A 71,530-nucleotide genomic window follows, 5' to 3' on the forward strand; every position below is an offset into this window, starting at 1 on the left:
AACCAGTCAATCTTAAAGGAAATCAATCCTGAATATGCATTGGAAGGACTGATGCTGAAGCTGAAGCTTCAATACTTTGGCCACCTGATGCAAAGAGCTGACTCATTGGAAAAGACCCTGATGCTGGGAAAGACTGAAGGTAAAAAGAGAAGTGGGTGGCAGAGGATGAGATGGTTAGATAGCATCACCGACTCAATGGACATGAATTTGAGCAAACTGTGGGAGATAGTGAAGGACAGAGGAGCCTGGCATGCTGCAGTCCATGAGATCACAAAGAGTCAGACATAACTTAGCAATTGAACATTTCAACATTAAGTAAGTTCAGTTGCTCAGCTGTGTCCGACTCTTTGTGACCCCGTGGACTGCGGCACACCAGGCTTCCCTGTCCATCACCAATTTCAACATTGCTATAGGGGAAAAGATATCTCAATACAGAACAGGCCTCAATTCCGAATAAGACATGCGCAAGTGGGAGTTAGTAGCTGAGGAGCCGAGTGGGGAACAGTGGATGGTAAATTACTAGGAGGAGATATCAGGGTAAGTTGGGGAGAGTGTGTCTGGCCAAAGAGATCTAACAGAATTCTAGTTGAAGGCAGTTCAGGGTGGTCAGAGGTTATCTGTGGGACATGGGGTGGGGGTGGTGAGAAACCCTATCAGATATTGAGGATGGGGTTCTTGTTAAATTGACTTAGCAAGCTTCTTGCAGAAACTGAATTTTGCAAAGAAGTACACAGAAGGGCCTAGGAGAAGGTTCAGGAGTCTGCCTGACTGAAGTTTGGCCAACAAAGAATCCTTGTCCCTGGAGATGGAGGGGAAGCTTTGGTCCCTCATAAGGTGCAAATACTCAACTCTCCTGGAATAACCTGTGTACCCCACCCCCCTCCCTACGGCAAGCTACCATGGTCATCAGCTCTCTTCCATCACCCCAGGCTCAGCTCCCTGGCCTCAGAGGTGCTGCCGGCTAAGTCAAAGAGGGCCTCCTCCTTTTCAGCCTCCTGGCCTAAGGACATTCCTGGTCTGGATATAACAGGAGAGGCTCCACGTTGGGAGTTTGCACTGCCTGAAGACCCATCTGGGTGCTATCTCCCTTGCCTACGGTTCTGAGACCATGAGAATCCTGGCAGTAGTGGCTCTTACCAGGCCAGCTGGGGTCTCCCCTTGGACCACGGAGGCCTCTGTGTGCCATGTCTCCTCCCCAATTCTAGCTCCTCCAGGCACCCAGATTCTCCTCCCCACTCCCGCCCTGTGACGGCAGCCCTCCTCATTGACTGGTTTCCACCCTCCCACAGTCACCCTCCCTTCTTTCCCACTCTTTGCCCCATGATCCCAATCTCTTCCTGCTCCTTCCTTCACAGCTTCTTCGTATTTCAGATATCTCTGAAATCTGCCCACTCCTAGAGTTTCTTCACTGGACCCCAAGGGTGGAAGAAGTCTCTCCATACCACATACCTCATGAACTTGTACCATCCAGCCACCTCCCACTTGCTCTGGTGATGGAATTTAATTCTGAGATCCTAATAGCTTTGAGATCCAAATCTGTGCCTGGTGCTTTTTTAAGTATCCCGTGTGCTGTGCATAGTTGGTCAGTCTTGTCCGACTCTTTGCGAGCCTGTGAACCGTAACCCACCAGGCTCCTCTGTCCATGGGGATTCTCCAGGCAAGAATACTGGAGTGGGTTGCCATGCTTCCTCCCAGGATCTTCCCAACCCAGGGATCGAAGCCAGGTGTCCCACATTGCAGGCGGATTCTTTACCGTCTGAGACCCCAGGGAAGCCCCTAAGTACTCTATGTATGTGGAAATGTGTCGATGTCACACCGCATGAACAGTGGTTGGCAACACCGGAATGTGGGCAGCCTGGCTCCAGACTCCATACCCCGCCTCTGTGAAACCACGCTTTCCCATCCCTCTCTACTTGGGGGAGACACAACCTTCTGGCTGGGGAACATTTAGCCCCATGAAGTTGTTGTTCAGTCGCTCAGCCGTGTCCAGCTCTTTGCGACCCCATGGACTGCAGCACATCAGGCTTCCCTGTCCTTCACTATCTTCCGGAGTTTGCTCAAACTCATGTCCATTAAGTCAGTGATACAGGGAAGATGCAAAAGCACCCAGCAGAATGAAGGGCCAATCACCTTTTGTCAACACATTAAAAAAATTATTTATTTTTGGCCTCTCTGGGTCTTCATTACTGTGTGAGGGTTTTCTCTAGTTGTGCAGTGAGTGGGGGCTGCTCTCTTGTTGCGGAGCATGGGTTCTAGGTGCATGGGCTCCCGTGGTTGCTGCACATGGGCTCAGTAGTTGTGTCTTGCAGGCTACAGAGTGCAGGCTTGGTAGTTGTGGCATACAAGCTTAGTTGCCCTGCAGCATGTGGGATCTTCCCCGACCAGGGATCAGACCCATTTCCCCTGCATTGCAATGCAGATGCTTAACCACTGAACCACCAGGGAAGCCCTGTTGTTTTCTTAATAGCAGTGTTACCAGGACCTAGGTTGTGCTAATGTGCCTATAGCACTCAGAGCTTCTTAGATGAAGGTTTCTATTAAACAGATGAGATCACCTTCAGAAAATCCCTTGAATTTGCCCCCAAATATGTGATAGACAGCAAGCCTAGTTTTTGCCTCTCTAACTCTAGTTTAGAGGCGAGTGCAGAGCTTGTGCAATATTTTGTCCCATCCAGCTCTTGGCTATTGATATAAAAGCATAACTAGTATTTCTGTGATGTAGTTTTCTTGATATCTCTGGTCTCTGTTTTCTGAAGTTTTCAAAACAGTTTAATCAAAACTGTGTATATTACTGGGGTTTTAGCCTAACAGTTCTTCTAGGGACCGAGGGAGTTCACTGAACAGTGACAGCCTGTAGGTGCAGGACCAGAGGGAGAGGGGTCAGCAGATGAGGTGGACAGGGAGGCTCCCAGGGGATGGCTTGTCCATAGGTGGGCATGTAGCCACCTGTGTAACCACTCTGGCCTCCTTGGAGGGACTCAGGTCAATAACTATGATGTGCTTTCTATGATATGCTTGTGGGCATGGATGCCACACCACCAGAATGCAGTGAGAGGGGACACAGTGAGGTCAGTGAGATGGCATTTAAACCAAACTCTCAACAACAGGCAGAATATGGACAGATCATGAGGAATAAAGACTCTGTAACCAACTAGATTTCTGGACACAGAACTAGGAATGAGGATGATGGTGATGTGCTGGGAAGGAGGAAGGCCAGGGAAGGCCAGAGAGAGTTTGGGCCTAAAGTCATAACAGAAAGGGAAATGCCCAACTGGAGGTGTTGTGAAGGAGGAGGAGGCTGGCAGAGTCACAGAGGGCAGTTTGGGGGGCGTGGCTTGGAGTTGGGAAAGCCAGGCATAGCCAGGGTGGATGATGAGACCTGGAGTATGGAGGGAACAATAGAATAAGGACAAAGTGATATTTTGAAGACCATTACAAACATAATACACCTTGTTTACCGAGTAGACCTCTAGGATGAAGTTGTGAACTCTATCACAACATGATGAGGATCAAGTTACTAGCGAGATTTCCTCTTCCATCCACCTCTCATCGATTTGAAAAGTGTTTATGAAAGGCAACCTTGGGCACAGGCCAGTGACTGACATTTACTCAAGGGCGGGAGCTGCTTTCCTTTGCTTCCTGTCTTGCAGGTTAGACGGGGTCAGGTTCACTGACAACAGAACACATGTTTCATATTTTCAGTGTTCAGTAGCATCTCTCTCGCTGTTTGGAAATGAGAATGACTCATAGCACTTGCCAATTTTAATGTATCTATTACACTAAACAATATTTTCACAGAAATTAAAAAATAAAATACTATCACAGAAACTTAATAGACAACGGTTTCCATTTTTCCACATTCGTTTCCATTCTTCACAGCATCTTGGTATGGCATCACCAACCCAATGGACATGAGCAAACTCAAGGAGATGGTGAAGAACAGGGAAGCCTGGAATGCTGCAGTCCATGGGGTTGCAAAGAATTGGACATGATTTAGCAACTGGACAACAAATTTTGATAATATTTTAAGTTAAAAAGATTCAAGGACATAGATCAAATTCAAGCAGTCACAGTAGAGTGAAAATGCCATGGTTCCTGAAAGTCAGTGTGTTTAGCTTCATAAAGATTTAGCCAAGTGCCTGCAGTCTGGCTAATGATAAAAGAAGCAAGGAGCAAGCTGGCTCACATCTCCTGTTGAGCAGAGAGCTCCAGCTGGTTCCATTGAACTCCACCAGGGAGCTTGGATGACTATCTACGATCTCAAAGGAGTGACATTCACAGTGCAAGAGCCAGGGGCCCATTTAACAAATGTCAGGGCAGCATGAGGAGAACAGCAGAAGGAAGAAAGGCACATCCCACATCTGGGAGTGTGTGGGAGTTGGGAACAGATTATTTAGAGGAAGACAGAGAGAGGAATTCCCTGTACTTCTCAATCATCGCCACATACTTTGAAAAATTTATTTATTTACTTATTTTGGTTGCACTGGGTCTTTGCTGCTGTGTGCAGGCTTCCTCTAGTTGCAGAGAGTGGGAGCTACTCCTCGTTGCGGTGCGCGGGCTTCCGGGGGGTGAGTTCTCATGGGTGGCTTCTCCTATTGCGGAGCACAGGCCCTCGGGCACGTGGGCTTCAGTAGTTATGGCTCACAGGCTCTAGAGCTCTGGCTTTGTAGTTGTGGTGCGTGAGCTAGTTGCTCCCCAGCAGGTGGAATCTTCCCAGACCAGGGATCGAACCTGTGTCCCCTGCATTGGCAGGCAGGTTCGCATTCACTGCGCCACCAGGGAAGTCCCACTGCCACACTTTCATCTCTCCTCGCCATCAGACATTTTTATCTCCTTCATCCTCTAACTACATTTATACATTCTCATTAAGCCAACGGTTTTATATGAATTTGAAGCCATTTTCACATTATCTGAGTTCAGGCTGCTATAACAATGATACCATGGACTGGGCAGCTTGAACAACAAACAAGTATTTCTCCTAATTCTGGAAGCTGAGAAATGCAAGATCTAGGTGCCAGCAGATCCAGTGTCTACGCACCTCCTGGTTTGCAGATGGCCACCTTCTCACGGTGTGCTCACAGGGTGGGGGGCAGTGGGATAGGCAAGCTCTCTTGAATCTTCTTATCAGGGCACTATTCTATCACAAGGACTCCACCCTGGGGACCTAATCAGCCCCCAAAGGCCCCACCCCTAAATACCATTCCACTGGGGATTAGGGTTTCCACATATGGATTTGAACTATAACCCATAACACACACGGTAATGCCAAAAACGCTGGCATTGTTCTTCCCAGGACACCAATGTCTATCTGAGATCAAATTACAAAGGAGACACTGTCTCTTTTGTGCCCACCTATCTTCTTTTTGGCGTGATCATGAGGATTTCATTTGGGCGAGGTCTTTCTTTTTAAATCCTATTTATGTGTTTATTTTTGGCTGAGCTGAGTCTTCCTTGCTTCACACAGGGTTTCTCTAGTTGCGGCAATTGGGCTACTCTCTAGTTCTGGCGTGTGGGCTTCTCAATGTGATGGCTTCTCTTGTTGAGGAGCATGGGCTCTAGGCTTCCAGGCTTCAGGGGCTGGGGCATGAGGGCTGCAGAGCCTGGGCCGGCAGTCGTGGTGCATGGGCTTAGTTGCCCCGCAGCATGTGGGGTCTTCCCAGATCAGGGATCGAACCCATGTCCCTTGCACTGGGGAGGCAGATTCTTAGCCACCAGACTACCAGGGAAGTCCCTGGACTAGGTTTTAAGGATCGAATTTCTATAGTTGGAGATAAAGGGGTGGGAATTTCAGATGAAGGGAGGAAAAAGTGAACAACTGCTTCTAGACCTATATTCTTACAAAGGACTAAAAATCTCAGAGGCTTTTCTAAATGTAAAAATTCACACAGATTCTTCTTGTTTTCAAGAGGGCTTTTTAGCATTTTTCACAGAGCAGATGAGCCGGTTGTCTTTGCTATGTGAAGTATGGTGCTGACAGGCAAGGGCCCAGGTTTGAGCCCCATGCGAGTCCTGTGGCTTTACCCAGAGAAGGTGATTCTGTTCTTACAGACACAGGGAGTGCCTCACACCTGCCTGGACTTAGTGACAGACCGTGGTAGTTTCCATGAAAACCTCCCTCCAACTGGAAAAATAACCCACCCCCTCAAAATAGTCAAAGCACATTTCCTGCCAAAAAGTAGATCTGTGAAACCACCTCCTTGTTGTTTCTTTCTTGCCTCATCCTTTTTTCGTCTTGATCATGAACACTGCCCTCCAATCATACATGGAGTCGGTCTTCTAAATACACGATGAAGACTGTCTTCCATCGCCTGCTCTTTCTGGGTGTGGGAGTGAAGAGCAGAGAACTGTCCTCTTTCAGGGTAGCATCTGGAATAACCAGTAACAGATGCAGGAATGAATCATCATCCTCAGGGAGCCTGTCTGCCTCCAAGCTGAGAGCGTCAGTCAGGAGGGCTGGCTGGATCTACCAGCTGACTGCCTGCTATGTTGCCAATCGAGTCCCTTCCCCAAAATTGTCAGCTGTTTGCCACAGTGCCTGGAATTTCACCATGAGCTTCAACAACTGGCTTGTGAGAGCTGGTTACTTGACTCTTAGCAGGGCTAGAATGCTTGCCCTATGGTTTTCTATGACCTGGCAGGGTCTCCAAGGAGGGAGTGGGCTCACAGATTATTTACTTGCAACAACAAATTCATTCAACAGACATCTGAACTAACAGCATACTTGAGAGTCAGCTGTGAAGAAGGCACTTTGTGGTGGTTGAGAGAAAGAAGAGGAAGGAGCCCAGCTCTTGTCTTCAGCTACAAAGTCCTCATTCCTGAAACACCAAACATAAAGGGGCCTAACCTGTCCAGAACCATAACAGGTACAGGCCAGGTGGATGCAATATCAAAAGGCTGGCTTCACTTGCACGGTGGAGAGAGCGCCTTTCACACGAGTCACCCTCCCTCTCTTGACATGCTACCCCTGAAGGCTGGTATAGCTTTCCCCCTAGCAAAAGTGAAGGAATTTAGGCTTCACCAGGTTTTGAGCACTTCTGTGGTGGCCAGGTGTCTGACCACAGCATCCCACTTCAGGTGCACCCGACTTCAGTGCCTCTGGACTTTTTCCCAAAGTCGCTGGGTCTTGGCAGCCCCCAGGTGTCCCAGAAGTGCCCCTAGGGCAACCTTGAACCTTGGGGGATAGCCTGGCTGTTTGTGTCTCTGTTAATAGTTTTTAAAGGAAGGCATTGACCTGGGGAGAGGAGCCCCAGGACAGCAACTGTTAGCCAAGATGCCAGCTGTATAATGGAAATATTGGTGATCATCTTGGGTATTCAATTATTACACTGAAAAAATTAATGTTGTGTTTTACTAACAAGTAATTTTAATAAATTATAGCCATAAACCCAATTTATTATCAATAACCCAGTGATTAACCTTAGATACATTACTCTAATGTTAAGAGATAAAAAGGCAAAGGGACCACTGTTCTGTGTCTCTATTCCATCCCATGGAGGGTGATGGGGGATAATCTCAGGTAAGTTTTTTTCTTTTGATGCCCCTGTATCTTTATCTGTAAAGAGGGGACAATAATGTAAAATATGTAACATTGATTCATTTCTTCATTCATAATCACTCAACAAATAGTCACTTGAAGCCTTACTCTGAATCAGGAGGCATTATTGTTCCCAAGAGTAAACAAGACAGATAAGGATCTCCCTATTGTGGAATTTACATTCTAGCAGGGACTCAAGAACCCTTCTGAGAAATCAGAAGGCATGCACCAAGAAAGAACTCCACAGTTTAAGACATTGAAACAGTTTAATTCTTAGGTAAAGCAGTTTTTGGTATGTGTCTCTATACAGTCTCTAAGAAAAGTATTCTGGGAACAAACAGCAAATACCTCAATAAGATGCTGATGAATAAAGAAATGCTGTTTGGAACAGTGCAAGGTTTTAAAGCATTTCAGAGGGTCAGTGACCACATGATCGTCTCTTCATTTTGTAAAGAGCCCACTGGCTAAGTCAAATCCACAAAGAACAAGGCAGGCTGCCTCTATCCAAATTCTTGCCTAAGAAAGATGATTAGCGCTAGAATCATCCCACTATTTTACCTTATTACATATTTGGAGTTTAGCTATCTTTACTTCTCTGAATCTACTTATCTATCTATACATCCGTTTATCTCCTAGTTGCAGCAAAATTATTTAATTCCTTTGAGTTTCTTATTATAATATGGAAGAAATTTTCTTTTAGCTACCTCTTATTACCCAGATCATGGATTTTACATAGCTTGGCTGATGTCCTTGATTTGTTTCATATTGCATTTATATTATGACTTCTCTGGTAATAAATTATATTTGATCTAAACACTTAATTGGGTTATGCTTTTTTGCAAAGACCATTTGTTTTTGCAATTGCTGTGAAAACCAGGTGGGACTAAGTTTCTCACAGCACTGAACTCTTTCTATGTGAATTTCAAAGCAACTTCGAAGTTGTTAATTTTGAGAATACATCTTTAAACATCACCCACCTTATTAAACAAGTGTTTGAGGTGAGAAAGAAGGATTCAGATTGGACCTACAGAAATAGACTAGTACCAAAAACCTCAACCTCCTGGCTTGATAAGTAGTCCTTCAAATACTGGGCAATCCCAGCTATTATTTGGTGATTTTTTCCACTGTTTTTCAATATGGTATGCTAATAATACTTGATAGAAATATCTTTTATTGTAGAGCTAGTCACATTCATGACATTCTAAAAATATTTTCTGAGGAATTCCGAGCCAGAAGATAAAGCTATCACACATTTAAAACAGAACTTTGCAAGTTATTGCTACAACTGTGTTCAGAATTATCCAAGAGTTTTATTATTATTATTATTATTTGAGGTAACATTGATATTTATAACACTATATAAGTTTCAGAATTATCCAAGTGTTACTTCAGAGGCAATGACCTTAAGTAACAGCTGAAACGCAGTTTTTTTGTTTTAAATGTGGACATTTAATTCTCATCTGAGCCCTGTTACAGTCTTGTTCAAACCAGCCAGACAGTAAAGCAGATGAGGACTCTGTATAATTTTAATGGCTGTGCTCTGAGACATACTTCAAAACGGCACACCTGACCCCCCACACTATTGGGATGCTGCTTCTCTGCCTATGAAAACTTCCTGCTGCCCTTCCGTTCGTTTGCAAACCTCAAGCAGCCTAGAGTTCTTGTGATTTCTGACTCCAAAAGGAATCTTGGAGAAAGCAAAGACCATGCGACAGGTTTGGGGAAGAAGTCTTCACCTGCAAAAGAAAAACGAAGTTCAGGTTTACTAGCCCGCGGGCCGCAGATGCCCGCCCGGCAGTTCCTAACTCCTTTTTAGCGAAAGGCTACCTGATACTTCACTTTACTCCTCTCTTTGGGAGCCGCGGAAATTTATATTCTTTCAACTCTCTAGACATTAGTCCAGTGTCCCCAGCTCGTATCTTTTGCGTCCTCACTGCCCCGAGCCCACCGCTTCTATCAGCTCACCGCGCCAAGACCCTGGTCCAGGTTTGGGGACAGTTCAGAGAAAGATGAAAAAGATGACTCAGTTGGGAAAGGGATAAGAATAAGGTGGCCTGTGGCTTGGTCCAGAAATGCCGGTATTACTTAGGCACATCGGAGGGACAAAAGTTTCCTTTGTCAAACTAGTGACCACGTGGCGCTATGGCGGTCACCACCAGCAATCCCATCAGGCTGCCAGGCGCGGACCTGGGGACGCGCCAGTCATCTCCTGCGCTGGCCAAGGGGAGCCCCGAAAAGTGGGGGCACCGCGGGAACATGAGAGAGCCGATCTGGAGGACGCAACCAGGCGTAAGAAGGTAGCTCCAGGAGCTGCCCGAAGGGCGGGGTTCCCAGCGGTGGGCTGGTGCGGGATGCGCGACGCGGGGTTCCTGCGGTCGGGGCGCCAAGACTGGGGTCCCGGGGTGGGAGTGCGGAGGGCAGGTTCCTGGGGGTAGAGGAGCGCGGAGTGCCAGGTTCCAGAAGCAGTGGGGTACAGACCGCGGCCTTCCCAGGGTGGGGGCGAGGAGGGCGGAGCCCTCGGAGTGGGGCGGGGAGGGGCGGGGCCTTGGGGGCTGGGCGGGCTCGGAGGCGGGGTTCCTGGGGCGGCGGGGCCCGGGCTCCTGGGGGCGGAAGGGCGCTGTTCGGGGGGCGGGGCGGGGGCGGTGCTCGGGCCGCTGGGCGGGGGCTGGGGCCTGGGCCAGGGCCCTGGCCGGGGCGGGGGCGAAGAGCTGCGGGCGGGCAGGGCATGGCGTCCATGGCGGCGGCGATTGCGGCCTCGCGCACGGCCGTCATGAGCGCGAACCGGCCTCTGGACGACCGGGAGCGGAAGCGCTTCACCTACTTCTCGTCGCTAAGCCCCATGGCTCGGAAGATCATGCAGGACAAGGAGAAGATCCGGGAGAAGTACGGGCCCGAGTGGGCGCGGCTGCCGCCGGCTCAACAGGACGAGATCATCGACCGGTGTCTGGTGGGGCCGAGCGCCCCGGCGCCGGGCGACCCCGAGGAGCTCGCGCGCTTCCCCGGCTTGCGCGGGCCCACGGGCCAGAAGGTGGTGCGCTTCGGGGACGAGGTAGGTGCGGACGGGCTACGCGATGCGCCCGCGGCCGGGCGGACACCTGCCGCGCGGGCAGGGGCTGGAGAGAAGGCGCAGGAACCCGGGTGGGTGGAAGGGGCGGCCTGGAGCCGGAGGTCGGGGCCTGGAGTGGTTCCCCGGGGGAGTCTGTGGAGAACCGCCGAGAGAAGGAAGGAGGTCATTCAAGACCCTCCATCTAGACCTGCCCTGATGGGCCACATTGGACACGAGACTTCTCCCAGAGCTGGAGGCAGTTGCTGGAAGCGAAGCAGACCAAATTGGCCGCAGCAGGGAATTTTAAGCCAGGCCAGCCTAGGTTCTAATCTATTCTGCCATTTAGTTGTCTGGCCGTGGGTGACCTAACCTTTTAGAGCCTCAGGTACCCCCAAGAATAGTAATACCCACCCCAAGCCTGCTAGGGAAGGTAGTCATTTTATACATAATAATATTGTTAATATTTGCGATGAGTTGTGCGGAGAGAGTGAAATTGTCAAGCAAGATAACAAGAATAAAGAGGTGCCTTCCGAGATTTCCCAAAGCCTAAGATGTTTCCGAGTGAGCCCCATGTGCAGTTTTGTTTTGGGAGTGAGTGTGGTGGCCCCTCTTTTCCGTTGAAAAACACTGGATACGTTTAAATGAGCTGTTGCAAACCTTTGGTACATATAAGGGCATGTCTGGGCCTCTGACCTAGACACTCTGCTGGGACTTCTAGAGGGATGTTCACTGGAGGAAGAAACCCTGAAGCTAGAAAAAACTCAGGGATGACCCATGGAAACTCACAAAGGCCTGAGTGTTCTGTGCTGCTCAGAAAGTTGGCTTTTTCCTGGAAATGTGTTTAACTAAAACCTGTTTGGTGCCAAATTTGTGGCTCTTGGGCTTTTCAAACTCAACTTTTGGTCCAAGTCGAAAGCAGCAAGCAATATACAATGAAATCCGCATGCTTTGAGGCTGCAAGGATGAGGGGCCTAGCTTGGAGAGATTTTCTGAGGAAGTTGTGGACTGCAGAAGGAATTCTAGTGGAGAATGAGGTTTTAATCTGATTTTCAGGCGTGGGTGTGCGGAAACGTTGATTAATACAAAATGTTTGTGGTCATAAACCCGCTTTAGTGTGAGAGATGTGTGAGAGGCAGAAATATGCTGCCCACATGGCTTTATTCTGAGAGGATGAAAAGTCTTCATTGGATTTTAAACTCTAAAGGCTTTGCCAGGAAAAACGAGGGTGTGGTAATGGAATGGATGAGAATATACATTTAAAATGTAATCCCAGAGCTGAAACATATTTAATGTGAAAATAAGCATCTCTAAAGATGTTTGCAATGTTGGTGCTCAGATTTGGGTGATGGAAAAGCAGTCAGCCCCTCTTGGAAACGTCATGAGTAAATAAACTGTGAGAGGAAATAAACCTGCAAGTACTTACAGATGTTGGAGAGTCACTGTCATTTTCCTTTAGCTAGCTGCCTGGCTAAGAATATCCATATGCCTGTTCATCATCAACAGGCCTGTGCCATATTGCTGATAAGATACGACCAAGTGGATTGTGTACTCTGATTTCTTAACTGGGTACCAGACTGAGCCATTTGTGACTTTGTAAACCCAAAGCAATTTAACAGCCAATAGAACTTTTTGTTGTGGTACTTGCATATTCTTCCGGGAGCACAAGAGCCCTGTTTTTCAGAACTGAACTTAGCTTTGCAAAACGGCCTGCCTGGAAGCATGATCTGCAAACCTCCTGCCAGGCTCTCAGCATGAGTGGCAGAGACACAGTGAGTTTGAAGAAAGTTACAGAGGAACATTGCCCAGAGCTTTTTGTCTTTTGGGCTACAGTGATTTAATCCCACTAGAGAGTTTAAAGTGTGTTACATCGACTTGGCACCAGAGTCGAGTTGGTGGTCTCATGCCCAGGAGTACAGTTGTTCTTGGAGGAGGGTTGGCTCCTGGGCACAAGGGGTGATGATGGGGACAGGGTGGGGGTACCCCCTCTGTAGGCTGCTGGACAGAGTAGCCTGAATAGGTGGCCCCAGGCTTACCCAAAAGGGCCCTGAGCCAGTCTGAGTCAGCTGCTCTGTCCCTTCCTGTTTAATCTGCCTTCAGATGTAGTCTCTGTGGCCTCCACAGCCAGTCCTGGAACAGAGACTGCTCCTTGGGCTCCGCCACTGCCAGCATCCACAGTTGGCTCAGTGAAGGTTGGGTGCTCAGGTGGACCCCAGCTCTTGCTTTAGCCAGTGTCTGACCTTGGATGACAAGCGGGGGCGGGGGGGGCCTCGTTGATACTTGGGAAAGACCACCTGGGTTTCTGGGTTCCGAGGGCCTTTTCTAAGGCTGTAACACGAGGCACCTGGGCTTGGTTGCGAGTCTTGGGTTTGCTTTGGCTCCCCATCAACTAACTTTTTGACTGTGGTAATTCATTAATGTCTCTGAACTCCTACAGTGGGAAGAACAGTAACAGGATGATAGAAGAGCTTATATGTAGGAAAGGCCTATGGGACTAAAAATGGCTGCTGCTGCCAATGGCGAAAATGTCAGTATTAAGGTTGTTAGCTGTAGTTTGTCTGTGTCCACTTTTGAAAATCACTGTCGTGAAATAAATTCCTCCCGTTGCTAAGCTTAGCGTCGGCCGTGTAGAGTCCCACGTGAGAAGGAGCTCTGTTCTGATGAGCTCTGGGGATTCACCTTGGGGCACATATTGAAAGCTGGGCTTTCTCTGTCCATAGTGTGGATGTGAAGTGCCCTGACTCCTGAATGACTCAGCCATCATTCCAGCCTCAGATTGTGCCCCCCTTTCAGCTATCATGAAGGACCAGGACATTGCCTATTTCTTTGAATAGCCTCTATCCTGTCGCCAGTAACATTTTTGCATCCCAGACAGCCACATTTTACGTCAGATCATGTGAATACAGCCTTCAAATGTGACTGTCATCCAGGCCTCGTTATGTGTGGCAGGAACAAGCAAGTGGAAACTTACTTGTGTGTTGATGGTCATGGATCTTGGTGGCAGGGAGTGTGGTCAGGGCTCGGCTCACACGTCCAGTTGGCACATATGGGGCTGCTCTGTGTAGGACAGGTGTGGCAGCATGCCATCTGTGTGTTCGTTTGTACGTTCGCTGTCTGTAAAGCAAGAGGACCAGTATCTAGGCCCAGATCCACCCTTACTGGGAGGACAGGCCTGACGCAGAGAGGGAGGCTGGCTGCCTGCTTTTGAGCGTGGAAGCCGTGAAGGGTTCTATAAGTTTTTTGGTTCTTACTACCTTGGCAGTCAACCGAGTGACTATTTCCTTAAGCCTAGTATGTTAGACACTAGAGCCATTCATTCTTCAGGGATGCTTAGCCTTCCTAGGTGGCTCAGTGGTAAAGAATCTGCCTGCCAATGCAGGAGACGCAAGAGATGCAGGTTCAATCCCTGGGACGAGAAGATCCCCTGGAGGAGGAAATGGCAACTTGCTCCAACATTCTTGCCTGGAAAATTCCATGGACAGAGGAGCCTGGAGGGCTGCAGTTCATGGGGCCACAAAGAGTTGGACATGACTGAGTGACCAAGCATGCCCAGCTCACCAGACCTCTCGGGCTTACAGGCCTTGCTTGGAACAGACAGGGACATTGGGCGTGCCCTCTGCATCACATGTTTGGTCTGGACGTTAAGGCATGTTTGCAAATAGGTGCTTTCAGCAGTTTGACTTGACCTGTGCTTCTCAATTCCTGCCTTCTTCCTACAGCAGTAAAAGTCTGGGGAATGGCTTATTTTGGGAGATGAAGAGTTTTCATCTAGGGAGATTTAGGTATCACCCCAGTCTGCCTCCTGTTATCAAATAGCAAAAACAGAAAACAAAACCCTGACTTTCTAGGCATGTGTAGCTCTCTGCACCCTGCCCTTACTCCCAGATTCTTGCCACCGATCTAGCAGGATTTGAGAATTCAGGGTTCTGAGCTCCGTGCCACAACTAGGCTCCAGATAAGCCATAAGCAGGTGAACTCAGAAATTTGGGTAGCCAGAGTGTTGCCTCTCATGTACCTACTTGCCTGTTTCACCTCTTTATAAAGTAAGTGGGGCTGGGCAGGAAGGATGTTCCCATGTGCCAACCCCAGGGGCCCGGATCTGGATTTTGAGTGCTAGAGAATGTGGGTTGTAAGCCCTGGAGCCAGACAGCTCCACCTCCTGTTCAGCAGCTTAGCTTGACCAGCTGCTGTTGGAAGGAGGTGTTCCCCCAGCCTCTGTGTCCCTCCCCCTCCTGCAGGAACCAGAGGACTGGCTGGCTTATCTTTCATTCCACCTGGCCTTCACCTCCTTTTCTGGGGCTGTGTCTTGGCCTTCCTGACTCCTGCAGGAAGTCAGGAGATCGCTTGCAGGCCTCTGAAGGCCCCTCAGTTTTCCACAGCCCCGCCGCCTGTCCAGCTCCTGCTCCCCCACGGCTGGTGAAGCACCCTTCCCTGAAGTGCTCAGGAGGAGGGGGTCAGTATGGAGCCCCCCAGTCAGCAGACTTTGATGAACTGCTGGCATCCAGGCCATGCCCTTTGGGCTGCCTGTAACAAGTCACCTTGCCCTCTCTCCTCAGGGTCTAGGAGCTGGACAGCCTAGATGTTTGTGTTTTAAAATAAAATTAATTAAGTGTACAATTTCTAAACTGACATACCTGTGTGTGCATGTATGTTAAGTCGCTTCACTTGTGTCTGTCTATTTGTGACACCATGTACTGTAGCCTGCCACGCTTCTCTGTCTGTGGGATTCTCCAGGCAGGAACACTGGAGTGGGTTGCCATGCCCTCCTCCAGGGGATCTTCCTGACCCAGGGATCGAACCCGCGTCCCCTGCATCTCCTGCATTTCAGGTGGATTCTTTACCGCTGAGCCAGCAGGGAAGCCCACCGTACCTGTATGTTACTGTTAAAAGTTTCAAACAGTGCAGAAGCAGCATTATGAAGCAGTTGGTAGTCCTTCCAGAATGCTCCTCAATTATTAAATCTTCGTCAGATTTGAGTTTGGTTGGCTCTGTGGCTTCCTGATGCAGGACTTGTGATGTGTGAGGTCACCTTTTCCCCTTTTGCTTCAGCAGCTTGGCTTTTTATTTTTCAGCCTTTGGCCCCCAAGTGAGAAATTTGAGAGTTACCTTTTCAGTGTTTTGGACTTTTTTTTTTTTTTTAGAAAGGTGGAATGTGTAATTATGAATCCCACACTTCTGTCTGGCAGATGCATGCGTTCTTTAGAAAAGATGACAGGGTGGATGTGGTTTATCAAGTCCTGGTGCCTGTGCCCTGGATCCAAGCAGGAGTTGAGAACGTGGCCGTGGGTCCATGGTCACCTCCACAGGCTGTGAGGAGGAGGCTGTGGGTCTCTTCCCCAGGTTTCCCTTTGCAGACAGGTAGTTCTCTGTCCAGAGAAGCACCTGGCCTGGGACCCTGCATAGCTGGTGCCTCTGGAAGAGGAAGGGTATTGAAACCCTCCCCCTGGGAGCTGAGGCAGCTACACTGGCTCCCCCTGCCCCTGCCCTTGGGTGCGTGGCCCTGTAATTACCAGGGAACGGGTTTTGCAAAAAAGTGAAATGACTTGCTGCTTGTCTCCCAGGGTGAGGGGCAGAGCTGGGAAGCTTATTGGCACATGTGAAGTCATCTTGTAATGGACGGGAGTTACTTTGACATTCTAAAGTAAAAAGAAAAAATCCATTTCTCAGAAAAATAAATCAAGGCCAGACCTGTCTTAAACTTCCTACTCTGTGCTCCTGTTTGTTTCCTCTGGCCTCCCCACCCACCTTCCGTGGCCACCTTGGCACTGAGCTTTTGTTTTTGCTAAGGTCTGTGGAGGCCTGAGTTTCTGTGCTGTGTTCCTGATGGAACCTGTCCATTAGTTAGACTGTAACTCTTTTTCTGTTGTCAGAACTGCAGTTTTGTTCCTCCAGTGATGGAAACCGTCTTATCTCAGCAGAATTAAGTGTATTCAGTGCTGCAGGTCAAAGGGGAAAGCATCCATTCCATAAATATGTAAACAATAGTCCCTAAGAATAAGCAGTTGGTTAAAAAAAAAGAGCATATTCTTCTCCCTTACTCCTTCCTTTTTTTTTTTTTTAGTGGACTTTATTTTTCAGAGCATTGTTAGGTTCACAGCATGACTGAGCAGAAAGTACAGAGGTTTCCATATACCCACCTCCTTATACATACACAGCCCCTCCCCCCACAGAATCAACAGCCCCCCATCACAGCGGTGCATTTACTATAATCAGTGAAGCTACACACCATCACCCAGTTCATAGTTTACATTACAGTTCACTCTTTTGTAAAATGTATATTTTCCACTATTTTTTAATAATCTATTTAAATAATTAATTTTTGGCTGCGCTGGATTTTAGTTGCTGGGCACGGGCTTTCTCTAGTTGCAGTGAGCAGTGCTCACGGTACTCTTGGCTGTGGTGTGCGGGCTTCTCGCTGCCGTGCCTTCTCTTGTTGCAGAGCACAGGCTGTAGGCGCTGGGCTTCCCTGGTTGTGGTGCATGGGCTTAGTTGCTCCACAGCATGTGGGATCTTCGCGGATCAGGGCTCGAACCCATGTCTCCTGCACTGGCAGGTGGATTCTTATCCACTGCGCCACCAGGGAAGCCCTATCAAGTTCACTCTTAATATTGGACATTCAGTGGTTTGGACTAATGTTTGAGGACTCAATTCCATCATTATACTGATAGTACCATACAGAGTATTTCACTGTCCTAAAAACCCTGTATGCTTTTCCTATTCATCCCTTTCTCCCCTGCAGTCCCTAGCAACTGCTTATCTTTTTACTATTACCATAGTTTTGCCTTTTCCAGATGACATGGTTGGAATCATGGAGTCTGCAGCCTTTTCTGACTGTCTTCTGTCACTTAGTAATATGCATTAAGTTTCCTCTGTGTCTTTTCATGGCTTGATAGCCCATTCTTCTTAGCACTGAATAATAGTCTACAGCCTGAATGTACCACAGTTTTCTTAGCCATTCATAGCCATTCACCCATGAAAGGACATCTTAGTTACTTCTAAGTCTTGGCATTTATGATTGAAGCTGCTATAAGCAGCTATGTGTAGGTGTTTATGTGGACCTAAGGAGATCCAGCCAGTCCATCCTAAAGGAGATCAGTCCTGAATATTCATTGGAAGGACTGATGCTGAAGCTGAAGTTCTAATACTTTGGCCACGTGATGCGAAGAACTGACTCATTTGAAAAGACCCTGATGCTGGGAAAGATTGAAGGCCAGAGAAGGAGACGACAAAGGATGAGGTGGTTGGATGGCATCACCGACTTGATGAACATGAGCTTGAGCAAGCTCTGGAAGTTGGTGATGGATAGGGAGGCCTAGCGGGCTGTAGTCCATGGGCTCGCAAAGAGTCCAACATGACTGAGCAACTGAACTGCAGTTTTCAACTCATTCGGCTAAATACCAGGGAGTATGATTCCCTCCCTTCTGTTTTTAACATGCTCCTGTGAGTTTGAGGTACAGACTGACACTCAGCAGACCGTCAGGAAGAAGGTGCTTGGTGCAGATGTGCCAGGAGGCCCGGGCCAGCTGACATCCCTGGAGGGATGAGACAGCAACACAGGGAGTGTCTGTCCCTCTCCTGTAGGCTCTGCCATCTGAGTGTCATTTCTCTAGTTTGGAGTATTTCACAGTTTAAACTTCTCACCTTTAAGCCACAATGGCACCATCTGTCAATCAACTGGAAACTCTCCCAATTTATGGACTTAGGAGGACAATGATAATGTATGGTTCCTGTGAGCACTGCTTCTGAACCACTCAAGAAAAATCAGATGTATTTCTGGGGAGCTTAATGGTTGGGATTCTAACTTTTAGAGACTCAGCCCTCTAGGTGGCAGGAGAAATTTAACAAACAGCACACCATATTTTAACTCTACAATATCAGAGTATTTATGATTACATACTTATTGTAGTTATGCAGAGGCATTATTAGAAATGCTGTTGCAGTAGTTGTATGTAATCTTTGAACTCTGGAAAGAATGAAATGAAAGCAGCCTTTTAGTTCTGTTCAGTCGCTCAGTCGTGTCTGACTCTACGACCCCGTGGACTGCAGCACTCCAGGCTTCCCTGTCCATCACCAACTCCTGGAGCTTGCTCAAACTCATGTCCATCAAGCCATCCAACCATCTCATCCTCTGTCGTCTCCTTCTTCTCTTGCCTTCAATCTTTCCCAGCATCAGAGTCTTTTCCAATGAGTCAGTTCTTTGCATCAGGTGGCCAAAGTATTGGAGTTTCAGCTTCAGCATCAGTTCTTCCAATGAATATTCAGGACTGATTTCCTTCAGGATGAACTGGTTGGATCTCCTTGCAGTCCAAGGGACTTTCAGGAATCTTCTCCAACACCACAGCATCAAAAGCATCAATTTTTTGGTGTTCAGCTTTCTTTATAGTCCAACTCTCACATCCGTACATGACTACTGGAAAAACTATAGCATTGCATAGACAGACCTTTGTTGGCAAAGTAATGTCTCTGCTCTTTACTATGCTGTCTAGGTTGGTCATAGCTTTTCTTCCATGGAGCAAGTGTCTTTTAATTTCATGACTGCAGTCACCATCTGCTGTGATTTTGGACCCCCCAAAAATAAAGTCAGCCACTGTTTCCACTGTTTCCCCATCTATTTACCATGAAGTGATGGGACCAGATGCCATGATCTTAGTTTTCTGAATGTTGAGTTGTAAGCCAGCTTTTTCACTCTCCTCTTTCATTTTCATCAATAGGCTCTTTAGTTCTTCAGTTTCTGCCATAAGGGTGGTGTCATCTGTGTATCTGAGGTTATTGGTATTTCTTCCAGCAATTAAATAAGCTGGGTGACAGTGTACAGCCTTGATGTACCCCTTTCCCCATTTGGAACCAGTCTGTTGTTCCATGTCCAGTTCTAACTGTTGCTTCTTGACCTGCATACAGATTTCTCAGGAGGCAGATCAGGTGGTCTGTTATTCCCATTTCTTTAAGAATTTTCCAGTTTGTCATGATCCACACAGTCAAAGGCTTTGGCATAGTCAATAAAACAGAAGTAGATGTTTTTCAGGAACTCTCTTGCTTTTTCAGTGATCCAGCAGATGTTGGCAATTTTATCTTTGGTTCCTCTGCCTTTTCTAAATCCAGATTGTACATCTGGAAGTTCATGTACTGTTGAAGCCTGGCTTGGAGATTTTTGAGCATTACACTGCTAGCACGTGAGATGAGTGCAGTTGTGCAGTAGTTTGAGCATTCTTTGGCATTGCCTTTCTTGGGGATTGGATGGAAAACTGACCTTTTCCAGTCCTGTGGCCACTGCTGAATTTTCCAAATTTGCTGGCGTATTGAGTGGAGTACTTCAACAGCATCATCTTTTAGGATTTGAAATAGCTCAGCTTGAATTCTGTCACCCCCACTAGCTTTGTTTGTAGCAATACTTCCTAAGGCCCACTTGACTTTGCATTCCAGGATGTCTGGCTTTAGGTGAGTGATTACACCGTCATGGATATCTGGGTCATGAAGATCTCTTTTGTATAGTTCTTCTGTGTATTCTTGCCACCTCTTCTTAATATCTTCTGCTTCTGTTAGGTCCATACCATTTCTGTCCTTTATTGTGCCCATCTTTTTATGAAATGTTTGTTTGGTATCTCTGATTTTCTTGAAGAGATCTCTAGTCTTTCCCATTCTATTGCTTTCCTCTATTTCCTTGCATTGATCATTGAGGGAGGCTTTCTTGTCTCTAAAGCAGCCTTTAGATGTGATTTGCTGAGGCCTTTAGAGGTGATTTGCTTTCTGCCATAAGGGTGGTGTCATCTGCATATCTGAGGTTATTGATATTTCTTTAGCAGCATTTAGATGTGATTTGCTGAGGCCTTGCAGTGTTTAGGAGACTGTTTGCTTTGGTTGATTATACTGATGATGTAGAGCATGGTTTTGCCTGCTTCAAAGTGGGGTAGGTGAGAGCCAGCCTAGAAAACCGCGGGCCTCTTGTGAGAGCAGCCAGCATCCAGGTTGGTTTACTAGAAGTCCTTACTTGGGAGCGATGAGAGCCGTGTAGCCGTATTGATTGAGGCCGCCTCTACAGGTGGGGTGGCCTGGGCAGAGAGGTGGGCGCCTGAGCCTTGGAGGTCAGCACGTGCAGCCTGCGTGGCCAGGTGCCTCCATGAGAAGCGGGAGTTAGGTGTCCTGTGGAGGACTGAAGTAGGCGAGCTACCCATGGGAACCGCTGCATTAGAATGACTTAGGGAGTTGTTGGATCATAACCGGGTGGCACCAGTGGTAAAGAATTCGCTTGCCGATGCAGAAGATGCAGGAGATGCAAGTTCAATCCCTGGGTCGGGAAGATCCTCTGGAGGAGGGCATGGCAACCCCCTCCAGTATTCTTGCCTAGAGAATCCCCATGGACAGAGGAGCTTGACGGACTACAGTCCATGACTTTGCAGAGAGTCGGACATGACTGAGCACACACACTCAGGGAGCTGTTGGTTTTCTAAAACTATGTCAGGTGGGACCCACAGCTTCTGCCTGTTAAAACAGCACTGGCATCCGGTTCTATCACTTCATGGCAAATAGATGGGGAAACAGTGGAAACAGTGGCTGACTTTATTTTTCTGGGCTCCAAAATACTGCGGATGGTGATTGCAGCCATGAAATTAAAGGACGCTTACTTCTTGGAAGGAAAGTTATGACCAACCTAGACAGCATATTAAAAAGCAGAGACATTGCTTTGCCAACAAAGGTCCCTCTAGTCAAGGCTATGGTTTTTCCAGTGGTCATGTATGGATGTGAGAGTTGGACTACAAAGAAAGCTGAGCGCCAAAAAATTGATGCTTTTGAACTGTGGTGTTGGAGAAGACTCTTGAGAGTCCCTTGGACTGCAAGGAGATCCAACCAGTCCATCCTAAAGAAGATCAGTCCTGGGTGTTCATTGGAAGGACTGATGCTGAAGCTGAAACTCCAATACTTTGGCCACCTGATGCGAAGAGCTGACTCATTGGAAAAGACTCTGATGCTGGGAAAGATTGAGGGCAGGAGAAGGGGATGACAGAGGATGAGATGGCTGGATGGCATCACCGACTCAATGGACAGGAGTTTGAGTAAATTCCTGGAGTTGGTGATGGATAGGGAGGCCTGGCGTGCTGCTGTTCATGGGGTCGCAAAGAGTCGGACATGACTGAACGACTGAACTGAACTGAACTGAGGTGATTCTGATTTACAGCTAGGTCTGAAACCTTTAAGCTAAGAGTGCTCTTTAGAGAGCCTTGAATCTGGTGTGTATGAATGGCACAAGCAGGGACCCAAGACCAGTAGGGGCCTAGGAAGTGGCCATCCCCTCAGGCTACCTGGGACAGGTGTGCCAGAGAGGGGTGTCTGCAGAAAGGTGCAGTTTTTTCAGGTTTAGAGTGGTCCCCAGCCTGTCCCTCATTGAGGCCCGGAGAGGAAACAAGACTCTCAGAGTGCTTCAGGGGTCTCCGAAGCACTTCTTTTGACTGTGGTAGGAAAGGTACCTCTCCCTGTCTGCCGGCTGCTAGTGACCTGGTTTTGTGGAGGGGAAGCTCAGAGTTGCTCTGTAATGCCCGTGCTCCTGGCCCCGCTTCCTCAGGCTGGCCTGTGGGCCCGGCCGAGGGTCATCCACTGTGGACACTGCCATCCACGGGTGCTGCCCCCTACGCTGGAGACGAAATGAAGTTCACTGGCTCTGAAGTTGGGAAGGAAGTTATAAAAGAAGAAATGACTCATTAGTATCCAGTCATAGAGGAGAGGCTAATATTTATAACATTTCACCTTTGAAATGAATTTGAAGTCCAGAATTTCTCACTTTAGATTAGTTTTGGAATAGTCATGACTTTTACAGATAAACCAACCGATTCTCGATGAGTTACTGTCACCAAATAATTTCAAAGGCAAGATGACCAAAATCCTTAAAAATTTTAATAGTGAAAATTGCATTTAATGTACAATGGAGTGGATTTCAGGGTGTCTGGTATTGGTTGCAGCTTGTGATGTGTTGGGAAATGTTCAGCATCTGGCGTCAGGGCAGCGAGGGGAACAGCCCTGCTGTGAAGCACCCGCTGGTTGCCATGGAGATGCTCCCCTCGGTCCTGTCCAAGCCCCACGGTGGCTCACGGAATCAGAGCCAGTCAGGGAGGTGCAGCGACCCCACTGTGTGTTGTTACAGATGGATGCACTTTCTATCTTGCAGGTACGATAGATATAAGTAATGTCAGGAGCATAGATGATAGCAAGACAGACTAAAGTAATTAGGAAATGATGTTTTTAGTGTTTGCTACCCTTGTCAGGTTTTTTTTTTTTTTTGGAGTGGGGAGGGGTCATTTTTATTTTGAAAAATAAATTAATTTTCAGAGCAATGTAAGGTTCCCAGCAAAAGTGAGTAGAAAGTATAGATTTCTGAAATACTCCCTACTGTCACACACGTGCAGCCTCTTCCAATACCAATGTGGCCCACCAGAGTGGGACATTTGTCACAGTGGATGAACCTACATACCATTATTGCCCTAAGTCCGTAGAGTAGTTTCACTGTCCTAAAAATCCTCTGCCCTCTCATCCCCCCTTCCATTTAACCCTGGCAACCACTGATCTTCCTGTCTCTTTAATGTTACCTTTTCCAGAATGTCGTGTAGTTCGAGTCATATAATACATTCAGGTTTTTGAATTGTGGTAACATACTCATGACATAACATTGACCATTCTCACCATTTTTTAGGCGTACTGTTACGACATTCCCAGTGTGGTACAGCTGCCACCACCACTGTCCACTTCTAGAACCTTGCAGTTCTGATGCCGGTTTGCATCCCGCGGCCTGGAGAGCCTGCGCTGGCTGCCAGGGCTGTTAGTGGCTGGAGTCTGCAGCCGGGCAGTGGCTGACATCAGAGCTTCAATCGCGGTTTGGTTTGGCGTGTTTATTTTTGTTGAGTGCTTTTATTATTTTTTTATGAGCTTGGAACTGCAGAAATCTAAGGAATTTGCCCCTTGACTCAGCTTCTTGCTGGAGCAAACAAAAGATTATTGACTTGACATCAGGTTGTGGAGAAATCACAGGGTGCCCCTCTGTCTGCAGCCCTTTTGGAATTTCGGCCAACATGGGCTTCAGCTGGAGCCTGCTGGCTTACCACGCTCTAGGCTATGTCTTTGCTCCTAAGAGTCTTTTTCTTTTTTTAAACAATAACTAATTCCTTGTTACTCCATGAGTACATATACAAATTTTAGACATCTTATCCATTTCAATCAGAGATGACTACCAATAAAACTTTCCTTTCATGTTTGTTTATCAGATTTTATAAAATATATTTACTCTTTCCCAAATTCTTCACCAAGGAATTATGAGGAATAATTCTTTTAAAAGTATACAATATGTACAAGAATGATCAAATATAGCTCAAATGAAGCATTGTTATAGAAAGTGTATTTCATTGGTTCCCTCTGATACTCCTGTTCGATTTTTTGTTTATTTCATGTAATATTGTTTTTTCATCTTCATTTTTTCTTTCATTAACAAAATTACTTAAGGAGGAATACATTTATAACTTGTATATGTATATTGGTAGGGAAGAAGATAGGCCAGGATTACTGTAGAAAAAAGCTGGAAAAATAGAAAAGAAGGTTGTTCCTAAAAGTCTTGCACTCATTCACCTTCCAAACTCCCAAACCTTCCTACTCTGTTCTTTGCAGATTTCAAAGGGACTCAAGCTGCATAATTAATATTCAGAGGATTGATCGTATCACATGAGAAGGGATGTGTCCTGCTTTTAGCCAGTGATCCTGCTCCCTGTCTGTCTCTGCTTGCCCACTGAATCTCCACGCACCTCCTCTGTCCCCTGAGGTGGCCACTGGGTTGTCTATCACCAGGACAGAGGGAACACATTTGCCAGTTGGTTTCCCTTTGTCCTTTTTTCACTGGTCCAAATCTAGAATAAAGGGGACTTACATCCCATCAGCCTCCTTTATTTTTCCCATCTGTCAAAGTCTTTCTTGTTGTATTGCTTCTATGAGGAACTTAGAGGGTCCTGAAATCATAGAATTTTAAGGACTTTCAGGTCATTTAGCTCAACTACACTTTTCTCCCACTTCCTGACCACACACACCTGGACTGAGGGCCCCCTTAGCTGAGACTTGTTAACTCACATTTCTACTTTTGGAGGGACACAGTTTGTAAATTATAGCGTAAACGTGGGCTTAACTGCACAGTGGGGACACAGTTGGCCCATGTTGCCTCATGTTTTTAGTTTTGCCTGAGAGTCAGGAGTGATAGGAGTCATAGCTTAGAGACTGAGGCTGGGAATGGAGTTTGTACTAAAAAAAGTGGGCCCTTTGCAGAACTGGGCCACCTCCTGGAGGAGGGGGAGCCAGGTGACCTACCTCTAGGGGCGAGGAGTGCTTCTGGGTGGGAAGACGCCATGTCCCTGGGGTGCTTTATGCAAGGACAGTCTCAATTCAAGTACTTAATCCCATTTTCATCTGGATTGCCCAAGATATCCCAGTTTTTGGTTCAGAAAATATGATCCCCAGTAGAAGCTGGGCCCAGATGAGACATTTGCTAGTATAGGAATACAGGTGGAAGGGTGGAGAAGTAGCCAAGGGAAGGAGATTTTTACAAGCCTTTATTTAGGCTGGTGGACCCAAGGTCAAATCTCGTGACTATTTTGAAGGGCTCCTTTTATCCTGTTCTGCTTGTGAGGGTCAGAATGATTCTGAGTTTTCATTATAATTGCATTTTCTTCATTGATTTGCTGATCATTGCCTTTGAGATTTCTGGGAGGCACTTATTAGGATTGGGGGTGGGGCTCCATTTAAAAATTGGGTACTGGTGTTGACTGCAAATAATTTTCCGACATTCTTTTCACTGTTGTTCAGTTACAAAGTCGTGTCTGGCTCTTTGAGACCTCAGGGACTGCAGCAGGCCAGGCTTCCCTGTCCTTCACCATCTCCCAGAATTTGCTTAAAATCATGTCCATTGAGTCAATGATGCCATCCAACCTTCTCATCCTCTGTTGTCCCCTTCTCCTCCTGCCCTCAATCTTTCCCAGTGTCAGGGTCTTTTCCAATGTGTTTGAAAGCATTCCTTTCATATGTGACCTCATTTAATCCTCACAACAACCCTGCAAGGCAAGTGGGATTCTCCTTTTACAGATGGGGAAACTGAGGCTCAAAAGGCTAAGTCATCATCCCCTGGCCACATGGCTAATTGCTGGTAGGGCTGAGACCTGAGCCCAGAAACCCTGTTCCCTTTCTGCTCAGCTTCCCTGTCACCAAGTTTGTCCTGGGACTCCCAGGCATCCATCTAATATCTGCTTGGCAGGGGACAGGCATGCCTGGCAGCCTCGGTCCACAGAGTGAGGGGAAGCCAGACCCAGAAGGTCAACATATTCTCTGCAGACTGTGATGATGTCAGGCTTGTTCAGAGCCAGGAGTTGGGATTCTTCCTAAATTTTGGTTCCCCCATGGCCTTGGGTGGTTGTTTGCACAGGGTATGTTTGGGTTTGGATTTCAGATTTATTCTTGAATTTTTATTTCAGGACATAACTTGGCAAGATGAGCACTCTGCCCCTTTCTCCTGGGAAACAAGGGTAAGTTGGATTAAATTTAGATTTGTTTATCTTTTATAAAAAGTGATGTGATTAGGTATTTTCCTTTCAGCACTTGGGAGGTCAGATGCACCCTCTGCTGCTAGGAAAGGATAGGAGGTGGGGTGGGGCCTGTGCTAGGTTAGGTGCTAGGTTTGGTGATGGATTTAAAGTGAGGGGGTTGGTGGCACAAGGGTCCGTATGACAAAGCCTTGAAGGAAGCTTTTGGTGGGGGTGGGATAAGAGCAGCTTTTATTAAAATGAAATCAGAAGGGCAGCAGCGGCAGCAAGTTGGGTGGATGTGGGGGCAGAGTGCAGATCCATCAGAATTGCCTGGAAGAGTCAGCTCTAAGGCAGAGAGTCCTGAGTGGAAGAGAGGAGGGAGAGACTGTTCTTTGTACCTTGTGAAGTTGGAATAGCCAGTGGATACACACGGACAACTCAACCTGGGTCCCTGAATGCTGGTGTCCAGTCATTCATTCATTGTTATCAGTGTTACTGTTGCCTAAGTTGCTTAAGAGTATCAAGCTTCTCTAGGTTGATCCATTTCCCCATTCTCCCTAGTTGTCCCAGAACAAGTGCATTAATAATTAGCAAAATGACCAAAAGGTAGGTGTCTCAAATCCAAGGAAAAAGACCAGGATTCTCTGAATTCTAGAACTTTAGCTGCTCTGTGTTGGAGGATCCTTTCCATGATGGAGGTGACTATAATGGCTCAGTGCCTGGAGTAGGGCTTAGGCTTGAGGTCAGATCAGGGCTTTCAAGCACGATACTTGAAGGGGCTTGTTCTTGTCCCTGCAGTTGTTCATCCCAGTAGAAATGGCCTCCACGGGGCTGTAGGAAGGGTGGGTCAGAGTGGGATGAAGCAATGAGAGGGTCTGCAAGTGACTCAAGTCTGAGAGGCCCTCACGTGGGGGTCTGTGTCTAAGAACAAATGACGGACTTGACAAGGGCCTGTCTGGATCCGGAGAGCTGGCGTCCTTGCCCACAGGTGGCACTGTAACCAACAATGACTGCCCCAAGTGATGCGATGCCCCTGGGATGAGGAAGCCTGTGAAAGCCAAGGTGACTCTTATGTGGGAGTTAGGAGGTGGCTTTTAAGAATACTTAGCATTAATGCAGATGAACATGTTCATTCGGCAAGCACAGACTCCTGCCTTCAGGGAACCAGAACGTTGGGTCCTAAACGTCCTAAAAATAAAGATGCAAACATCTGCATCCTGTGTGTCTTTTTATTTTTATTTTTTTTTATTTCTGAGGCAGATGAATAACCTAAGTCTAAACAGAGGGCAGGGTGAGCGACAGAGTTCTGCCTGGAAGCTGAATCCTTCAGGATATGGACACTGGTTAAGGGGTGGCTGAGGGGGGGGTGGGAGGGAGCCAGGGATATAGAGGAGCACCCTGGAATTGCAGTTGCAGAGCTCTGAAGTCTGACAACAAATCCCTGGTCCAGTAACAGGGCAGAGGTAGTTGGAGGTGGGTGGAAAGTACATCGCCACATTGACATTCATCAGGGCACCACTGTTGCTTTTCTGTGGGTCCCCCAGATGGGGACCTGAGAAGCACGAATCCTGTAGATGACGTCTAGTAACAGGCAGATGGGCAGTCTGCAGGTTGGAGTGGACAGGGCACAGAAGGAGGCACAGATGTTCCAGGACTGGGCCATAGGTTTCATGATGTCTCAGTGATAAAGACCGAGAAATCGGATTAGTTAAAATGCCCTGAGCCCTACGTGCATTGTGCTCCCCTGAGGATGTCTGCTCTCATAAGAATTTAGCTTGTTAAGCAACTCCTGCAGCTTAATTCCAGAAAAATAAATGACCCAATCAAAAAATGGGCCAAAGAACTAAACACATGTTTCTCCAAAGAAGACATACAGATGGCTAACAAACACATGAAAAGATGCTCAACATAACTCATTATTAGAGAAATGCAAATCAAAACCACAATGAGGTGCCATCTCACGCCAGTCAGGATGGCTGCTATCCAAAAGTCTACAAGCAATAAATGCTGGAGAGGGTGTGCAGAAAAGGGAACCCTCTCACACTGTTGCTGGGAATGCAAACTAGTACAGCCACTATGGAAAACAGTGTGGAGATTCCTCAAAAAACTGGAAATGGAACTGCCATATGACCCAGCAATCCCACTCCTGGGCATACACACTGAGGAAACCAGATCTGAAAGAGACACGTGTACCCCAATGTTCATCACAGCACTGTTTATAATAGCCAGGACATGGAAGCAACCTAGATGCCCATCAGTGGACGAATAGATAAGAAAGCTGTGGTACATATACACAATGGAATATTACTCAGCCATCAAAAAGAATACATTTGAATCAGTTCTAACGAGGTGGATGAAACTGGAGCCCATTATACAGAGTGAAGTAAGCCAGAAAGAAAAACACCAATACAGTATACTAAGGCATATATATGGAATTTAGAAAGATGATAACGATAACCCTCTATGTAAGACAGAGAGACACAGATGTATAGAACCGACTTTTGGACTCTGTGGGAGAACGCAAGGATGGGATGATCTGAGAGAAGAGCATTGAAACATGTATATTATCAATTGTGAAACAGATCGCCAGTCCAGGTTGGATGCATGAGACAAGTGCTCAGGGCTGGTGCACGAGGATGACCCAGAGGGATGGGATGGGGAGGGAGGTGGGAGGGGGGTTCAGGATGGGGAACACATGTAAATCCATGGCTGATTCATGTCAATGTATGGCAAAAACCACTACAATATTGTAAAGTAATTAGCCTCCAACTAATATAAATAAATGAAAAAAGAGAGAAAAAGAAAGAATTTAGCTTGCTAAATGTTGGCGAGTCGGCCCTTTGTGGGATGGGCTGTTTCTTCTGTTACTAACACAGTGCAGATGACGTTCTGGGACAAGGAGGGGGCAGCGCCTGGGGTAGCTGCTGTGAGTGAGGCTCAGTGTGAGAACAGGTGCCTGGAAAAGGTCTCTAGAACAAAGTGTGCTGACATAATCCAGCATGGGTTACGCTTGTGCTGGTGTTAATTGTCACAGATGGCATCCAGGTCTCCTGGGAACCTGCATAAATCAAGAAGGCTTGGTAGAATCACGTCGATTTGTTTTGCCCATTTTAACTTGTATCTTTTCAGTAAAAGGTATAGTCTTTGTGGCTCAGAATTCCATTTCATGTTCCCTTCCAATGAGAGAACCAGCTTATTTCATGAATTGGTAGGCTGGCTATGTCCTCACCTGTCTGTTTGAGTTCTCAAAATAAAACTTAAGTGGTTTAAAGTCAGTACTTTGTAGGGGTAACAGAAAGTGTTCCAAGGAGCAAAGGACCACACCCCAACCCTGTCCTTACCAGTCAGCATTCCACATTCACCTCTTCCCAGCCAAAAGTCAAGTGCCTGCCTCCCTGAGCTGTCACACTCTTCCTTAGGACTTAAAGACTCATGAGAACTTCTTTGGAGAGCTGCTTGCAGGAGGCAGGTTAGCCATGACAGGGCGGCCCTGACCTCCAGCTGCAGGGCTAGTGGCCCTTCATCATTTGAAATCTTTGATACATGACAGATACCCCACTGCTTCATGGCTTGAAACGTTCGTTTCTTTGCTCCTGACTCTGTGGGCCAGTGGTCTGGGCAGGGCTCAGCCAGACTGTTCTTCTGCTGGCCTTTCCATGGACCTGCTACCAGACAGCTAATGGGAACCAGCTGCTCGAGGATAGCCTCTCTTCCATTTTCCTCTGGGGCCACATGTATCCAGTGAGCTGCATGGTAGCTGAAGAGTTCCCCTGGGTGAGAGTGCAAACCGACAAGGCCTTCCTTGGCTTAGGCTTGGGTATCAAAGTGTCCCCCGTGCTTTGTTCTGCTGGTCTAATTGAGGCCTAGTCCAGCTCAGATTTGGGATTTGAGGACATACATTGTAGCTTCTGATGGACAGCTGCAGAGAATTTGTGCCGTTTTGAATCTAAGACTCCATGCTCTGACAACCCTGACACCAGATCATTTCATTTGATTGTCTATCATCCACTGATTTTTAAAATTTCTGTTTTTAAATTTTAATTGTTATAAAATATACCTAACATAAAATGTGCCATCTTACCCATTTGTGAGTGTGCACTGTTGCGCAGCCATCACCACAGTCCATCTCCAGAAGTCTGTGATCTTCTTGAGCTGAAACTCTATTCCCTATAAGCAGAAACCCCCCTTACCCCTCCTCCAGCCCCTGGTAACCATCTTTCTACTTCCTGTCTCTATGACACCATTCATTGATTTTTCAAAAATTCAGTAGACATTGATTGTACATCTACTCTGGGTTAGACATTATGCTTAAACTCAGAGATGAGTAATCACTTGCTCTCAGAAAACAGCCCAGTGAGGGGACGAGTGCATCTGGGGACAGGAGGACAGCTTTAGGCACACAATCACTCCTTCAGTTATTTTCCCTCTTGCAGTTAACACATATCTACATGCACATTGGTAGATATGATCTCATGCCTTCTGCAGCTGTTCACTCCAGCAGACTTTTTTCCCCCATTTTCTATTTTGGCCATGCCACAGGGCATGTGGGACCTTAATTCTCTGACCAGGGATCCAACCCATGCCCCCTGCATTGGAAGCACAAAGTCTTAACCATTAGACCACCACTTCTGCAGACATTTAGTGAGTGCCACTCAGGGCCTTGCTCTTTCTCGGCTCTGATGCGGAAGGGGGGATTTCCCTGGTGGTCCAGTGTCCAAGACTCTACTTTCAATTCATGGGCACAGATTGGATCCTTGGTCAGCAGCCACCAAGAGATTAGCTGAGGCTGGGGTCAGCCTGACCCGAGGTCGTGACTGTCCAGTACAGAGTTAATCTCAGGGATTTGGGATTTCTTCCCAAGTTTTGCACCTCTGCCTAGGCTCCTTCCTTGAGGCTAACTTTGGTGGCAGAGGACCTCTGCAGAGACCTGCCGAGGATGGACAAGCTAGTGTCGTCTGTCCCTGAAAGGCAGCTCTGATCAGGACAGGCCTTAATGCTGGGCAAGCACAGTCAATCTTCCTTGGCTCCTGCTCAGTCTTCTAGCCTGCCCTCCCCTCCTGGGTCGCTTCCTTCTGAGGCTGTGCCAGGTCTGGGGCCTCTGTTGCTCTGACCTCTTCCCCATGGAAGGGAGGCTCAGAGGCAGAAGTGCCCGTTGCAGCCGGTGAGGTGCTCTTGGTCGTCATCTTTCCCCTCATGCGTCAGCCTCACAGGTGTGCTGGAGCAAGGGGTTCCTGCAGGGCCTCACGGTGGATTCCTGTCTCATGCTCCTGAGGTTTCAAGAGGAAAACACTCAGCCTTGGAATGCTCCACAGAGGGGAGGAGAGGATTCTTGGCATTCCTAGTCCCTCTGGGCTGGGGAGTTTAGAGGAGACTCCTACAGAGGCAGGTCAGGCCCTGGCGCTGGGGAGCTGGACCCTGGGGACCCCACCCCCACCGTGCTTTCCTCCCCCAGGCTGTCTGGAATTTTCCTCTCTGTCTGCACGAGTTCTTCCCCTGAGGTTCAGCTGCCTCACTGGGGATAGTAAGTAAGCTGGGTGGGAATCAGCTCCTTGATCTCTAACGGTCAGCACAGACCATGCCCGGAGTAGGGAGGCCTCCTAGCCCCTCTTCAGGAGAAGTAAATCCCTGGGCACAAAAGCATCTCCATACACTGAGGTCCACACCAGCGATTTGCAGGCACGTCCAAGTCTTCCGCCCTGGGAGGTCAGTGTCCCTGCTCCTGATGTGGGCCAGGACAGTGGGGCTCAGAGAAGGCTGTAACTGGCAGGCAGGGGGAATCAGTGAAGACAGATTGCAGCTTGGATCTGCCTGTGGCTTGCCGGCATCTCCTGCTCACGGGGAATAGAGGGAGTTCCATCAGGTTATCCATACATGGAAGGTTCCCTGGAAATCCAGTTATGGCTCTGCCTGGCTCTCCCTCTTCACTGCCAGCCCAAAGTTTCTGAGAAGCAGGGGGCCGTGGAGCCGTACCACCCCCCCATCACAGGAACACTCCTGCTTGCAGCCCCTCACTGAGACCCCCGTCTCTTCCCAGCAGTGAGGTCTCCCTCCTCTTTCCAATGCCCCTGTGCTGTCTCTCATTTACCTTCCTGAGATCCAGAGTGGACCTGTGGCCCCCTGCTCTTGACCTTTCCAGACTCTCACGGGTGCAGTAACCTGTCAGCCCCTTCAACCCAGGGCCCAGCCTGCTTCTTTGACCCCAAGGGTCCTTCCTGCTGGTCTCTCCTGCAGCCCTCAGCCCGCCCAGCCCCACTGCCTTCCTCATGCAGGTTCAACCCGGCCATAGGCCCAGAGCAGATCCTGTTCCTTATGGTTTGCCCAGTCCTCTCAGCAGCCTGGCAGCTCCCACAGGCCCCAACTCTGGTGAGCACCTTGGGGGCATTTCCTTGACAAATCCCGACAATGCACCCTTTCACCCATGAGGAAACTGAAGGCTGAGTGAGGTGTGTGGGCTGGGTATCCGAGCCCAGACCGTACCCTTCACCCTGAGCTGCAACCGTCCCCCTCCCGTGTCCTCTCTGAGGAGCACCCCACTGGACAGGCACGCATTCGTGCTGTTGGTACTGGTCTTTGCTGGGGCATCTTATCCCTGTGAGGCGACAAGCGCCTGGAGGGCAGAGGCTGCTCTTCCCGTGACCTGATGACTGCAGCTCCTCACACCCACCTCCTGTTGGGCATCTGTGGGGTTTTCTCCAGGCTCTCGTTGCCATGGAGCCCAACAGCATGGAGTGGAGCTGGACTGCCCATTGTCTGCCCGGCTCCCTGGGGAAAACACCCAGGGCCTCGGGATCAGGGGCGGGTGGTCCCAGGCTCTGTCCGCCAGGCCCCACTTGCCTGGGGGGTCTGACACCCCCAGTCTCAGTGGCTAGGGCCTGCTGTCTCTTCTCCAGGTTGTCATTCTGCTAATTTTGAGATTCGAAGTTTTTAGTATCTTCCCTTCTTCCTCTTCCTTCTTTGGAGGGGGTGGTGGGGAGGATAAATGTTAAATGATTTGTGAATTTATGAGGATTTGCTCTAGTAAACTATTATATTTTCTAACAATGTTTCTACAGCCTTTGTCTCAACAGTTTAGACCTGCCGCAGGCTGCCAAGCCAAACAGTTAGTTTTGGCTGCCTGCACCCTCCTTTACTGAAATATTACACATTCCTCTCCAGTGAGTGGAATGTAAAAATAGAGCCTGGTCTTTCTGTTGTGGTCTTTCTGTTTTTAGAACAGACATGGCCAGCTGAGACCCAGGTCCCCACATGGGCAGCTGACACCAGGCTTGGCCCAGCTGGCCTGAGCCCCTGGGTACACAGCGCTGGGCTCTCGCCATCACCTGAGAGGTTGCAGGTGGGGTCCTCAGCATCATTGTGAGGGGAGAGGGCTTCCTGAGTACTCCCACCTCTCCCGTCTCAGTCCTCTTATGTGAGACCATGGGCTTGAGGCCCCCATGGGCTTGCTGTCTGAATCGGGAGCTGTTGACCTTGGGCTGCTTTTTACATGAGGCCCCCCATTGCTGGACGCAGTTCGGTGTGGCTACCAGGCTCCTGAGAGCTCTTCCTCTGCACCTGGAAAACCTGACTTTGTTCCAGGACGGAGGACATCACATGAGAACTTCCTGACTTTCTAGCTTTCATCACAGGCTCTGGAGGCGGTCCCCCTGCTGGCCTGTCAGGTTCCAAGGCTGGGCTGTCCCCTCCAGTGTCAGAAGACCCCCTTTCCTCGCCTCAGGGGTGTGGGGAAAGGTGAGGCCAGAGATCTCACGGGCCGCCTATGGGACCACACGGTGGCCACACCATGGCCCTGCTGGGAGTATCTTACTCAGACTGCACGTCTGACAGTGGGCCAGGATGGGGCTCCGGAGTCTCACTCCCTTCCGGGCACAGACACTGCCTGCGTGTCCCAGCTGTGGGCACTTGGCTTACGCCCCTGGTGGCCAGAGGAAGGCGGGAGGGGGCCAGTGCCCAGAGGGCGATACTGACCTCCCCCAGGGAGCTGAGATACCTCTGACCGAGCAGAAGAGGAGCAGAGCCCAGTAGCCTGCATTTATTGAGCACTTACTATGTGCCAAGTCTGGTTCTAAAACAACAGTCTGTGGAGGTAAGGATAATCATTACTCCATTTTTACTGGAGAAGAAAAGAGCCCAGTTTTGGGTTGGGTCACTGGTGTGTTTGCCCTTTACTGAGAGGAGCAGGTTCCGGAAAGAACATGAGTCTCCTACATTGCAGGCGGATTCTTTACCGCTGAGCCACTTGGAAAGCCCACATATTTCCAAATTCCACAATAAAACATAGGGAGAATGTGGACATAGAGATGATGAGTTCTTTAAATATGCAAAGTAACAAAAAAAAGCTTAGAATTGAGACTGAGAGAACTGAGTTGAGATTGATCTGGAAATTGTTGGGTAAGAAAAGTACTTATACTGAGCAGTTCATCAAACCTTAGGCTTTTTTAGGATCAACATTTCTCCAGGGGGGAGAAGCCCCTGGAAGCCTGGGCTGAACACAAGTCTACACAGGGCAGCAGTGGGCCAAGCCAAGGACCCTGGGGAGGGAAGCCAAGGACCCTGGGGAGAGTCGCAGTGGCTCCAGGGCTGCTTCAGGCCTCCATCAGGACACCCAGGCAGCCACTCATATTTCTCACTCTGGTTTTGAGCCGGTGAGCAGAAGGCCCTTCTAAAGTGGACCCAGGGCTTGGGGGACGTTCTAGGAGAAATCGCAGGAGACAGGCCAGGCTGAGTCCCGGTCTGGGAGGGAAGGGCTGCCCAGGGCGCTGGAGTCATGGAGCGAAAGCAAAGACGACTCCTCTAAAGCACAAAGGGGGCTGCAGCACAGGTGCTGCTTCTGTGTGACCCAGACAACAGTGTCTTTGAAAATGACCACTGTGTCCTGGCCCAGTTTTGCTGGTATTCTGGGGTCTTGGAGCCAAGGAAGATGAACTGTAGTTAGGAAAAAATGGCCCTCTGTCCCTCTTCTTTTTCCTTCCTTGTCCCTTCCCAACAGGCACTTGTTACTTTGTTTTTTATTGTTACTTCTGGCTGCACTGAGCCTCTTTTCTGCTCCGACTTTCTCTAGTAGTGGCGGTGGTGGGCCGCCCTTTGTTGTGGTGTGCCAGCTTGTCATTGCAGTGGCTTCTCTCCTGGAGCACAGGCTCTAGGCACATGGACTTGAGTAGTTGTGGTGCACAGGCTTAGTTGTCCTGCGGCACGTGGAATCTTCCCGGACCAGGGATCGAACCCATGTCCCCTGCGTTGGCAGGCGGATTCGTCCCCAGGCATTTATTTCCAACACAAACCACAAACCTTTGCCTTCTGGGGCGAGAAGTAGGAAAGAAAGAGACCCTCCCCAGTGCAGCTGATCAGGGAGGACTTTTCTTAAAAGGGGGCTATGATCATAATTCTATTTGCAGAATGGAAACCAACAAATGCCTGGTTAAAAAAAAAAAAAAAAGACTTAGAAGCTGAATTATATTAGAACTTTGTCTTTTCTGTAAGTTCTTATTTTTCCCATTTTCACCTTAGAGCGCCCCAAACCAGCTAGCCACCCCAGTTCAGCGTGGCCCCCTCTTCTACCCAGATGTCACCCTTCCCCGAGGAGCTGTTGTGAGGGCTCTGGTGGCCCTAGGAGCCATGAAGCCTCCGTGGCTGTGTTGGTTTGTCACTTCCGGCTCAGTGCTGCCTGGGTGTCCTGACGGAGGGCCTGAAGCAGCCCTGGAGCCACTGCAACTCTCCCCAGGTCCTTGGCTTCCCTCCCCAGGGTCCTTGGCTTGGCCCACTGCTGCCCTCTGTGTAGACTTGTGTTCAGCCCAGGCTTCCTGGGGCTTCTCCCCACTGGAGAAATGTTGATCCTAAAAAAGCCTAAGGTTTGATGAACTGCTCAGTATAAGTACTTTTCTTACCCAACAATTTCCAGATCAACCTCAACTCAGTTCTCTCAGTCTCAATTCCAAGCTGTGTTTTTTTTTTTAGCACTTTGCATATTTAAAGAACTCATCATCTCTATGTCCACATTCTCACTATGTTTTATTGTGGAATTTGGAAATATGTGGGCCTTCCAAGTGGCTCAGCGGTAAAGAATCCGCCTGCAATGTAGGAGACTCATGTTCAATCCCTGGGTTGAGAAGAGTCCCTGGAGAAAGAAATGACAACCCACTCCAGTATTCTTGCCTGGAAAATCCCGTGGACAGAGGAGCCTGGTGGGCTACAGTCCACGGGGTCGCAAAGATTTGGACATGACTGAGCAACTGAGCACACAGACACGCACACATGGAAATAAGGAGTATTTGAGAATGATTCCCTCAGAAACCTAAAAACCAGATTAGGTTGCTGACATACAGAAATCCTGCTGCATATGAAGATCTCTGGTGTTTATAAAGACATTGTCCATGGCAGCCACTGGCTTTTTATACGTGATGTGATGCCCAGCATAGTTGCAAGCCTAGAATTACTTGCTCCAGATTGGAAACCCAGCCACACAATCTCTTAATGAACTCTCTCTGAATCCCTTATGTGATCTAGGACAATTCACTCATTTGCTGCAAGCCTCCATTTTTCTCCTTTGTAGAATAAAAACTTTTAGATGAAAAACCCATCAGGAAAGGAAACTGTGTCCGGTGCACTGGATGCACTCAGAATCTGCATTTGTTCTGAGCCCCAGTACCTGAGTTTTGAAGTCGTTTCTTGGGTTTTATATCTTATAACCCTGAGCTTGAGTGCAGCCTGTGCTCGTTGTAGCTAGAGTTCCTTGTGGCCTCATCATCTCAAAGGGTGTCCTCTGGCTATCAGAATCTGGGGTTTGAGGAAAAATCTCAGCCAAATAGAACATGTGCAGCTCCCCGGGCTCAGGTCTCCAGCTTCTGTGGGAAAAGCAGTATTTCCATCCTTGTTGTGACAAACATGTTGCAATGGTGAGGCTCCTGGGAGAGGGCTGTTTATATAAACTAGACTGGAATCACCATTTATTAAGTGAAGGTGTATGTATTAAAGTAACAGAGATTCATGGTGTTTTTTTTTTCCCATTTATTTTTATTAGTTGGAGGCTAATTACTTTACAGTATTGTAGTGGTTTTTGCCATATATTGACATGAATCAGCCATGGATTTACATGTAATTCCCCATCCCGATCCCCGCCATGAGACAAGTGCTCGGGGCTGGTGCACTGGGAAGACCCAGAGGGATCGGGTGGAGAGAACCATGTTTTAGTAGGGAACCAGTGGCTGCAATTGATACCCTGATATATAGTGAACAGCATTAAAAATTGGGGCAGCCCCTGGCAAACAAATTTGGTATGCACCCAAAATCATGATAGAAGAAAGGTTTAAACCTGCTGTAGTTTGGTATTTCACTTCTGGAAATCTATCTGACTAAATGAACTCCAAATGGAGAAAGCTATATACTAGATGTTCATGGCAGCCTTAATTATAACAACAAAAATTAGAAGTAGCCAATTGTCTGATAAGAAGAAAGTGGGAAAGTAGATGGTGCGACAGCCACTGAATGAAATATCTTATGTCCTTTAAAACGAATGGTTTACAAAGACCACACCCCACCATTGATGATGGTTCTAAGTGAAAAAACAATACCCAAATTATATGCATAGAAGAACTGCAATGTCATAAAATACATATCTGAAAAAGATTACCTGAAAATACAAAAAGAAATAGAGATTATGGGAAGAGGGAAAGGTTATGAATGTTTTTCTAACTCCTCAAATTTTAGCATATAGTTTTAATACTTTTATTATTTTCCTTTTAATATTCATTTATTTGGCTGAGACAGGTCTTAGCTGTGGCATGTGCAATCTTTTTAGTTGTAGCCTGTGGGATCTAGTTCCCTGACTAGGGACTGAATCCAGACCCCCTGCACTGGGAACTTGGTGTCCTAGCCACTAGACCGTCAGGGAAGTCCTGATACCTTTACTTTAAAAAGAAGAAGAAGAAGAGAATATACATGAGAGTACAAGTAGAGAGGAAGAGAGGAATGTTCCAGGTTGATTTTAGAGGCATTGAGGTAGCAGAGGGCTCGCTCTGTAGGACTTGGGAACAGCCTCCAGGGCACACTCCTGTCAGAGGGGCTAGGTTTCCCCCCAGTGATCTGTTGGTCATACAGCTCAACCTTGGCCTTCCCAGGTGGTGCGGTGGTGAAGAATCCGCCTGCCAATGCAGGAAACCCAAGAGATGTGGGTTCTGTCCCTGGGTTGAGAAGATCCCCTGGAGGAGGAAGTGGTAACCCACTCCGGTATTCTTGCCTGGGAAATCCCATGGACAGAGGAGCCTGGTGGGCTAGAGTCCATGGGGTTGCAAAGAGTTGGACGCAACTGAGTATGCCCAGCTCAGTCCCACTGCTTTTAGTGGTTAGCAGCATCAGAATAAGGCAGTGTTTTGGGGGCACTTGGATGTGGGGTATGGCCCTGCCCTCTGGGGTTTCCCCACCTAACAGGACCAGGATCGGCTGAGAGCAGGGCAACGCTGAGGAGAGCACCGGAGAGGAAGCTTGTCTTGTCAGCCAGATGCCACAGGCTGGTGGCATCCAGTAACAGACGTTCACTTCCCACAGTTCCAGGGCTAGGAGTCCAAGGTCACGGTGCCAGCAGGTTGGTCCGGGAGAGACTCCTCTTCCTGATTGGCAGACGGCTGTCTTCTTGCTGTGTCCTTATGTGGCAGAGAGCGAGCATCTCTCTGTCTCTTCTTATAAGGGCACTAATCCTGTCATGAGGGCTCATCCTCATGACCTCACCTAAGCCTCTTAAAGGCTCTGCCTCCAAAAACTAACTTCAGAAGTTAGGCCTTCAACTTAGGAATTAGAGGCACACAAACAGGCAGTCCTTAGCAGGCATGAAGGCAGAGTGTGGGATGGAAGGGCGTGAGGGGGATCGAATCTTTGTAGCTGCACTCAGGCCTGCCCTTGACTTTCTCGTTTTAGTTCAGGAAAGCAGGGTCTGACTGCTGGATTGTTTTTCACCCTTGCTGGCTGTCATCGGTCAGGAAGGAAGAGGCCTATGAGGTGGGGACTTGGTTCTGGGTTTGGATCCTCACTGCAGGGCGCTTATGCTGACCGTGTGCCCTTCCTTGTCGTTGCCAAGGGGACAGTCACCCTCCTCAGGAAGGTGTGGGAATCTCTCTTGAAGAGCCAGGTGGGGGATCCGCTCACCAAGCAGAGGCCTTAGTTGTCAGTCAGAGGCAAGAGTCTCAGATGTTTGTAGCCTCCAGAGTGAAGGGCCTTGCTCTCAAAACTTCTGCCATGTTCCAGGGATGTTATGGCATTCCTGCAAATCACTGCTGAGGACAGACAGTTCCAGCAGAAGGACAGCAGGCAGTCGGTTGCTCCTAGGGAGATGTTTGGGCTGGCACACCCATTCTGTTGACTGAAAGTGTGGCTGTACTTCTCGTCCCCTCCCCCAACCCTGCTAGAGTCAGATGGAGTTCAGCATCTCCTCCTTGTCCATCCAAGAGCCGAGCTGCAGCACCGCTGGCGAGGCCAGGCCACCATCCAAAGCCCCTCAGGGTTCGCAGGCCCTCCGGCCCCCGCAGGGCGGCAAGTCCTCCAGCCTGGATGCCCTGGGTCCTGCCTGGAAGGAAGAGGAGGCGTCCTTCTGGAAGATCAACGCAGAGCGGTCCCGCGGGGAGGGCCCTGAGGCGGAGTTCCAGTCGCTGACCCCCAGCCAGATCAAGTCTATGGAGAAAGGGGAGAAGGTCCTGCCGGCCTGTTACCGGCAGGAGCCGGCGCCAAAGGCCAGGGAGGCGAAGGTGGAGAAGCCCAGCAGCCTCCGCCCGGAGCAGCGGGCCGCTCCCAGCATCAGCGCGGAGTGTGAGAGGCCCCCGCCCGCCCAGGCCTGCGCCAGCCCCCCAAGCGAAGCCGGCCCCTCTGGGCCCGTGGGAAAGACCCCCTCTCCTGAGGCCATGGAGGCTGCAGAGGACATGGAGGATGCTCTCTTCCTGGAACCCGTGCCTGCACAGGTGGGTGTCTCACTTCAGCCAGGGTCTCCTTCTTGCTGAAGGGACGAGGGCTGCCTCACAGGGGTGGGCAGGCGGGCCACAGATGCCCATGCCTTCTTCTTCCTCTGTCATCCCTCGGCGGCCTGCTGGGTTGTCACTCAGCTCGGCAACCAACAAACATGCAAGAAGCGTGTTCAGTGAGCCTGTCTGGGTGCCGTGACTTGTCTGCCTGCTGTGTGATCGTGTCTCAGATGCCCCCCGCCCTTCCCTGCTTGTGTGAGGGCAGGTGACGAAGGATCGTGGGGGCAGCGAGCAGAGGACTCGAGGGGGAAGCTGGCAGTGTGGGTGGGGTTTGAATGCCAGCTCCACGCAGGGGCCTGGGAGGCTGGGCTGCTCTGTGAGTGAGGAAAGGAGCTGCAGGTGTCCTGAGGGCACATGGGGAAGCAGGCAGGACCCCCAAACCTCCACCAGGAGCAGCTGTGCTTGTTTGTAGATCACAGGAGACTCGCTTCGGTAGTGATGGGCAGCCTCTCGTTTTCAAGCAAAACACAGAGTTAGGTGTCCCAAGTAGAGTCCTAAGGAAAGGACTCGTTCCGGGGATGCATGAGAAGGAAAAGAAAGATCTGAGAGGTTCACTGCCGAGGTGCAGTGAGTCGTGAGGAAAGGGCCCTGCAAGAGAATGGGCAGTGTGAGTGGCTTCTCCATGTTTTCCCAGTGTTATGAAGCACCGACTTTTGTCTTTGTTAGCTGGTCTTCATTACTTGAGAAAATTCAGCAAAGAAAGAGAATATTTGGTTAGGACTTTAAACGGAGTTAGTGTTGAAGGATCACCCAAATCCAAAATATGTAAGTGTGTGTGTGTGTGTGTGTGCGCGCGCACATGTGTGCAGGGTAAGTCACTTTAGTTGTGTCCGACTCTTTGCAACCCTGTGGACGGTAGCCCGCCAGGCTCCTCTGTCCATGGGATTCTCCAGGCAAGAATACTGGAGTGGGTTGTCATGCCCTCCTCCAGGGTATCTTCCCGACCCAGGGGATCTTCCCGACCCAAGAATTGAACCCACATCTCCTGTGGCTCCTGCATTGCCAGCGAATTCTTTACTGCTGAGCCACCAGGGAAGCCCAAATAAACAGGTAGTGGTATTTCAGAGGGAGGCCGTGGTTTTGAGACATTGTTTTATAATGAACAAAGAGATACTTGTGCAAGGCATGTCTGAGAACCATTTCTGGGGGAAGATGGTGGCCTACTCGTGGAGCTGGGTGAGGCGATGAGCAAGGCTTCATTCATGGAGATGGACGGCACTTCCCAGAGCTTTACTGCTTCCTGCCCTTCCGAGCTTTTCTGGATGGGCTGCAGTGCTTGCTGAGGTCCCAGGGAGGCATGGGGAGGACAGCCATGGGGTGATGGAGGCCCCCGGGTCCCCAGGAGCACCGCCTTGTGGTGCTGGCCCTGAGGCTGGCTTCCTGCCCAGCGGCTCCCTCTCGCAGACTCAGGCAGCCCACTGCTCTTGACAGTCTGCAGTGGGGTCTTCCTCTGAGGGAAGCATTTATATAAGATATGTGAGAATCTTACTTGTAAAGAGATGCAGGAAAGTGTGTGTCTGCGGGGTGGGGTGGAATGTGGGACAAAGCCCATGAAATCCTCTGACAGAACTGATTCTGACTGCGGAATACAGAGTGACATGCTGCTGAACTGAGAGCACTGGTAGGAAACCAGAAAAAGGAATGTACGCCTGAACCCCTTTGGCTTTTCAAGCTCTGGCTCAGTCTGAGGGGCAGCAAAAGCCCGAGACCTGCCTCAGGGGGAGCTGCTTAGCCCATTGCCTCTATTGCTTCTGTGGCAGTGCCTTCCATTGGCAGCATGTGGAGGGTGCAGGCTCAAGGCTCCCTTGCCCAGGAAGGCTGCAGCCACAAGGTGAACACGCTTGTGTTAGACCCAGCAGAAGGGTCTCTCAGGTGGCTGGTGGAAGCCTGTGGAAGTGTGTCTGGATCAGCTCACAGATGGCCCTTTAAACCAACCCCACGTCCTGTAAGTGGGCAGTCTGACCTGAAGAATGGTCCTGGGTTAGGGAAAACCACTCCAGAACCCACTACATCATCTGAGAGAAAGAAGTTTTATACCCTTTCTTCTATTTTTCACTCCCTCAACTTGGTAATTTATTTTGTTTTGTCTGTCACTGTGTAAGTGTGTTTCATATTAGAAAGACTGTCTTCCTAACTTGTTCTCTTACTCCACGGGTGACTAAATTTAAACATGCCCCTCATTAAGAAATAGAAAAGATACATTTTTCTCCTTTTCTGTCCAGGTGGGGTCTACAGGCTGCCCTCAGGCATGCCTGGGGACAGAAAGGGATATGTGTTGGATCCTGGCAGAGTTTGGCTTGCACTGAGCTTTATTTAATTTTCTGGTTCCCAGCACTGAGGCAAATTGAGGTCAGGGAGCCTCTGAGAGGGAAGTACGCTATTTCATTTGGGTCATTTTAAATGAGATGCTGTTTTTAGATTGTGCTGACTTGAAAAAAGCCTCATGCCTTACTTTGTTTTTGTCCCTTCTACAGGTCAGCTCAAGTAATGTCATCTTGAAGACAGGATTTGATTTTCTGGACAACTGGTAAAGTGGATTAGACAGAACAAACAAACCAAGAATCCCCAAGTGTTTTCCAAAGTGGTGTGGTGAAGGGGGAGATTAAACAAAAGGGCAGCATTCCCACTCTTTCCAGAATCATTTGGAAGCTGGTTAATGTTGCCTTGGCCAGCTCTCCAGATTTTTCCCTTTTTGGTAAGACCAGATATCTGTGCTATTTTCAACAATTTGATAACAGAAGTTTTACATTTGGAATTTTTAAAAACTTAGGAATTCAGTAAATCTTAAAAATAAAAGCTGTGCTCTAGCTCTACCCAATTTTCCCCCTCCTTCGAGAAAGAATTTTCTCAACCATGTCATAAAAATCATAGAGTGATTCCCACCTCGTCTCTGTCCCCACCCTTTTAAAAATGCACGGGGCTCCTTTTGACGGGTGGCTGTTGAGGATGTTCTCAGTAGTCATGGCGCTGGGCGCCCGGTGTGACCATGGGGAGACCTGCCTGCCCCTGAAGTCCACACCCACAGCCCCAGCTGTCCGGCTTCCGGTGTGGAAGCCACGCCTCTTCCTCTGCGGAAGCCCCGCCTCTGTATCACGTGCCACCCTTCACTCCGCATCACTTCCAGGAAACGGATCATGGGCACGTGGCAGAGGTCGTCTTTAAACTGCCTGCCATGCTACTTACTCAGACTTCATCTTTAACAAGTTGCATGTTTTAAAGTTTTGTATTAACTTTACATGATTTTGTATCTAGATTTAGCAGTTATAGGGCTACTGCTTTTCTTGGGTTTGTACCAGTTTCCCCTTGGAAGTTCTTTGCTACTTTCCTGACCTTTTAGGTGTTTCCTGTCCTGGGCATCTGCAGGAGTCAGGGCAGATGACAGGCATTGCTGGAAGGCCAGGTTCTTCTGATTAGTTGCGTTGGAACCTTCTGGCGTGAAGCTGGCAGGGGCAGTGCATGTCCTTCATCCCACGGACTGGTCAAGCTGTGTCACGATGGACCCTCCCTCAATCCTGACCACCAACAGAAGTGCAGTCGTTTCTGCATGGCCCCAGCGGCGCCCCCTGGAGACCTTCGTGGTCATGGCAACAGCATCTCCTGGACGTGGACTTGGCTGCCTGCTGTGGTCTCTGCTGCCGGGGGAGTGGGGAGGGGGGCGGGTTAGGGCAGCTCTGAGCCTACCCAGAAGGGCAAGGTGTCCTTCACCCAAGATGGGATGGCGTAGGGTCAGAGGAGAGCCCTGCCCAGTGACCCCGAGTGCTGTGAGCCTGTGTTCCATGCCCTGGCGTGGTCTCCATGTTGCCTCTCACTGTGTTCTCACCTGACGCCTTAATCCCTGCAAATCCTGCCAGTGAGCACCTGATTTCAGTATCAAAGTGTATCTTTTTAAAATGCCTTTCTGTTTCGTATGACATTCTGAAATGATTTCTACAATGTTTTATCAGGCTCCAAGGTAAAGCACATGGCAACTGTTTTTTTTCCCAGAAAGTTTCTGCCAAAACTGTGGCCTAGCCAACTTTTGGTTTGGCTTCTGCCAATTGCATTATGTCTCTAAACCTCATTTGGCTCCTTGGGGTCTTGAGTTTGACCTTCCTCCTCTGGTGACTGACTGTACTGTGGTGAATACAAGTTCTTTCTGCCCTGTTTAAGTAGAGTTGAAACATTCAAGGGAAAAAGGTTCCTAGCATGGTGACGAGGGGGAAAGAATGCTAGAAATCCCAGCTACAATTGCACAGCTGGGTACCAGCCCCACAGGTCAGCCACTGAGCTTCAGAGCTGGGCTTGCCACCTGTCTCCACTTCCAGCTTTGAGCACAGTGGACTGTCTTAGAACCCATGCTTGAAAGCAGGGTCAGCTTAAGAAAAAAAGATGTCCAGAAGTTGCATTTCTTAGTGTTGGCATATCAAGAAAGAAAGATCTGTGTCGTGGGACAGTTAGCCAAGGTGATCTATCTGTTCTTATGAGAGAGAACTCTAATTTCTTTTCCACTTTCTCATAAAACCCAGTATTCCCATCAAGTTCTCCTGGTAGCTGAGGAGATTTGGGGATTATTGAAAGGTTCTGCCTCTCTTATCATCATCTGGGGTCCAGTACCCAGTGAAATTCAGGTCTCTGTAACAATGTCTAAAGTTTCATAAAGGTACAGCCTCCTGAGATTAAATGTAAAATCACTGCTTGGGAAATCCTAGAGGGAGTCCTGAAATTGTATTGCTTTGCTTTGCAAAGTAATAAAACTTAAGAGGGAGAGGTGATGGCCTGAACACATGCTCATGGGTCACCATCCTGCCTGAACTGCAGAGTCTCCCCTTAACCCTGGGCAGTCCATGTTAAGATGATGCCTTTCACCATCCTCCTGGGAATCTATGTTTGGTGTGTCCAAGTAAGGGAAAATTGAACTCACGTTTGCCACCTTTTTTTTTTTTTTTTGCCACATATATCAAGATGGCATTTCTAAAACCAGACATTTGTATTATTTTAAATATTCACACTTTTCAGTTGAAGCCTAATGTGGTTTTGCATCCTTCCTTCTTCATCCTGGCCACTCTGTCGTCTGCCCCTGAGTTTCAGCTCAAGGATTCAGTGTCTTGCTTTGGGTGACTGTAACAGCAAAATCTCCACCAGGAAGTTAGAAACCAGTCTCAGTTTCTTTCACTTGGGATCCCTCCCCACTTCTACCCTCTGGGTTTAGGGGTGTCACCTGCTTTGGGAACAGTGGGGCATGGCACCCAGCCCCATTGCACCCCTGTGGGTGTCAGAACAGCCTCTTCTTTGATACACATTTTCAAAAATGAAAAATTCTTACTGACTACTTGTACCTTGGTTGTATTTTGTATTAACAGCCTTTAATAAAGCCATTTAAAATTTGTTTGATGTGTCTCTTTGGGACCTCTGCTGGAGTTAGAAAGCCTGCTAGGATGATTGCTGTTGAACCCAGAGGGGAATAAAAGGATTCATACTAGTTAAAACCAGCTTGAAACCTTACTTCAGCAGGCCCACTTTGCACAGTCCTGCCTTGGCCCTGTGCAGGTTAGTGGGAAGCAGTAGCCAAGGTACACAGGCCCCCAGCAGAAGAGGTGGGCTGTACCCCAGAGAGCTCTCATACAGCCCTCCTGTGACATGGAACCCAGGGCATGTCTTTCCAAGACAAGCTGATGGCATCAAGAGAGGAACTCAGAAGGGCAGATGCCATCTCCCCAAAAGCTTTCACCTTGAATGTGATTGAACCTGATTTTTCTTGAAAGAAATATAAACATGGCTCGTGAGTTCTATTTTGTTCATTAAGGTGCAGGTGGTAGGTTACCGGTTGTAGACTGACAGAATGTTCAGATGTCAGTTTTTAAAACTAATACCCTCTTAGTACCATTTTTCTAGATACCATATATGTGTGTTAATATATATTTGTTTTTCTCTTGACTGACTCTGTATAACAGGTTCTAAGTTCATTCACCTCCTATTTGCAGGGCAGGAGTAGAGAAGCAGACATAGAGAACAGATTTGTGGACACTGCGGGCTAAGGAGAGGGTGGAACGAATTGACTGAGTAGCACTGAAACATACATTACCTTGTGTAAAGTAGATAGCTAATGGGAAGTTACTGTATAGCATAGGGATCTCAACCCGGTCCTCTGACAACCTAGATGGGTGGGATGGGGTGTGGGGTGGGAGGGAGCTTCAAGAGGGAGGGGACATATGTATACTTATGGCTGATTCACATTCCTGTATGGCAGAAACCAACACAATGATGTAAAACAATTATTCCCCAATTAAAAATTAAAAAAAAAACAACCTAATACCCCCTCAAGAAAATGGGGGTTCCAGGTGTCAGACTTGTAAGTTATCATGCATGGTGGGGCCTTGCTGACCACAGATTTTTGGGTGAGCAAATGATTGTACTTGCTGACTCTTTGGTATTACAGTGATTTGATGAAGTGTGTGGACCAGCAAGTGTATGTATATGTATGAGACGAGGCAAAGTAGGTCTCCCCTAGGTTTGGCAACCTTTATGGTAGCTCAGTATGTGGAAGCAACATGGCTACCAAAGGAAACAAAAGTGTTTCTATGCAAGAGGGAGCCATCAGCATAGACACAAAATATATCTGGGTGTAATCAACACTTCGCAGCCTGGAGGAAAGATGTTGAATCTGGGGGACAAGAATGCTTTCGGTTGTGGGGTGGGGGTATTCACAGGGACTTGTCTAGAAAATTTCATTGGTCTGATCATATGCTTATATGTAATCTAATGAACCTATAGGTGCCTTGATCCCAAAGGTGGGGGGCGGGGAACACCATAGGAGGGAATCAGTGATTCTGAATCCCACCAAAACTCAGGTAGAAAGCAAGTGAGCAATTCTGAATATAAAATTAAAAATTAACAGCAGCAATACCAACTAGAAACACAAATAAAAGAAAATCAACTCATAATGAGAGTTGAAAATACAAGGTACCCAGGAATCAACTTTATAAAGTATACAAAGACTTTTTTTTTTAACAAAGCAAACTATAAAAGAAAAATAGAAGGTATAGAAGAAGAGCTGAATAATCCTACATGGGATAACAATATTATAAAACTTCATTTTCTTCAAATCATTTAAAAAAGTTAGTGTAACCTCAACAAAAATTGAAGTTGGGCATTTTGTGAGATTGGATAGATTTACACTACATTGTAGGTGAAAATAGTTCACTGAAAAATGAGAGAAGCCTTGTCTGTCAGTTATGAAACATGTTTATGGGTCTTGGTGCCGGAACAGATTATTAGATCAGTGCAGAGCTTGGGGACAAATGCACCCATTAAAGGAGACTTAATTTGCAATCAAAGTGACACCAGAAATTGGCAGGGGAAAGGAGGATTCACTATAGGAGATATCAACATGGATTCTTACAGAATTCTACATAGAAGGTGGACTCCATAAAGATTAAAAGCCAATTTATCAAAGGTAACGTGTAAAGCTAATGGAGTGAAATGTCTTGTGACCTAGGGCAAGAGCAAGGAAGAACTTCTTTAGTAAAAGTTCAAAAGCACAAACCATAAAGCAAAATGCTGATGAATCTCATACATGAAAATTAAGGATTTCTGTCGGTGGAGTACAATTTCAGTAGAGTTAGTGGAAAGGATGGGAGAAGATATGTGCTATGTCAATTCCAATAATGGACAAGTATTAAGAGTACATAGGGGACTTCCCTGGTGGTCCAGTGGTTAAGAATCCACCTGTCAAAGCAAGGGACATAGGTTCGATCCCCAGTCCAGGAAGATCCCACACGCTGCAGAGCAACTAAGCCCATGTTCCACAACTACTAAAGCCCACACACCTAGAGCCTGTGTTCCACAACAAGAGAGGCCACTGCAATGAGAAACCTGAGCACTGCAACTAGAGAGTAGCTCCCACTTGCTGCAACTAGAGAAACCCACATGCAGCAATGAAGACCCTGGGCAGCCAAAAATAGATAAAGTACAAAGGGCACTCTTGGAAATCAACAAAAAGAGGCCAGCAACCTTAACAGAATTAACGTTACAGAAAATCCTTACAAACTGTCAAGCATATGAGAAGTTGCTTAAAATAGTTGATAATCAGAGGGGGAAAATTGCTTGATAATGCCAAGTGTTGGCAGAATTGGGATAGAGCACTGGTTCTCAACCTTGGGTGATTTTGCCCTCCCTGGGGACCTTTGGTAGTGTGGGAAGAGATTTTTTTCATCACCACAACTGAGGGTGAGGATGCTTGGCACCTAGTAGGTAGAAGCCAGAGATGCTGCCAGACATCCCAGGGCACAGGACCGCCCCATGACAAAGGATGCCGTGCTGCACCATGCTAACTCGCTTCAGTCTAGTCCGACTCTGTGCAACCCTATGGACTGTAGCTTGCCAGGCTCCTCTGTGCATGGGGTTCTCCAGGCAAGAATACTGGAGTGGGTTGCCATGCCCTCATCCAGGGGATCTTCTCAACCCAGGGACTGAACCTGCATCTCTTAAGTCTCCTGCATTGGCAGTCATGTTCTTTACTATTAGTGCCACCTGGGAAGCCTACAACAAAGGATAAGCTAGTCCAAAATGTCAGTACTGCTGAGGTTGAGAAAACCTAGGATAGAGGAACTGTACAGCCATTTGTCAAGAATAATCTAGTGCTATTTCACCAAACTGAGTGTCCCCTATTCTGGGACTCCACTGTTCTCCTCCAGGACGTGTCTTAAGGAAATTTTCAATCAGGTACTCAAGGAAGTATGTACAGGGCTGTTCATTGCAGTGCTGTATGTGGGAGTAAGAGGCAAGCTAGATGTCATTGGGAAGATGGTTAGATAAAATGTGATGGACCATAAAACAGAAAATTAATAAACACATGTCTTAAATGATACATTATTTGAGATGGATCTCATTCATATCTTCAGGACATTCCATCTAAATGCAGAAGAATACACCTTGGTAGGCCACATCTTGGGTCACAAATCAAACCTCAGTAAATTTAAGAACATTGAAATTGTATCAAGCATCTTCTCCAACCACAATGCTATGAGACTAGATATCAATTACAAGAAAAAACTAAAAAACACAGACACAAGGAGATTAAACCATACGTTTCTAAATAACCAACAGGTTACTGAAAAAATCAAAAGGGAAATTAAAAAGTTTCTAGAAACAAATGACAAAACATGACAACTCAAAATCTACGGGATGCAACAAAAGCAGACTTAAGAGGGAAGTTTTTAGCAATACAATCCTACCTCAAGAAACAAGAAAAACATTGAATAGACAACCTAACTTTACACCTAAAACAACTGGAAAAACAAGAACAACCCTCCCCCACCACCCCCCACCCCCAATTAGCAGAAGGAAAGAAATCATAAAGATCTGAGCAGAAATAAAAAGAAATGAAAGAAACAATAGTAAAGATTAATAAAGCTAAAAGCTGGTTCTTTGAGAAGATAAACAATATTGACAAACCTTTAGCCAGACTCATCAAGAAAAAAAAAAAAAGAAATCAACAAAATTAGAAGTGAAAAAGGACAGGTTACAACAGACAATGCAGAAATACAAAGGATTATAAGAGACTATTATGAACAACTATATGGCAATAAAATGGATAACCTGGAAGAAAAGGACAGATGCTTAGAAAAGTTCAATCTTCCAAGACTGAACCAGGAAGAAATAGAAATTATGAACAACCCAATTACAAGCACTGAAATTGAAGCTGTAATAAAAAATCTCCCAAAAAACAAAAGCCGAGGACCAGATGGCTTCACAGAATTCTATCAAATGTTTAGAGAAGAGCTAATGTCTATCCTTCTAAAACTCTTTCAAAAAATTGCAGAGGAAGGAGCAGTTCCAAATTCATTCTATGAGGCCACCATCACCCTGATACCGAAACCAGACAAAGACAACACAAACAAAGAAGACAACAGGCCAATATCACTGATGAACATAGATGCAAAAATCCTCAACAAAATTTTAGCAAACAGAAGTCAACAACACATCAAAAGCTCATACACCATGATCAACTTGGATTTATTCCAGGGATGCAAGGATTCTTTGATATATGGAAATCAATGTGATACACCATATTAACAATCTGAAAGATAAAAGCCATATGATAATCTCAATAGATACAGAAAAAGCCTTTGACAACATTCAGCACCCATTTATGATTAAAACTCTTCAAAAAAGTGGGCATAGAAGGAACCTCCCTCAACATAGTAAAGGCCACATATGATAAGCCTACAGCAAACATTATTCTCAATGGTGAAAAACTGAAAGCATTCCCCCTGAGATCAGGAACAAGACAAGGGTGTCCACTTTCACCACTATTATTCAACATAGTTCTGGAAATCCTAGCTACAGCAATCAGAGAAGAAAAATACAAGGAATCCAGATTGGAAAAGAAGTAAAACTCTCACCGTTTGCAGGCGACATGATAGTGTACATAGAAAACCCTAAAGATACTATCAGAAAATTACTAGAGCTAATCAGTGAATTTAGCAGAGTTGCAGGACACAAAATCAATACACAGAAATCGCTTGCATTTCTATATACTAACAATGAAAACTAAGAAAGAGAAATAAAGGAATCATCCCATTCACCATTGCAACAAAAAGAATTAAATATCTAGGAGTAAACTTACCTAAGGAGACAAAAGAGCTGTATACAGAAAATTATAAGACACTGATGAAAAAAATCAAAAATGACATAAACAGATGGAGAGATATTCCATGTTCCTGGGTAGGAAGAATCAATATTGTGAAAATGACTATACTACCAAATGCAATCTACATATTCAATGTGATCCCTATCAAATTACCAATGGCATTTTTCACAGAACTAGAACAAAAAATTTCACAGTCCATATGGAAGCACAAAAGACCCAGAAGAGCCAATGCAGTCTTGAGAAAGAAGAATGGAACTGGAGGAATCAACCTTCCTGACCTCAGATTATACTACAAAGCTACCATAGTACTATGGTAGTACAGTATGTACTATAGTACATGTACTATGTACTACTGGCACAAAAACAGAAATATAGACCAAGGAAACAAGATAGAAAGCCCAGAAATAAACCCATGCACCTATGTAAGGTAAACCCGTGTAAGTTATTTTTGACAAAGGAGGCAGGAATATACAGTGGGGCAAAGACAACCTCTTCAATAAATGGTCCTGGGAAAACTGGGCATCTACATGTAAAAGAATGAAATTAGAACACTTCCTAACACCATACACAAAGATAAACTCAAAGTAGACTAAAGACCTAAATGTGAGACTGAAAATTATAAAACTCTCTAAGGAAAACATAGGTAGAACATAAATGCCTGTGACATAAATCAAATGACGTCAAATTATGGCATCAATAAATTGATGACATAAATTAAAGCTAGATCCTTTATGACCCACCTCCTGGAGTAATGGAAATAAAAATAAAAGTAAACAAGTGGCACCTGATTAAACTTAAAAACTTTTGCAGGGCAAAGGAAACTATAAGCAAGGTGAAAAGACAACCCTCAGAATGGGAGAAAATAATAGCAAATGAAACAACTGACAAAGGATTAATTTCCAAAATATAAAAGCAGCTCATACAACCCAGTGAAAAACTGGGAAAAAGACCTAAACAGACATTTCTCTGAAGAAGACATACAGATGGCTAACAAACACATGAAAAGATACTCAACATCGCTCATTATCAGAGAAATGCAAGTCAAAACTACAACGAGATATCACCTCACACCAGTCAGAATGAACATCATCAAAGAGTCTACAGACAATAAATGCTGGAGAGGGTGTGGAGAAAAGGGAATGCTCTTGCAACTGTTGGTGGGAGTGTAAACTGATACAGCCCCTATGGAAGATGGTATGGAGATTCCTTTAAAAACTAGGAATAAAAGCACCATATGACCCAGCAATCCCACTCCTAGGTATATACCCTGAGGAAACCAAAATTGAAAAATACACATGCATTCCATTGTTCATTGTGGCACTATTTACAATAGCTAGGACATGGAGACAACCTAGATGTCCATTGATGGATGAATGGATAAAGGAGCTGTGGTACATATGCACAGTGGAATATTATTCAGCCATAGAAATGAACAGATTTGAATCAGTTCTAACGAGGTGGATGAACCTAGAGCCTATTATACAAAGCGAAGTAAGTCAGAAAGAGCAAGATAAATATTGTATTCTAACACATGTATGGAACCTAGAAAATGGTACTGAAGAATTTATTTACAGGGCAGCAATGGAGAAACAGACATTAGAGAATAGACTCATGGGAGAGGGGAGGAGAGGTTGAGATGTATGCAGAGAGTAACATGGAAACTTACATGACCATATTTACATTAGATAGCCAATGGGAATTTGCTGTATGGCTCAGGAAACTCAAATAGGGGCTCTATATCAACCAAGAGGCTTGGGATGGGGTGGGAGATGGGAGGGAGGTTACCTATGGCTGATTCATGCTGGGGTTTGACAGAAAACAACAAAATTCTGTAAAGGAATTATCCTTCAATTAAAAAATAAATAAAGTTTTAAAAAATGTGATGGACCCACACCACGGATTATTATGTAGCACTTAAAAGCAACAAATTAGATGTTCACATGGCAACATGGATGGGTCTGAATAACTATGTTACTGAAACAAAGCAAGAACAATGGAATTCAAAATAATATCATTTGTATAAATTAAAAATGTAAGACATTTGACAATAGAATGATTGCCTATGGGAGGAGGAGAGGTAGAAATAAGGTTCAGTTCAGTTCAGTCACTCAGTCACGTCCCACTCTTTGCGACCCCATGGACTGCCACGTGCCAGGCTTCCCTGTCCATCACCAACTCCCGAAGTTTACTCAAACTCATGTCCACTGAGTCAGTGATACCATCCACCCATCTCATCCTCTGTTGTCCCCTCCTCCTCCTGCCCTCAATCTTTCCCAGCATCAGGGTCTTTTCAAATGAGTCAGTTCTTCGCATCTGGCAGCCAAAGTATTGGAGCTTCAGCTTCAGCATCAATCCTTCCAATGAATATTCAGGATTGATTTCCTTTAGGATTGACTGGTTTGATCTCCTTGTAGTCCAAGGGACTCTCAAGAGTCTTCTCCAACACCACAGTTCAAAAGCATCGATTCTTTGGTGCTCAGCTTTCTTTATGGCCCAACTCTTATGTCCAAACATGACTGATGGAAAAACCATAGCTTTGACTAGATGGATCTTTGCCGGCAAAGATCTCTGCTTTTTAATGAGCTGTCTAGGTTGGTCATAACTTTTCTTCCAAGGAGCAAGCTTCTTTTAATTTCATGGCTGCAGTCACCATCTGCAGTGATTTTGGAGCCCCTCTCATTGGTTTCCTATCTATTTGCCATGAAGTGATAGGACCAGATGCCATAATTTTAGTTTTTTGAATGTTGAGTTTTAAACCAGCTTTTTCACTCTCCTCTTTCACTTTCATCAAGAGGCTCTTCAGTTCCTCTTTGCTTTCTGCCATTAGGGTGGTGTCATCTGCATATCTGAGGTTATTGATAAGGGTAGCAAGGAAGAAATATAGCAGAGAGCTCTAGAATAGACTGACGCTCATGTTTCAGTGGATGCCTATTGGCAAAGAAGCTTGCCAGCTCTCATCATCTAGGTCTGTTATTAATCTCTCACATTAAACAGGACACTTTAACTGGTGTGTTAGGTTGGAGGTGCCCCCTGGCCAGCAATGGTTAGATCTTTTGTGGCCTGGCTCTGTTTCATTTTAATTTGTGTGACTCTGTAGTTGCATGGCAGCCAACATCTGTAAAGCCTGATCAATCCAGGCACTTCTGTAATACCTGGTGGGACAACTATGCAGATTGCGAAGAGAGTGAGGGTAGGAATTATTGACAGCTGATGCCATGTGCCTTGGGAACAGAGATGACACACTGTGTGAGATTGGGCACGGCACTCTGTAGAGGAGAAGATGATTTCATCTGCTGGCCAGTGCCTTACCAATGCAACCTGCAGTTTACCCTAAGAATTTGCAATAAAATCGTACAGAGTGATATGTGTGAGGAGCTTTAAAATTTATTCTAAGAGTCCTAACTATAGTACAGAAAGTGTGGAAAACATACTTCGCTGCTTTAACGTAATACTAGCATCTTGAAGCATTCACTGCCATTTTTTTTTTTTTTTTTAATTTTGCTGCAGTGGGTCTTCGTTGTGATACCTGGGTTCTTCATTGTGACGCATGGGCTTAGTTGCCTCACAGCTTGTGGGATCTTAGTTCCTTGACCAGGAATCAAACCTGTGTCCCCTGTACTGTACCGTGGATTCTTAACCACTGAACCACCAGGGAAGTCCCTACTGCCCGTCTTTTACTGCGAAAGTGTCCAAGCCCAAGCATGGAATGGATGTGTCCAAGGGACTGCCCAGACTGGAAATGAGGTCCAAATTTGGGTCTGGCAACCACCTGGGTCCTGGTTGTTCCCTTTGTGCCATGTTCTCCATTTCTCTTGCTCCATCCCCTCATCTTGTCTCCCCCAATGGATTCGTTGCAACATCTAGCCCCAGGACTGCAATAATATATATTTTCTTCATAGCTTTTACTGTGTCACAGCCTGGCACTAGGCACTGGGAAGTTCATAGTGTATCATATGGACAGAGTTGATACCCTCACGCAGCTTAATTCTAGCAGAGGAAGGAGACTATAGATATGACCACACAAACAATTTTACAGCTGGAAACTGTTAAAAGTAAACAAGATTTCTGCTTCTGGCAATGATAGACTAATGAGGATTGGATTCAACCCTCTTGCCATAAACAACTAGAAAACTGGAGAAAATATAGGTAACAGCAACTTATACAAAATTTGGACAATAGTCAATGCAAGACTGTGATCCCAAGAGAAGGGAAACAAATGAAGTAAGTCTTATAATTATCTTGGTTTTCTGACTTGAGGCATTTTCTAGACTGTGTTGCAGGAAGTTTCAGTGAGTTGAGGAGAATGAGTTTTGGAATGAAAAGATACTTGGAATTTGCAAGGGGTCGGGGTTGGGTAGAGAAAGAGCTTCAGAAATATCCAGAAGATTCCCCTTGAGTACATTGGGGACAATTTCTAGACTATAGCCCAGGGTGGGGGTGGGGTGCGCGGAATCCAAACAGAACCCAACAGTCTTCCTGAGGTGAAGAGAATGAATTTGGAGTTGGGGAGGCAAAAGGGACTAGAATTAAAATAGCAGAGTTCCGGAAATGAAGATCTCTAGAAACCTGCATAGTGATTCTTTATATCTTTGGCCAAAGATCAGTCTGTACATGTGTTGGCTAAACTTATAATGGGTTGGGCAAAAGAAACCTCCAAGGAAATAGCAGTTGTCAGAGAACTGTAAGATAATTCTGAGTTCACACAAGGCAGGAATCATTCAAATTCTTTCCAGTAAGGGTGAATGTTGAATATGTGGGCTTTCATCAGAGACTGTAGATGGGCCATGCACTAGATGTGGGGTTAAATTAGTCTCGAAACAAAGAACCCTAGATCTGCCCTAAAATAGTTTTGAAGCAAGACATGAAAAGATCAATTCAATTCACAAATAACTTTGCTGCCTGCCAGAATATGTCCAACATTCTTTATAGGAATACTACACAATCAATCTTTAAACATGAAAGTCAAAATATTCAGCAACCAATAAAAAATTATTAGACATACAAATGAGCAAAGAAATATGACTTAGATGAGAAAAATAAGCTAATTAGAAGCAATAGAAAAGAGTTGGAAGATAGGAGTCTTAAAGCAGCTATTATAAATAAGGTACATATGCTCAAAGATGGAAAGTAAAATGGAAGAACAGAGAAAGGGAACTTGTAGAGATAAAATATCTTAAAAATTTTATCAGAGATTGAAATTAAATGATACACCACAGAAATAAGTGAATGTGAAGGTAGCAATAGAATCTATCCAAAGTTAAGCATAAGGATCAGCGGGGAAAAAAAAAGAACAGAGCCTCAGTGTTTTGTGGGAAAATATTAACTGTATTTCAAAATCCCAAATGGCAAAAATAGAGAGAGGGATGGAAAAAAATATTTGAAGAAATAATGGCCAAATTTCCCCAAATTTGATAAAAATTATAGACCCACAGATACAGGAATTCAATGAATTCTAAGGAGGGTAAACATACACACAGAGATGTCCTAAACCATGCGCAAATGGCTGAAAAACAGTAATAAAGAGAAAACTACAAAACAGCCAGAGAAAAAGAGACATTTTAAGTACAGATAAGGGAATGAAAAGAATTACTACAGAATTATCGTCCCAAAATATGCCAGATTGAAGTAAATGGAAACACATCTTTTAAAAATAGAACTATTAAGCTAAAATTTAATATACAACAATAACAAAAATAATTCAAAACCAAAAGCAAAAATTAAAACACACACATGAGACACATACAAAACAGCCACATAATACATGACTTTTTCAAGTGTACATGAAAAATTCACCAAGATACAATATGTGCTGGGTCATAGGGGAAGTCCCAATAAAATGAGAAGAACTGAAATCATCCAGAGTATGGTCTCTGATACCAGTCATTGTTGGTATGGTGATGAGGATAGCTGCCTCCAAGAATATGATTGCAATATAATTAAATCAAGGATTAATAAAGGAAGATATCTGGAAAATCCTAACATATTTAAATATTAAAATTACATTTAAAAGTAGCTTATTGGTCAGAAAAGGATCACAAGAAAAACTGGAAATTATTTTGAACTAAAAATACAGCATATCAAAATTATTGATATGCAAGTAAATCAGTGTTTAGAGGGGCATTGATAGCTTTAAATGTTTATATTAGAAAAGAAAAGAGATCTGAAAAAACCACTTATCTAAACTTCCACCATAAGAAACTAGAAGAACAAATTAAGCAGAAGGAAGGAAATAATAAAGAGTGGAAATCAATTAAACAGAAAGTGGGTCAATAACAGTAAAATAGATGATTTTTTAAAAGTTAGAACTTTGAAAAGATCAACATAATTGATAAATTGCTAGCTAGGCTAATGAAAAACAAAGATACATCATTTACACACACACACACACACAAAGAAACAAATTACTAATACAAGGAATGAAATAAGGATATAACTACAGATATTTCATATATTAAAGTGTTAATAAAAGATTATTATAAGCAATTTTACTCCAAATAGCATAAATTAGATAGAATGAACCACTTCATTGAAAGATAAAGCTTACTAAAAGTGACTCAAAATAAATAGAAATCCTGAATTTCTGTACAAAGAAATTTTATCATTATTTGAATTCTTCCTCCCTCAAAACTATAGGTTCAGATGATCTCACTGGTGAGTTCTATTAAATGTATACCAATCTTACATGAACTTTTGAAACAAGAGAAAGGAAGAATTCTACCCATCTCATGTAATGAGGTCTGCATTACCCTGGCACCAAAATTAGACAGAGACATGACAAAAACAGAAGAGAAAAAACCTACAGATCAATATTCATATCATGAACACAGATATCAAAATATCTAACAAAACATTGGGAAATCAAATCTTATAGTATTTTAAAATAATAATATATCATAACCAAGTGGGGTTTATGTCAGGAATGAACCTGATTAGGTTTGACTAGGTAGGCTATAGGTATTACCCAGTGATATAATCAAGCACTAATCTAAGTGTGTGGTAAAGTATTTTATAGGCATGGTTAAGATCCACAATAAGTTGACTTAGTAAAGGAGATTACCCTTGATAATATTTGTGGACCTCATCCAATCACTTGAAAGGCCTTTTAAGAGCAAAAACTGAGGTTTTATAGAGAAGAAATTCAAATCCTGGCGGAGTCTCCCCTTCAGATTTTGGATTTGCCAGTCCCCAGAATCACGTGAGCCAAGTTCATAAAATAAGTCATTCACACACACACACACACACACACATTCCCTATTGCTTCTGTTTCTCTGGAGAACCCTGACTGATAGATAAAATTGCTTAGCATTTGAAATTCAGTTAATGTAATTCATCATGAAAGTGAAGTGAAAGTGTTAGTCACTCAGTAGTGTCTGACCCTTTGCAACCCCATGGACTGTAGCCTGTTAGGCTCCTCTGTCCATGGAATTCTCCAGGCAAGAACACTGGAGTGAGTAGCCATTCCCTTCTCCAGGGGTTCTTCCTGACCCAGGGACTGAACCCAGGTCTCACGCACTGCAGGGAAATTCTTTACCACCTGAGCCATCATACTAGCAGAATTAAGGAGAAGAATCATTTGATAGTCTCGACAGATGCTGAAAAAGTATTAGGCAAAATCCAACACCCAATCATGATAAAAATTCTCAGCAGACTTGAAACAGGAAGGAACTTCCTCAACCTGATAAAGGGCACTTTTGAAAGTTATACATCTAATGTCCTATTTAGTGGTGAAAGACTAAATCCTTTTCTTTTCAAATTAGGAATAAACAAGGAATTCCACACTTGCCAATTCTACTCAACATTGTGTTGGCAGTCCTAGACAGCTTAATAAAACAAGTGATAGAAATAAATGTCATAAAACTGAAGAAATAAAGCTCTCTTTATTTGCAGTTGACATGATCATACACATATGACATACATGTGGATCCCTAAGGAATCCATAGAAGTAATACACAAATCTAGAAACACTAGAGCACAGAAGGTGTGTTTCTACATACTTAGCTGTGTTTCTACATACTTAGCAATAAGTTGGAAAAAAGTAGTTGCATTTACAAGGTTATCAAAACCATGAAATTACAACAAAATATATACCATGTATATTCTAAAAACTACAAAACATTGCTGAAATTTAAAAATAGCTAAATACATGGAGAATATGTGATGTCCATGCTTTGGAAGATTCAATATTGTAAGATACTAATTCTCTCCAAATTGATCTATGGATTCAGTGGATAATTCAGGATAAGGCTCCCCATCTTAAGGTCAGTCGATTGGCAACCTTAATTTCATCTGCAACATTGATTCTCCTTTGTCACGTAAAATAGTCACAGATCCCAGGGCTTGTTGAGGGAGACTTGTTGAGGAGTCGTTAGTCTGCAAACCACAGGACAAGTTTTTAATTATGTGATAAGATCAGCCAAACATCCTTGAGGAAGGGACATTTAAACCAGGAGAACAGTTAGAAAATCATTGCAATCTCAGGAGAGAAGTAATGATGACTTTTCCTAGATGAGCAGCAATGGGGATGGAGAGAAAATGTGTTTAAGAGACACTTGGAAGGCAGAGTGGGTTGCCACTCCACAGAGATGGAATCTATTATTATCTAGCATAAGCACAGGTGAGAGGGGCATTTTGATCGGGAAGAGAGAAAGTCTGGATTAAAAAAGAACTAGAGAAAGTTTGATCCTTTAGAATCAAGGCCAGACAAGAAATGAAAATTGTTCTGCCATTTTATCAGCCTGAGTTTTTGTTAAGCTGATTGTCAATGCCAGTTTTAATTGTTTACATTGTCTCTCAGACAAACTCACTCGATGGATCATTTGCTGAGATGTCCTCCAACAATTCCTTCTATCCCTGATCCACACTTCACTCCTCAAGGTAAGAGGTGAAGTCCATTTTCCTTCCTCGTGGTTCTGAACTGGTCTTACAACTTGCTTTGACCAAAAGAATGTAATGTGTGGTGGAAGTTAACATCTTGATTTCTGAGCCTCAGCTTCAAGAAACTGGGCACCCTCCACTCCTGTTCTCTTGAAATGCTTCATCTTCATGCAGAGAGCATGGTCTGGCCTCTTGGAGAGGATGGGCAGCTATGTGGAAGAGATGGAGTCAGCTCAGTCAATAGGCCCAGCCAACTGCTGGATACAAGAGCAAGAACATCTTGAACCAGCCAGTCCCATGCTTCTTTACTGTCTTAGTCAACACAGGCTGCTATCACAAGCTGCCATAGATTGGGTAGATAAGCAACAAATTTTATTTCTCACCATCCTGGAGGCTGGGGATGGAAGATCAGGGTGCCAGCATGGTCAGGTTCTGGGGACCTCACATAGTCTTCACATGAATGACAGAAGGCTAGCTGTCTTTCTCTTCTTATGAGGACACTAACCGATCATGAGGGCTCCACCCTCATCATCTAATTACATGCCAGTCACTCCACTTCCCAATACCATCCTATGGGTAGTTAGGGTTTCAGCATATGAGTCTGGGGAGTACATAAACATGCAGTTCACAGTACCAACTGAGAACAAACATGAGGAAGCCCAGCTGACCACACGAGGAACCAAGAGGAGCCTCCCAATGAAGCCCTGCCCTAACACCACTCCACAGAGCTGTGAGCAAATACATGGTTGCTACTGTAAGCATGGAATTTTCAGTTGGTTTGATGGACAGCAAGATAACTGATATGGCTTTCCTGCTGGACTCTAGCCAAAAGTCTACCCTGGATTTCTATTGTGAAGAGAGCAGAAAAGCAAAGTGAATATAATATAATATAATATAGGGAATACAACACAAAAGAGACCCACAGACATAGAGAATAAATTAGTGGTTACCAGTGGGAAGAGGGAGATGGAGGGACAATATCAGGGTAGGGGATTAAGAGACACAAACTATTATGTATAAAATAAGCTACAAGGAAATACTGTACAACATAGGAAATATAACCAATATTTTATAATGACTATAAATGTAGTATAACCTTTAAAAATTGTGAATTACTATATTGTACACCTGTAACATATACTATTGCACATCAACAATACTTCATTTAGAAAATTAAAGTAAATTAAAAAATCAAGACCAAAAGAAACCTCGCCCAGCAGATAATGCATTGTGGAGTAGAAGCACCCAGTGACTATTGTATTGTGTTCTTCATTTGGCGATGTAAATAGATAGGTACACAGCTGCCCTAACTTTGGCAGTCCTTGTTCATTTTTATAGCATGTCCCTTCGTTCTCTCTCCATTACTAAGACAGCTGATGGCAGGCACCTGGGCTGCAAGGGGAAAGAGGAGCCCTGAGATGATGATAAAGCCTCCTGACAGGGTTCCTGGAGGCTGGCGGGAGCTCAGAGGACAGGAACTAAAGATAGCCTCTCCCGTGATGCCCAGCATCCATCCTTCATGCTGAGAGGGTTAGTGCAGAGGGTGCGCACCACCCCCAGAGCTGGGAAACAGTGCAGACATGAAGACCTACAAAGGTGCCACTGCTGCTCCCAGGAAGTGCAGCTGGGGAAGCAGAGTGAGCTACAGTAGAAAAACTGTTCACTGTTCATCTGTGTTGGATTGTAAATCACTGTAATTTACTAACCTGTCAGGACTTTAAAGAAGGTAGCAGAACAGAGAACAGGGGTGTGGAGCAAGCAGGTGGGGAAAGTGCTGTGAAAGAAGTAGGATTTTGCCTTTTATGTGACTTTTTACCTGTCATCTCTCAGATGGAATGGCTGTGGGAGGCAAGTTGCCATTTTCCCTGTGCCTGTGGGTTGGTCTCATCTTGTTGGTGAAGACAGCAAGAGCTCTCTGGTACCTCTGAATTATTATAATAAGAGTTACCACTTATTAAACATTTAAAATATGTCAGCCATATTTTAAGTGTTTAATAAATGTATTACACTAGTGTACTCAATGTTTTACTTTAGTAAGAAGTATTATTAATTTCATTTTACAGATTATGAAATTGAGGTTCTAAGTAAAATTTCTGAGGTGTTTCAGCTAGTAAGTGATCAAAGTGGGATTCCAATCCCCATTTACCTGACTTCCAAGCACACGTACAATTATTTTGCAGAGGTCATACTATCCTTCATTTTCAATGAAGTGGTTGTTTCCTGAAAGAGAAAGCTATTTACTCTGAAACTTTTTTATGCTTCCTCTTTCACAGCATCAAATTCAGTGAACTGTGATCTCCAAAACCTTTGTGTCCTTAGAGCACAAAAACTACAAAGAGTCCATTTTCCTGAGCTTCACATTGGTCCTTCTTTTCATATGCTTATTTGGTGCAGAGTGAAAAACATCAGTTGGGTCACTTTAACACCCAGTTTTACATGAATAATGTTCTTGATTTCTTTCTTTCTTTCTTTCTTTTTTTTTTTTTTTAAATAAAAGCTGTTGTTCCCTGTCCCCCAGTGGCCTTCAGTGTTTTGCACTGCCATTCCCATTTGGGGTGAATCTCTGAGTGCCCCCAACAGAGTCATGCTGTGGCAGTGCCTGTCACTGGGAGAGGGGACCTGTATCTGAAGAACATATGTCTGGGAGGGGAAAACAGCATCTCCTCTCAGGGATAAGCAACCCAATATAGGAGGAAAAGTCACCTTCAAAACAAATAGCAGAAGCTGCAGCAGGAATGACCGACCTGGCCCACTCTCTTCCCTGGGTTTCAGACTTTGTCCAGTACTTCCCCTCTCTGAGCTTCATTACCATTCTCTCCAAATTAACATCCAGCCTGGTATAACATTCTTGAAATTTCTGGAACAAAATAGTCACTCAGTAAGCATTAAATGAACCCACACTCCTACTCCTTCATAGCTTGGTGTTAGGCTGGAGGTACATGTAACTTATGTCCCTCACAAAATATATCTGCACATAAGAGATATGTGTAAAATAAAATATTATTTTAAATGTATATTTAATATTTTAAATTAATATTTTAAAATAACACTTTAGGGGTTTCACTGGTGGTCTGAAACCACCTGGCTTTCCAGGTGGCGCAGTGGTAAAGAATCTGCCTACGAAAGAAAGAGACGCCAAGAGAGACATGGGTTCTATCCCTGGGTTGGAAAGATCCCCTGGAGAAGAAAGTGGCAACCTATTCCAGTATTCTTGCCTGGAAAATTCCATGGACAGAGGAGCCTGGTGGGCAGTAGTCCATGGGGTTGCAAAGAGCTGAACACCACTGAGCAACTAAACACAGTACTGGTGATCTAGTGGTTAGCAACCTGCCTGCCAATGCAGGAGGCACAGGTTGGATCCCTGATCTGGGGAGATCCCACATGGTCTGAGGCAACCAATCCCATGTGCCACTACCACAGAGCCAATGCTCTAGAGTCCACGAGCTGGGGTTTTTTTTTTTTTTTTTTTTTTTTAATATTGAACTGCCTGAGCTGTTTATTTTGGAGATTAATCCCTAGTCAGTCTCTTTGTTTGCAAATATGCAAAATATATCCCATTCTGTAGGTTGTGTTTTCATTTTGTTTATGGTTTCCTTTGCTGTGCAAAAGCTTTTAAATTTAGGTCATATTTATTCATTTTGGTCTTTATTTTCATTACTCTAAGAGGTGGATCAAAAAAGATCATGCTATTATTTATGTCAAAGAGTGTTCTGCCTATGTTCTCCTCTAAGAGTTTTATAGTGTTTGGTCTTACATTTAGATTTTTTATCCATTTGAGTTTATCTTTGTATATGGTGTTAGAGAATGTTCTGATTTCATTCTTTTACATGTAGCTGTCCAGTTTTCCCAGGACCACTTATTGAAGAGACTGTCTTTTCCATAGTATATTCTTGCCTCCTGTGTCATAGATTAGAGGACCATAAGTGTGCGGATTTATCCCTGGACTTTCTGTTCCAATGGACTATCGTGTTCCATTGATCTATATATCTAGTTTTGTGTCCAAAACCATACTGTTTTGATTACTATACCTTTGTAGTATAGATTGAATCAGGGAGCCTGATTCCTCCGGCTCTGTTTTTCTTTCTCAGAATTTCTTTGGCTATTTGGGGGCATTTTTGTTTCCATACAAATTGGAAAATTTTTTGTTCTAATTCAGTGGAAAAAAAATTGGTAATTTGATAGGAATTGCATTGAATACATAGATTACTTTGGGTAGTATAGTCATTTTGATAATATTAATTCTTCCAATCCAAGAACATGGCTTATCTCTCCACCTGTTCATGTTATCTTTGATTTCCTTCATCAGTATCTTATCATTTTCTGAGTACAGATCTTAAAACATTGAGGACCTGCTTAGGGGGACACTTTGGAGAGACTTGGCGCTGGTCTGCTCTCTTCTGACAAAACATGATCCACCGGAGGAGGGAATGGCAAACCACCCCAGTACACTTGCCATGAGAATCTCATGAACTATATAAAAAGAAAAAGATATGACACCAAAAGATGAGTCCCCCAGGTTGAAAGGTGTTCAATATGCTATTGGAGAAGAGCAGAGGAGAACTACTAATATCCCCAGAAAGAATGAAGCTTCTGGGCCAAAATGGAAATGATACTCAGTTGTGGATGTATCTGGTGATAAAAGTAAAATCCGTTGCTGCAAAGAACAGTGTTACATAGGAATCTGGAATGTTAGGTCCATGAGTCAAGGTAAATTGGACATGGTCAAGCAGGATATGGTAAGAATAAATATCAACATCTTAGGAATCAGTGAACTAAAACGGACAAGAATGGGTGAATTTAATTCAGATGACCATTATATCTACTACTGTGGACAAGAATCTCATGGAAGAAACAGAGTAGCCCTCATAATCAACAAAAGAGTCTGAAATGCAGTACTTGGGTGCAACCTCAAAAATGACAGAATGACCTCAGTTCATTCCCAAGGCAAGCCATTCAACATCACAGTAATTCAAGTCTATGCCCCTACCACCAGTGCAGACTATGCTGAAGTTGATCAGTTCTATGAAGACCTAGAAGACCTAGAACTAACACCAAAAAAGATGTTCTATTTTTCATTGGGGACTGGAATGCAAAAGTATGAAGTCAAGAGATACCTGGAGTAACAGGCAAGTTTGACCCTGGAGTACAAAATGAAGCAGAGCAAAGGCTAACTGAATTCTGCCAAGAGAATGCACTGGTCATAGCAAGCACCCTTTCTTAACAACACAAGAGATGACTTTACACATGGACATCACCAAATGGTCAATACTGAAATCAAGCTGATTACATTATTTGTAGTTGAAGATGGAAAAGCTGTATACATTCAGCAGAAACAAGATCTGGAGCTGACTGTGGCTCAGACCATCAGCTTCTCATAGAAAAATTCAGGCTTAGACTCCCTAATGTTCATCGCAGCACTGTTTATAATAGCCAGGACATGGAAGCAACCTAGATGCCCATCAGCAGATGAATGGATAAGGAAGCTGTGGTACATATACACCATGGAATATTACTCAGCCATTAAAAAGAATTCATTTGAATCAGTCCTAATGAGATGGATGAAACTGGAACCCCTTATACAGAGTGAAGTAAGCCAGAAAGATAAAGAACATTACAGCATACTAACACATATATATGGAATTTAGAAAGATGGTAACGATAACCCTATATGCAAAACGGAAAAAGAGACACAGAAATACAGAACAGACTTTTGAACTCTGTGGGAGAATGTGAGGGTGGGATATTTCAAAAGAACAGCATGTATACTATTTATGGTGAAACAGATCACCAGCCCAGGTAGGATGCATGAGACAAGTGCTCGGGCCTGGTGCACTGGGAAGACCCAGAGGAATCGGGTGGAGAGGGAGGTGGGAGGGGGGATTGGGATGGGGAATACGTGTAAATCTATGGCTGATTCATATCAATGTATGACCAAAAAAAATAAATTAAAAAAAAATAGAAAAAAAAAAAGTTCAATTGGAAGTAAAAAAAATAAATAAAGAAAGAAAGTGAGGAAAACCACTAGATCAGCCAGGTATAACTTAAATCAAATCCCTATGAATATGCTGTAGAGGTGACAAATAGATCAAGGGATTAAATCTAGTGAAAAGTGTACCTGAAGAACTATGGACAGAGATATGTAATATTGTACAGGAGACAGCAAACAAAACCATCCCAAATGAAAGGAAAAACAAGAAGGCAAAGTGGTTATCTGAGGAGGCTTTACAAAGAAGAAAGAAGAGAAGTGGAAAGCAAGGGGAAAGGGAAAGGTTTTAAACACAGAGTTCCAAAGACCAGCAAGGAGAGACAAGAAGGACTTCTTCAATGAACAGTGCATAAAACTAGAGGAAAACAGCAGAAGGGGAAAGACTAGAGATCTATTCAGGAAAATTGGAAATATCAAGGGAACATTCTGCCCAAAGATGGGCACAATAAAGGACAGAAATGATAGAGACCTAGTAGATGCAGAAGAGCACAAGAAGAGATGGAAAAAATACATGAAAGAACTATACAAAAAACAGCTTAGTGAACCAGGTAACTACAATGGTGTGGTCAGTCACCCATAGCCAGACATTCTGGGGTGTGAAGTCAAGTGGGCCTTAGGAAGCACTGCTGTCAATAAAGCTAGTGGATGCAATGGAATTCCAGTAAAGCTATTCAAAACCCTAAAGGATGACACTATCAAAGTGTTGCACTCAATATGTCAGCAAATCTGGAAAACCCAGGAGTGGCCAAAGGATTGGAAAAGATTGGTACTCATCCCAATTCCATCAGACAGTTGCACTCATCTCCCACGCTAGTAATATGCTGAAGATCTTGCATGCTAGGCTTCATCATTACATGAACCAAGAACTTCCAGACATCCAAGCTAGGTTTAGAAAAGGCAGAGGAACTAGAGATCAAGTTGCCAACATTTGCTGGATCGTAGAGAAAGCAAGGGAATTCCAGAAAAACATCCACCTCTGTTTCATTGACTCTGCTTAGCATAGCCTTTGACTGTGTGGAGATCATAACAAACTGTGGGAAGCTCTTAAAGATATGGGAATACCAGACCATCTTACCTGTCTCCTGAGAAACCTGTATGTGGGTCAAGAAGCAACAGTTAGAATCCTGTATGGAACAACTGATTGGTTCAGGATTGTGAAAGGAGTACAACAGGGCTGTCACAACTGTCACCCTGTTTATTTAAGCTGTAACCTGAGCACATTATGAGAAATGCCAGGTTGGATGAGTTACAGGCTGGAATCAAGATAGGCAGGAGAAAGAACAACAACCTCAGAGGTATGGATGATACCACTCTAATGGCAGAAAGCAAAGAGGAACTGAAGACCCTCTTGATGGAGGCTTGATGGAGGAGAGTGAAAGACCCGGCTTAAAGCTAAATATTAAAAAAACTAAGATCATGGCTTCCAGCCCAATTACTTCATGGCAAATAGACAGGAAACAGATGGAAGTAGTGACAGATTTCCTCTTCTTGGGCTCTAAAATCACTGCAGATGGTGACTGCAGCCATGAAATCAGAAGACAGTTGCTTCTTGGCAGGAAAGCTATGACAAATCTAGACAGTGTGTTGAAAAGCAGAGACATTTCTTTGCTGACAAAGGTCCATACAGTCAAGGCTATGGTCTTCCCAGTGGTCACGTATGGTTGCGAGAGCCAGACTGTAAAGAAGGCAGAGTGCCAAAGAATTGATGCCTTCGAACTGTGGTGCTAGAAAAGACTCCCGAGAGTCTCCTGGACAACAAGGAGATCAAACAAGTCAATCTTAAGGGAAATCAACCCAGAATACTCAGACTGATGCTGAAGCTGAAGCTCCAGTATTTTGGTCACCTGATGTGAACAGCAGACTCATTGGAAAAGACTCTGATGCTTGGAAAGGTTGAAGGCAGAAGAGAGCATCTGAGGATGAGATGGCTGGATGGCATCACTGATGCAAAGGCCATGAACTTGGGCAAACTTTGGGAGTTGGTGAGGGACAGAGAGGCCTGGCGTGCTGCAGTCCATGGGGTTGCAAAGAGTAGGACATGGATCGGTGATTGAACAACAACTGCGCTCTTCGTTGGGGAGCTCTGATTTGATCTCTTTTCCATGTTGAAGTTCACATCAGATCTTTGTTGTGAAAAAACATCCGGTGGAAAAATCAAGACTAGGATCCACTGGGTAGTGTCAGTGCTGGATTGCTTTGGTTTCTTCTCTCAGCCCAAGGAGTTCTGTAAGTTCTCGGAGCTGGGCTGGTTTAAGTGCACAGCTGCCCCAGATTAAAAAGAGGTTTACAGGAGCCGCTTGTCCCACTGTTGGATAATGTTGAGCTGTCCTGTAAAGCAGTCCCAGCCACAGCTGACTGTTGACTGCTTGAAATGTGGCAAATGCTAATTGAGATGTATTGAAAATGCAATATACACATTGGATTTCAAAGGCTTTGTCTGAAAAAAGAGGGTAAAATATTTCATTGATAATCATGCTGTGTTTCTTACATGTTAAAATCCTATTTTATATATACATGGTTAAATAAATTATAATATTAAAATCCCTTTCACTTGTTTCTTTTCACATTTTTAGATGTAGTTATCAAAAAATTTAACTTTTTCATAAGAGTTACAAATAACTAACAGGTACATGAGAAGTTGCTCAACATCACTCAACATCAGGGAAATGTAAATTAAAAGCACCATGAGATATCACCACACCTCAGATTAATTCTCATCAAAAAGATAAGAAATAACAAGTGTTGGTGAGGATGTAGAGAAAAGGAAACTCTTGTGCACTCTTGGTGGGAATATAAATTGCTGTAGCCACTGTGGAAAGCATATGGAGTTTCCTCCAAAAATTCAGAATAGAACTTTTATATGACCAGCAATTCTACTTCTGGTTATTTATCTGAAGAAAATGGAAACACTAACTTGAAAAGATATATGTATCCTTATACTCACTGCAGCATTATTTCCAACAGCCAAGACATGGAAGCAACCCAAGTGTCCATCAGCAGACAAATGGGCATATATACAATGGAAGTCATCAAAAGAAGGAAATCTACCTTTTGTGACAACATGGATGAAATCTGGGGGCATATGCTTACTGAAATAAGTCAGGTAAGAGAAAGACAAACACTCTATGATTTCACTTCTATGTGAAAGCTGAAAACAAAAAAACAAAAAATCAGATTCAGAGAACCGATTGGTGGCTGCCAGAAGTAATGATTGGGACAGAGGCAGAAGTGGGTGAACATGGTGAAAAGGTACAAACTTTCAGTCCCAGAATTTAGAAAAACTTCCATGCTGGCTTGCATTATACTTCTATTGGTCAGCGCAGGGTAGCACTTTGTCCCCTCTGGAGGCCTTCCTGTGCACGCTTCCACTTGACTTGGGCAACAGTTCTGTGTGGGATTGAGGTATGTTCTGGATTCTCATGAGCCTTGTAGATGAAAGGCTGAGATCTTCTGCTTACGCTCCCTGTGACTTCAGTCAAGTCTGTTTCCTTCTCTGTAAAATGGGATTTCTGGAAGTCCCACATGGTTCTTATAAAGCTCAGACCAGACAGTGTACAAGACCTACAAGTGGAGCATAGATGTCATCCACCTCTAAGGGAATGAGAAGGCTTTCCCATGTGGGAACGTGGCTTTTGTCCCTGTTGGGCCAGCTCCTTTTCTTTTCTCCTGTGGGGAGTCTACCATGAGCCTCAAGGCTACACATTTCCTCCCAACCTGCTCCAAAGAGTTGTCAGATTAATTTGAGTGGAGAGGGCCCCTGCAAAGTGCAGGTCTGCCTATTGGCTTCCCTTTTAGGATGGGAAGTCAGGAAAATTAACAAAACTGACCTCAAAGAATTGTACAAAATGGGTCCTGGGTCAAGGAGCTTCTCCATGCAATAGGTTTTCTTGCAAATAACTAGTGGGTTTTGAATCTTTACCAGATCACTCTTTATAATGACCCCTTCATCCAACCCTCGCTCCCCCAGGAAGATGGTGACAGATGAGTGACCGTGACACTCGTGTTCCACAAATGGGGCTGAACACATTCTCTGTCTTGGAGGGTCACTGGTTCTCTCCTTGGGCGAGACCCCTCCAGGCCTGGTTCCTTGCCTCACATCTGGTGGGAGTGCCAGCACTGGGCCAGGAGCTTCCCTCCCCTGTGCCTTGCCAGGGCGTTCTGTGGGTTTGATGGTTGTTAGACAGCAGGGTGGAGCAACCCAGGGAGCAGCCACATCCTCAAAAACACAGCTTCTAAAAGTGTCTGTGAGGTCTCAGGGTTGAGCGGACAAGATACATGGGGACCTACCAGCCTGAGGGTCCTGAATCCTAGATCTAAGCCCTGGAGAACCTGGGTTTAGGATTTGCCCACACCACCCCAATTTCCCTTCCTTCTGCATAAGATCAACACCACTCGTGTCTCTGATCCTCACATACTAGAAGGCCCTGCTGGACCCCACTTTCAGTCTCAGTTTGGGGAGTCCCAGGTAAGGATGCATGTGCAGTTAGAGGAATTGAGAATGGACTTTGGAGTCACATAAACTGAGATTCCCTTTCAGCTGTGTGCTGTGAAGGGTTACATGACCATTTTCAAGAGGTTGTACAGACCTCTTGGGGTTGTGAGAGGGTTGGTGAGAAGCACAGTTAACACCCCTGGCAGGTGGTAGATGCTCCCATGGCAGCATTATCCTAGTGGCTGTGCTGGGATGACTCAGCAAGGCAGTGAAGGAAGGAGAGGAGCAGGCAGAGGCTCCTCTCTTGGTCCTGAAAGAGACTTCCACACAGCTAGCCGTCTGAAGTTTCTCTCTCCTGGCTACCACCTCCGAGGTGACGCCCAACCCCTCAAGAGGGCAGGACGCTGTTTTGTGACTTTGTTTCTGTGTTCAGGCTGCTCTGATGAGCCATCCCTCTACTTCCTCTGGCCTGGCAAGCCCCCTGCAGTGGAGTTGGCGGCCCCACAATGTCACTTCCCTGCCTCCCAAAGGCTGCCTCCATTGAGGGCCGGGAGATGCTTGCTCTGGGCCACACTGATGTGCCCGAGACACCACCATCTCCCACCCTCCTGCCCTGGCCTGTCCAGTTCTGCCCCAGGTTCCATGCCCACTAGTGCCAGGGCTGGAGTGGGGGACAGGGACAGTGGTGAGAAGCCTGGCAGCCTGGGCTGCAGGCCAGGGGTAGCCTCTGCCTCCCAGGCTGTGCACCAGCTCTGCCCTCCTGGCCTCACCCCCTGCTTCCTTGGGGGTTGTTCTGTCCTCGGGCACTGAGGCAGGCGGCAGCTCCTGAGCTGCACAGAGGACATGTTACCAAACCGTTTTGCTCTCCAGACTCCTCTCCTGCTCTAAAGGTAAGGCAATAGTTCAGCGAGGATGAAATGAGGAACGATGGAAAGCACAGTCAGGGCGCCTCTGTCTGAAGCAGATGCTTACCACGTACCATCTTTATCAGTGAACCCATCATGAAAGCCACCTGAAACCAACTCCTGGAAGCTTTCTCTCACCCTGAAAGGTTGTGACTTCTATTTCCTATAGCTTAGATTATTGCTCACACTTTCATTGTATCAATATTTATCTCCTGCAGGAAACTCACAGCAGAAACATAGCTAGATGTTTCATCCGGTCCAGTCCTGAGTCCCTGGTGTGTCCTTCCCTCCCCGTAGCTGGCCGCTCTTCACTCAGCCAGCTGCCACTGCCCTGAAGCGAGGTCCCCATGGTGACTCTTATTAAAATTTTTTGGATTCAACTTTAATGACACTTGACTCAACATGGATAACAGTCTCTGCTCTCTGCAGTCTTAATAACAGAGTCCTCTGTTACCAACCTAGGTCCTTGGACTCTGAGTGCGTGCTAAGTCCCTTCAGTCATGTCCAGCTCTTCGAGACTCTATGGACTGTAGCCAGCCAGGCTCCTCTGTCCATGGGATTCTCCAGGCAAGAATTCTGGAGTGCATTGCCTT

General features: G+C 45.7%; 2 protein-coding genes across 2 annotated transcripts; one reads left to right on the forward strand and one right to left on the reverse strand.

Annotated features, from left to right (window-relative positions):
- Positions 1-8,885: 8,885 nt before the first annotated feature.
- LOC122709191 (basic proline-rich protein-like) lies at positions 8,886-10,261 on the reverse strand. The gene is made up of 3 exons (XM_043926343.1): positions 10,255-10,261; positions 9,722-10,219; positions 8,886-9,270 (listed from the first exon to the last, which is right to left on the reverse strand). Exons 1-3 carry the CDS (start codon positions 10,259-10,261, stop codon positions 9,137-9,139), a joined length of 639 nt encoding a protein of 212 aa, XP_043782278.1. The 3' UTR covers positions 8,886-9,136.
- On the forward strand, positions 10,179-45,475 carry C15H1orf198 (chromosome 15 C1orf198 homolog). The gene is made up of 4 exons (XM_043925766.1): positions 10,179-10,583; positions 26,063-26,113; positions 39,505-40,050; positions 42,585-45,475. Exons 1-4 carry the CDS (start codon positions 10,260-10,262, stop codon positions 42,639-42,641), a joined length of 978 nt encoding a protein of 325 aa, XP_043781701.1. The 5' UTR covers positions 10,179-10,259; the 3' UTR covers positions 42,642-45,475.
- Positions 45,476-71,530: the final 26,055 nt, after the last annotated feature.

Source organism: Cervus elaphus, chromosome 15 (genome assembly GCF_910594005.1).
Source record: "Cervus elaphus chromosome 15, mCerEla1.1, whole genome shotgun sequence".
NCBI lineage: Eukaryota > Metazoa > Chordata > Mammalia > Artiodactyla > Cervidae > Cervus > Cervus elaphus.

Excerpts from the sequence above, each read along its gene's own strand:
- LOC122709191 (XM_043926343.1), bottom strand. Across the intron at positions 9,271-9,721 it reads GATGACTGGCGCGTCCCCAG|GTGAAGACTTCTTCCCCAAA; the intron begins GTCCGCGCCTGG and ends TTTCTTTTGCAG.
- C15H1orf198 (XM_043925766.1), top strand. The coding sequence starts at position 10,260 with ATGGCGTCCATGGCGGCGGCGATTGCGGCCTCGCGCACGGCCGTCATG. Across the intron at positions 10,584-26,062 it reads TGGTGCGCTTCGGGGACGAG|GACATAACTTGGCAAGATGA; the intron begins GTAGGTGCGGAC and ends TTTTTATTTCAG. Across the intron at positions 40,051-42,584 it reads TGGAACCCGTGCCTGCACAG|GTCAGCTCAAGTAATGTCAT; the intron begins GTGGGTGTCTCA and ends TCCCTTCTACAG.